The sequence below is a fragment of the Pipistrellus hanaki genome (genome assembly GCF_964339955.1).
Source record: "Pipistrellus hanaki genome assembly, chromosome: 2".
NCBI lineage: Eukaryota > Metazoa > Chordata > Mammalia > Chiroptera > Vespertilionidae > Pipistrellus > Pipistrellus hanaki.
Genome location: NC_140504.1, coordinates 80,955,713 through 81,027,801, shown reverse-complemented (window position 1 = coordinate 81,027,801; position 72,089 = coordinate 80,955,713). Strand labels below are relative to the sequence as shown.

General features: G+C 38.1%; 1 protein-coding gene across 4 annotated transcripts; it reads right to left on the bottom strand.

Annotated features, from left to right (window-relative positions):
- Nucleotides 1–13,713: 13,713 nt before the first annotated feature.
- VGLL3 (vestigial like family member 3) lies at nucleotides 13,714–62,630 on the bottom strand. 4 transcript variants are annotated; one of them, XM_084876101.1, is made up of 4 exons: nucleotides 61,836–62,630; nucleotides 48,904–49,189; nucleotides 38,856–39,389; nucleotides 13,714–19,678 (listed from the first exon to the last, which is right to left on the bottom strand). In XM_084876101.1, exons 1-4 carry the CDS (start codon nucleotides 61,959–61,961, stop codon nucleotides 19,635–19,637), a joined length of 990 nt encoding a protein of 329 aa, XP_084732227.1. In that variant the 5' UTR covers nucleotides 61,962–62,630; the 3' UTR covers nucleotides 13,714–19,634. The 4 variants fall into 4 exon arrangements, with proteins under 4 accessions (XP_084732227.1, XP_084732230.1, XP_084732228.1 ...); XM_084876104.1 differs by having other exon boundaries at nucleotides 48,904–49,021; nucleotides 61,836–62,623; XM_084876102.1 differs by lacking the exon at nucleotides 61,836–62,630 and adding an exon at nucleotides 61,516–61,639.
- Nucleotides 62,631–72,089: the final 9,459 nt, after the last annotated feature.

The window sequence follows — 72,089 nt, the reverse complement described above, 5'->3', positions numbered from 1 at the left end:
AGGAGAGTGGTGGCACTGGCACCCACCTTAGCTGACCTGGGGGCAGCTCCTGTGTTGAGCATCTGCTCCCTGGTGGTCCGTGGGCATCATAGTGACCTGTTGTTCCATAGTCATTCCGTAAGTTGCATATTAGACTTTTATTATATAAGATATGCATAGCCCCTGGACATGGGCAATTGAGTGGTGAAGACCTGGGTCAGGGGGTGAGTAGGGGCTGGGAGAAGGGGGCAAAAGGGGATGAAAATGGGAGATACCTGTAATACTATCAACAATTAAAAAAAAATTGAAAAAATATATAGAGCCTTTCTTTTCATAGTGGTCAATACAGGCATCTGTCATTTTCTTAATCCCACTATGTAATCAGGAACTGGGAAAATAATCAAAGCATAGATTCATTGATCCTATAGTTCCACTGTGAGATAGACTTAAGCCCAAACTCCATTCACCAATGAACTTCCATAAGCTGTAGTGAACCATAATGGCATTTCAGATCTACAGGGATCAGTGTCTGGGCTTTTCTCTTTCTCTAGTATAGAGTCATGGGCAAAATGGCCACATGCCCCTTCAGAGGCTGCTTGGAGGAAGATTTACAGTCTGTACACGCAATAGTGTTGTAGGATCTTCCTCAAGGGGACCATGTCTCCCTTTCATTTAAGGAGTTCAGGTTTATGGACTAGTTTGGGGGAAGGTATTGGGTGAGAGGCTATGACTTCTTATACATGGCAACAACTCAAATATGATTTCTGCTCCCCAGATTAAGTTCATTTACTGTAATATATATGAAGTAATATTTTATGATTGTTTATTTTGTTTATAGAACCCTATGACCAATTTGTCATGCCCCAGATCAATAGAGGCTAAAATACTCTGAATGGCAGTTCATCCTTACAGTCAGTTATGGTAATTGAGCCTTCTTATCACTGATATTTAAGTGCTGACATCTGCCCTCTGTCTTCCTGGAACCCTACAATTTCCATTAAAAGCATTTATATTCTGTCAAGGGTGGCAACTCCCACCATCATCCCCATTCTATAATCATAGCCAAGCCAAGTTTTTAGAGATTTTGCTATTTCCTTCACAATATATTTCTCAATGCCCCAGGGATGGGAATGTTTTCTGTAACTTTCAGGCAACATTGTCCTAGGAAGAGAAAGCAAGTTGCACAAGGTAATTTTAGTTTAACATTACCAATGTTGTAAGTTTGTTGATTACTTCCTCTAAACAATTACAGGAAAGTTCTGGCATCTTGACCTTATTAATCATGGCCCTTTGTACAATCCAGGCTTTAGTCAGTCAAGCAAGTACCATGTTAGAGCCGTTTCTAGCTGATGAACTTGGTACATTAAATCCTGTATCCAACATACAGACAAACTCACTTTCTACCCCATCCCCTTAGTCTAACATATACATGCTCTCAAGTTCCAAATGATAAACATGAGCAAGTTCTTGCAATCCCTGTGCTGTGTAGGCTATCTTTGCCCAAGATAACTAGTGATTTCTCCCCTAGGTCTTAGTGGAATCTGACACTAGTTTTGTGTCAAAAACAATGAGGTGTGAAGTGGGTAGATGATGAAAAAAAGGTTAGTTTTCTCAGAAAGAGGAAGGGAGTTGTTTCAACTGGCAAATAAATTTTGGAATTCAATTAGGGATTTTGTTTAATTATGTGGATCCAGGGTTTCCAGCTTATCTAAGAACATTCTTATGTTTCTATCCATATCTAAGGGAATCATTCCTTCTTCACTAAGAAACTTGGCAAAGATGTCTGACCCATCTGCTTCACTATTCTCCGAACTCTACTATACAATTTCAGCTCTGCTCTTCAACCATGTCTACCCTGTCTCTTCAATGAATTTTTTTTCATTTAAAGGTTTCATGAAGTTCTCTGTTTTCCTACCTATATCCTAAGCTAATAATTCATAATCTTGAATTGATTCTTTAAAAAAAATTCAGTGGTGTCTCAAATAATTTCTAACTTCCACAATTCTTGTAACCATTACCACCCCCACAGCTGCCAAGTTCAGCAGATTACTTGGTGTCTCAGAGCCCTGACACACTTCAGGTGATTATGATGTCATTGCATACCATGAATTACTAAAATTATCCTTTCTGCCTTCTAGAGGGTCATTCCTACACTCAAGCTTTAACAAGTGAATGACTATGCCACAATCCATCTGGAGGGTTTGTTTCCTGGGACAATTCCTTATAGGCAAAAGATTATGTGCTACTTTCCAACCAGGTGAATGAAAACCACCTATAATTTCAGGTTCAGTGCAGCAAATTGGTGACACGGTGACGACAAAGCTAAGGAGATGAAGGCTTTGGTGGTATAGATGAAGGTTGGTGAGCATAGCTGCCTTCCAAAGCTAAGGAGATGGTGAAGCAAACCAGATTAGCAACATCTGGGAGCCACTCCCAAATAAAAATGAAGAGCCGAGAGGGAGACAGAGGCCAAGAGTACCTGACAGGATCAGGAACTATGGCAGGAGCTGAGACCACAGAGAAACCTAGTTACTGCTGCAGACATGGCAGCTACTAGAAATACCCAAAGAAAAGCGAGAGTAAGAACAATATTTTGCTTTCTGCCTACCTCCCAGCCTCACACGCCAATCTCTTCCCGGTGCCAGGGCTAAACTTCCAGTGCTACTGAGTATAACATTGGAAATTACAGGAAGAGCTCTGATAGCAAACAGTCCCCAGAGTTGCAAAGAAACAAATGTGGTTACCCTTTCCAGAAAAGAGAGGTTTACTCAGGATGACAAATAATTCCTCCCTCCACCTTGGGATAGACTGCTCTGGCGCCTACCCGCGTTCAGTGGAGAGGGCACCAGGCTCCATGTGCCACTTGACCTATAATAAAACTATTAGGAAAGTGAGAACTGACCAGGAATTCATTAGGACAGCTGCCAGGAGGAAGAAATTTAGGAAAAACAGACATTTATGAGAGATGAAGAAAATCAAATTCATTTGGCAAAACTGTTAACAAAGACAACAGGATAGAAATCCTAGCACATGCCATAGCCAGACCAAAGAGGTTGAGGATGCTTATAAGAGCTCAGGGATTGTATGTCTTTAACTTGTTTTATTCAACATGTGAGATGGCATCGCACAGAGGTGGCAAGTGATAAATTGTCTTGCTGATGGAAATGCGAAGGACTGCAAGCACTTACATGAAATTTAGACACTCAGAAATTAAGTACCAACCAATGTTCACTGATATTGAAATGTACTCAATTATTAGTTTCCCACATAGAAGTCATAGAAGGCAACATGGATTGTTAGATGAAGGACAAATCATGAGGATTTTGTTTTTAAAACCATGTAAAGTGAGTAGGGGTAAGGCTGTTATGTCTTTAATAGTACATGTCTGTTACTTTGTCTCCAGGATTGAACATAATTAGTAATTGGAATGCTCTGTGTGTGTTTTTTTTTTTTAATTCTACATTTCTATTTTCCACCACTGAGTAATTCAAACCAGCATGTGAAACACATGGGATGAGCAAAAAAGTCTAAATTATACACAGGTTTAAATATTGGCTCCTTGAGGAATAAACTGTGTTAAAAATACAAATTCCAGGGTTTCAAATTCCTAAGGGAATCATGTGTCTTTTCCCCGCCTCTCTTCAGATTACATACATGGCATGGCATTTGCTGCAAAGAGATTCGTTGGAATTTTTCTTTGTTTCACTCTACAACATTGTCATTATTGAATTTTTATAGCTCAGACTTCCATAGACATCTGAATTTGTCAAATAATCTTGTCAATTATGTTCACCTTTCAAAGGTGTTGTAGCTCCAGGAAAATAGTAATTCTGATGTCTAAATTGTTTACAGTATTATTTAAAGAAAATATATGTATAAGCATGGAAAATTTAGAACTAGAAGGAGTCTTAGATGTTGTCTACTTTTATTGTCCCAAGTTTATAGATGAGAAACCCATAAAGGAAATTTAATAATTATTTTTTCCAGAAACACATAGGTTGTTAATGACAGAACTAGGTCAGTAATCCTTCCTCTCCCCCCCCCCCCCCAGATAATCTAAGAAAGCATTATTTCAGAAATGCTTTAGTTATACAGTAAGACTTCATTCATGTGTTATAGTTCTGGTTTGAGGTCATAAATAGTTATAAACATCATATCTCCTTTTTATTCTTAAAAGGAATAAGACTGCTTTGTTTCTTTGCTTTATAACTCATACCTCACTGTTCCCAGCTTCAGGTTATTGGCACATAAATTTTTCAGTTCAGAGTCATCTTGCAAATTGTTTTTTCCTTGTTTGTCCCTATTGAATTCCTTCCAATTTTTTTTCAGCTTTCCCTTCTGCCTCACTCTCTCAACTTGAAATCTTTTAAAATCTTGACTGCTCAGAATGGAACTATCTTATTATCTTTGGATTTGTACTTTAAGGTACTGCAACAGATAGAAACCAGAAAATTAAAAATACAAGGCCACACACCAATGCCTTTGTAAGTAGGCCTTCCTTTTTTACTGTGGGCTTCCTTTTTTACATGTTTGAGTGCCATGTGCATAGGTAGATCTGTACTGAACTAAGGAGACTAAAGCTTCAGGGTCCCTTAATTGCACAGACCCCTCCCAAAGTCTTGAAATAAATCCTAATATTCATATGGTTCAACAATTTTAAAAAATGACCTACTTTAACTATAATAATATAAGAACATTCTCTCTTTCACTCAGATGTTTCTTCCATCACACCTTCCCTTGTGCAGTGGTAGGGATTCACCTAAGAAAAACTGAGTTGGTAGATGCATCTAGCTAGATTTATAACATTCTCAAACATGTCCAGGTATCCTATCTAATAAAATAGTAATGTGCAAATTGACCATATATACACTATACCCACAAAGCCACGCTCACCAACCAATCAGGAGTGAGTATGCAAATTAACCCAGCCAAGATGGCTGTGGCCACAGAGTGATCTGGAGGCTTGGGTTTCCCTGACAATGGAGGATACCAAATTTCTCACCACCCTGGTTGGCCCAGGCCTCCACTCAAGGATACAATGTTTCAATTATAGAAGATAAATAAATCTGAACAAAAATGGTGTCAGTCATGGAACTGAAGAGAGTAGGAGGCTTGGGTTGCTCCCAGTGATGGAAGAAGCCAAGCTTCTTCAGCCCTGGGCTACCTTGGGTTCCTCTCAATGCTACAAAGTTTCAATTATAGAAGATAAATAAATCCCAGATACAAGGGCCTCTGCTTGTGTTGCAGGGGGGATGTGGCTGGCCTGCAAACCACCACAAGCCCCTTGCCCAGGCCACACCACACCCCAAGGGAATCCCCACCCTCATCTGGGACACCCTTCAGGAAAAACCAGCTGGCTCCCACCCATGCACCAGGCCTCTATCCTATCTAATAAAAGAGTATATGCAAATTGAGCATCACTCCAACACACAAGATGGCTGCCCCCAGGTGGTCAAAGATGGCTTCCCCCATGTGGACACAAGATGGTCACCACAAGATGGCCAGCAGGGGAGGGCAGTTGGGAGAGACCAGGCCTGTAAGGGAGAGCCATTGGGGGCAATCAATCCTGCAGGGAAGGGCAGTTAGTGGTGACCAGGCCAGCAGAGGAGGGAAGTTGGGGTAACCAGGCCTGCAGGGAAGGGCAGTTGGGGAGGACCCAGGCCTGCAGGGGAGGGCAGTTAGGGGCAAACAGTTTGGCAGGGGCACAGTTAGGCATCAATCAGGCTGGCAGAGGAGTGGTTAGGTGGTGATCAGACTGGCAGGCAGAAGTGGTTAGGGGCAATCAGGAAGGCAGGCAGGCAAGCAGTTGGGACCCAGCAGTCCTGGATTATGAGATGAATGTCCGACTGCCCATTTAGGCCTGATCCCGATGGGCACTTGAACATCCCTCGAGGGGTCCCAGATTGGAGAGGCTGGGCTGAAGGACACACACACACACTCCCCTGTATGAATTTCATGCACCTGGCCTCTAGTAATTAAATAATCATGTCCAGCATCTGGAAATGGTTTTTTTTTGTTGTTTGTTTGTTTTTAAAAATATATTTTATTGATTTTGTACAGAGAGGAAGGGAGAGAGATAGAGAGTTAGAAACATCGATGAGAAAGAGTCATTGATCAGCTGCCTCTTGCACACCCCCTACTGGGATATGCCCGCAACCAAGGTACATGCCCTTGACCGGAATCGAACCCGGGACCCTTCAGTCCGCAAGCAGACGCTCTATCCATTGAGCCAAACCGGTCTCGGCTGGAAATGTTTTGATCCCTCACTGAACTGATTTATATTACTCTCTGAACAGGTCCTATGAGTGTTCTACCAGCAAATGTAAGAGGATAGTGAAAAAGAAGCACATTGAACTGTTAAGACAGAAGTAAGCTGTTACATTATACATGTGTCTTAAGCAGATAATTCATATGGCTTTTGTGTTTACAGTATCCATCAACTTTTCCAAATTGTTAGTTCTGATCTCTCATTCTTTTTAAAAAATGTTTTAAATATATATTTTATTGATTTCAGAGAGAAGGAAGAGGGAAAGGGAGAGAGAAACATCAATGATGAAAGAGAATCATTGATTGGATGCCTCCTGTACATCCAGCCACAACCCAGACATGTGTCCTCAACCAGAATCAAACCTGTAATCCTTCAGTCACAGACCAACACTCTATCCACTTAAATAAACTGGCTAGGGCTGATCTCTCATTCTAGATGGCCATCAGCAGATGATTGGATCAAAAAACTATGGTACATCTACACAATGGAATATTATGCTGCCATGAAGGAATTCTCATCATTTGCAGCAACCTGGATGGATTTGGAGAACATCATGCTGAGTGAAATAAGCCAGTCAATGAAAGAGAAACACCACATGACCTCACGCATTTATGGATAATAAAGAACACTATAAACTGATGAACCAAAAGATAGATATAGAGACACTAAAGCAACAAGCAGACTGTCAAATTACAGCGGGGAGGGGAGGGAGATCTGGGGGAGATAAGAGATCAACCGAAGGACTTGTATACATGCATATGAATGCAACCTATGGACACAAAACTCTAGGGAGGGACGGCATGTATGGTAGAGGGAGGGCATTGGTATGTGTACACAGATAATAATTTAATTTTAAAAATTAAAATTAAAAATAAATAAATAAATAAAGATTTAGTTTTATACATAACTTAAGATTCATTTGTGTATTATTTTATTTATTTTTTGTTAATCCTCATCCAAGAATTGTTTTTTTTAAGTTGTTTTTCTTTGTCTTTTATTGTTTGTTTTTGTGAGGGAGTGGAGGAGACAGAGGGAAGAGGAAAGAAAGAGAGGAGAGAGAAACATTAATGAATGTGAGAGAGAGACACATTCACATAGATTGGTTGTTCCTGTACCTGCCCCCAACCAGGTCAGGGATTGAACCTGCAACCCAAGTATATGCCCTTAACCAGGAATCAAATCCAAGACCCTTCAGTGCACAAACCAATGCTCTAACCACTGGGAACACCAGCCACAGATGCATTCTTTTCTCTTAAATACTCCTCCTCCCACAACTTTTATGAGTTTTAGGCCCAAACTCCCCTGGGTGATTAACTTTTCCAAAGTTATTTCTTCCAAGCTTCAGGCAGCCTGATCCAGGTTTATTCTAGAAGCCGGGGCTCAGCAGGACTGTACAGAAAAGACCTATTATGAGCAAAATGGGTAAACACCTCTTCTGGGCAGAGCAATTAAAAGATCAATATCAGAGAGCTTAAAGGGATAATCATGGGAGCAGAAAAAAAGAAAAGTTTGGAAGCCTCACAGGCCCAAACACACAGCAGAGAGCAAGAAGCAGTGTTTGCACCTAAGAATATTTCTACGAAAAAGCTGACATTTCCAAGACTTGCTTTATGAATGCCCACTGCCTAATAGTTTGTCTTATTTCAACTAGTCAGTAAAGACATCATATTGTCAAATTGTCAAAGGAAAGGATTTATTATCCATATGACTTCAAGACCACAGCCCTTAGGGATTGAAATTTCTATTTTAGTAATATTTGTACTGTTAGTATATACAGTTGACTTTGTAAGAAAACTAAATGGAGAAGAAAAAATATGTTATACAAACACATACTTTAAGTTCTGGGGTTCTAAGAGCTGGGAGATTTCTCCTGCTTTATTTCCATGGAATTTGAAAGAAGAGAAAGGGATTTCTCTATTCCACAAATTTATGATAACCTGATTTCTGATGCAGAAATTGGACTGGATTTTCAAATTACTCATCATGATATCTTAGTCATAAAATTAATTGACTTGTAATTTAGTTCAGGGAGCATAGCTCATTAGTGGTATAAGCTTAGATGCCAGGTATCCAATCACTCAGAGTAGGGTCTTTGTACTCTCACTGATACTTCACATGGGATTGAGAGCAAATTGTATGCAGTCAATATTAATTGTTTAGTAGGTTGAAATGCAACTTGTCACAGTGGAAAAGGCCATGAGCTTTGAAGTTACACAGGCTGAGCATTCATTCCTGATTCTGATTTGGGAAAATCATTTAAAATCTCTACAACTCAGTTTTCTCATCTGTAATGTAGGAATAAGAAAGCCCCTATGGATAAGTTAATCAGAGAAAGATAAGCACCATGTGATTTCACATATATGTGGAATCTAATAAACAGAATAAGCTAATAAATAAAATAAAAACAGACTCATAGGTATAGTGAACAGACTGACAGCTATCAAAAGGAGGGAGTAGAAGGGGTCTAGGTGAAAAAGATGAAGAGATTAAACAAACAAAAAAAAAACTTATTTTCTGTTTTTTCAAAATGTTGATTAATATAGTATTACCTGTGAATTAAAGTTAAATTGTTAATAGAAAAATGAAAAACTCCCTTGGGAAATTGTGCTGAAGATTCAGTGAGGCAACTTTTGTATAGTTTCTTCTCATGGGTGCCTAATACACTGGGACCATTAGTAATTGACATGTAAAATCCCAAGCTGCCCAGGAAGTCCAGCATTTAACAGACTTTGTACATAAAATTACTTAATCTACATATCTATAATATAGGTATTACTATATATGTTTTATTAGTGGAGAAGAGTCATTTTATTTACACTAAACAACTGACAAAGTGGGGGGGGGGGGTATAAGAAGACTAAAACCAAATATTTAAAAGTATTTTTTATTCATTTTAGGGAGAAAGAAAGAAGGAGGGAGGGAGAAAAACATCAATGTGACTGAGAAACATCGAACCAATGACGTTTGGGTGCACATGATGACATTCAACCAACAGCCATACAGACCAAATATTCTTTCAACATCTTAGCTTTCTGATAGGGAAGCTGTTCAGGATAATAAATTTTTTAAATGATTTATCACTTTTAGTCTAACTCCAACAAATGTTCAGGGTGTGTGAAATGAGGATACTTCACAAACATTACTATTATTATAAAAATAAATCAGAATTAAAATATAATTTTGATTTATTAAGCAGACAAAACAAGAAATCATCAGTGAAGATATTGGGTAGTTGACATTCTCAGATGAAAAAATAAGATGTCAAAATCAAATGTTATAATTCTTCCAACCTAATATTCATTGTTTGAAAGATATTTGAAGTTGACTGGAAAAATAACCATGATATCTCAGACCAGAATATGTTGAATTAGTTGATTCTGTAGCCAAAATTTATAAAGAATGTCTGAAATTGCAAAATCTGTCATAGCTCTATTTGGCTCATCTCAACCACATTACTCTTGCTCACTCTTCTAATGTTCCTTTCCCTTTCTGGCTACTGTCAGTTCCTCCTATTATCGCTTTTGTTCCAAGTGAGCATTAAAATATGTTCATAGAAAATACTTTCAGATGAACTATAGCAACAAATTTGGGGAAGCGGCATTATGATGTTCTAAGATTTTTGTGGGGGTTTTTTTTTTTTGTTGTTAAAATGATGGAATCTTGACTCTGTCACTTGTAGACTAATGCCCTTGGGCAAGTGTTTGATGACTTCCTTGATACTCAAAATTACTAATAAAACAAGATTAATAAAATAGTATTAACTTAATGGTAAATAATTCATATACTTTAATACCATAACAACTCTATTAAGTAGTTACTTTAATATTTTTATTTTACAGGTGAACACACAGATTTTGAGAAGTTAAGAAAATCATTCAATGACATACAGCTTCAAGTAGCATTGCTAAATCTCAAATCTTCTTTTTATGTTGCTAACTGCCTCTCAAATAATGCTATCTACATATTGCTATTGGTAAGAATCCTTTTAAGTTCATATAACGTTCATTGTATATAGATTTTTAATAAATGTCAGCTCCTATCTTTGTATCTATTTAGTACTTTTCGTTTTCTCAAAACAGCTGTTATTTATCATTATATATGATTTTTACCTGACAAATATGGAAACTGAGGAAATATGGGACTGAATAATATTCAACAAATTACCAGAAGAACTGGTCTGAGGAACCAGAGTCTCTCTCCTCACATCTGCTTCTTTTTCCTCTACAAACCTGTCAAAGTCCTGCAAGAAGAGACTTTTCATTTTTCTCGAGTCCTCCCTTCTTTTTGGCTCTAGGCAGGAAGGCATATGCTTATTTTCATAAATGGATGAGCCTCTTTACATTACAGAACCTGATGCCGCACACTTAAAATGATTGTTCTGTGACCTTGGGATCATCATGGCAGAAGGCCACTCTCAACTAGACTGCTGCTCCCCTGCAATGACAAGCCCCGATGGAATCTGGCCTGCAGAGTGTCTGGGCTGTGTACGGGCTGGTGTCAGAGCAAGTGCAAGCAAGTTCCTCCAAGCTCAGCCTTTACTACATTGTGTAACTCACACATTCCTTCAGGACACAGCCCACCTTTTCCAGCAGGACCTGCTGCCCTGATTCCCTTGGAGGCAGTGTAGACATAGGGGGGAGGGAAAAGGAGGGGAAGTATGTGCTTTTGGAGGATATTGTGGAAGGGGAAGTGGGTGGAGACAAAAGGAATAGGGACTGACAAGCCAGGATGGAAAAAATAAGCACCACTGCCACCAAAATATTCTGCTGGAGGATGAGAGAGTACACCCTACAGCTGTTAGCAGTGTTCAGCATATTTTGCATATTTACATATACCAAGTATTTCCAAACAGCTTTGTGTTTGTTTTAAAATCCCACACAGAGATGTCTTGGTAAAGCTGTTGCTGTGGAAAGCTTATTTTCTTGGTGGTATTTGCAAAACTGTTTTAAAATTTTGTATATACATCATAAGTGGAGCAGAAGAATCAGTCATTACCCACATTGTAGAGAAATCTGGATCAGTCCATCTACCACTCAGACAACATTCAGAGCAAAACACCCTTGTTCTAAGAAAAGAAGGCATCTTGTTGGTAAAATTCATCTTTTAATTTAATTTTTCCATCAGCATTTGTCTCCTCTATGACCTCTTCCACCTCTATCCACCCACCCCTGCAATCACCACACTATTGTCCATGTCCATGAATTCTCACTTTCTTTTCTCTTTTTATTCAATCTCTCCATCCTCCCCCCACCAACTTCCACCCCCACCCCTCAGAGCTGTCTGCCTGCTCTCTATCTTTAGTCTATGGCCATACCACCCTGAACATGCCTGATCTTGTCTATCTTAAAATTGTTATTTTGGGTTCAATACAAAATGAAACAGAGATAATCATGCAGAGATCCTTGGTTATTCCTGAAGCCACCAAAGTATTGTTATTGACTCTCACCTTTGATTTATAACATTTTGTGTGTGGCTTTTGTTTTGTTTTGTTTTGCTTTGTTTTGTTTTTGATTTTAAAAAAAAAGTAACACTGGATAGAACCATTTTCCTTTGGAAATGTAAAACTCCATAAAACCACACAGAGTCCATTTGTAAAAGATTAGAAAACTTCCAGCAGAAGGAATGGGGTTGTTTAAAGCTATATTTTCCTTTTAGCAAGATCCACAAGAAAAGGATAGAGTGTCGTGCTTAAAAGGGAACAGATTTTGTATTTTTTGGCAAGATATTAAATCCTCTGGTTGCTATATTTGGCTCCCTGCAAACAGTCTCTTGTGCAAGTGCAAGGAAAAGATCAATGCTGGTGTTCATTCAGCCACAGCCAAAGTTGGTAGGGAAAGTAAAGCCGTTGTGCTTGAGTGTTGTTTTTAAGAGAGTCTAGCTCAAGTATTGATCAACAGCATTTTAGAGTATAGGCACCTACTTTACACATTCAATGGATCAAAACATGTTTGCTTTCCATAGCAGTTTTTCCACTGCTTAACTGATAACAGATGCAATGATTCAATCTAGACCGAAATATAAAAGCTTTACCATGTCAATGTGGTCATATATAGAGATATTTAGTTGAATGTGTATAAGCAAGTCAAATGAGATGCTTGGAGACTTACAACATCACATAATGGGCATATGTTCCCCAAAAAGGAAGCAAAAACAATTAAATGGTAGTGATTGTCCCCAAAGAAAACACACTTCAGCTAGGAAGAATCTGCACCAGATGTCCTGTTCTCCACCCCCCTGAGTGCCTGTCTGAAATAAATACCACATAACCCTTTGGATCCCAAGGCGCTGTAATAACCACGTGGGATGTTTAATAAAGCATCAGGAATTTCCTTCATATGCAGTTATTTAATTGAAGATGAATCTTGCACAAATGACCATTGCTAGTTCCAGTGATACAGTAAATTCCCAAAACTGGTGAAAAAAATTATTGAAATCTGTGAACATGCTGCCTAGCATTTAAGGACTTTGTAGGTGGAATTAAGTCAAGGACTCTGAAATGGGGAGATTATTCTGGGTTATCTAGGTAAAGCCAATATAATTACAAAAGTCCATAAATGTGTAAGAAGGCAAAAGAGGGTCAGAGCGATACCATATTAGAAGGGCTTGACCAGAGATTGCTGGCTTTGGAGATGGAGGAAGGGGGCCATTAGCCAAGGACTTGAGATCCTAAAAACAGCACCAAAACAGATTCTGCCTTGGAATAGCCAGAAGGAATTCAGCTGACACTTTGACTTTAGCTTTAGTGCCAAATGTCTGACCTATAGAGCCAGAAGATAACACATGTTTTAAGCCATTGAATTTGTGGTAATTTTTATAGCATCCTTAGAAAGCCTATGACACTAGTCTAGTCTAAAAATATGCAGACTGTTAAAAAGACTGTTCCAAGTTATTTCACCTGTAATCCTGGAAGCATTACTGATTTCAATACTGATTTTCAAACTTTGCACTTTCACGTTTAGGACTCATTTAATAAGGAAACAGAAGTCTCAGGTAGGGAAATTCTATCTTCCTTTAAAAATATCAGTTCTTGTACTTCCTTCTAGGTACATTTCAAAGAATTGTTGGGTTTGGGAAAGTTTGGTTTCTTTTTCCACACTGCTCATCTGTATCAACAAATGTAAAAAAATAAAATGAAATAAAATAAATGCCTCTCTCCCAAAGAGTCTACCTATAACTTTAGAAATATTGTATTAAGATATTCATAAGCTTCCCAAGATTATGTAATACAGCCCATTTCATTTGCTGGTCCATTATTGACAATGGTTTTATAACCGGTTTCTCTCTGTAACACATTTCTTGGCTCTAAAAATTAACTAAACCTCATTAAAAAAAAAAACCTAAACCTATGATATTTTAATTTCCAAATATATTTATAAGTTGCTTATTAAATAAAAAGAAAACAGCTTTAGTTAAGAGTCAAGAAATACAAATGAAACCAAAATGCTACATTAAATATAAACATTGAGTTCACATTAAATTATTTATTGAACAAATTGAAGATGACATTTATTTTTATTACAAAGTCCTCCATTATCTTACATCATCAACACATAGCCATGAGACCTGCATTTGAAAAGTGAATAGAAATATGAAACGCCTCTCTCCACAACCTCAAGAAAAACAGGGGGAAATATGATTTTTTAATTAGTTTTAAAGCACAAAGTTTTATGAATTATATCTAGTTTTTGTAAATAATAACAACATAGCTAAGATTCATTTGTCTTGCTGGAATTGTAAAATTAAGATAGCATAAAATTGCTCATAAAACTAACAAATCTGGAATTTCACTGTATTTCAAGGTTGTGAGATATTTCTAGCATTAATTTTCAGGTTACCTAACCAAATAACAAATATAAGTTTCACATACTATGTATTTTTTTTATAAAAGTACATCTTACTTAGATTTATATGATGAAAACAAATCAAATCTGTGTTTTCCTTTCAATATGCACTTTAAAATGATACAAATAATTCACATGAAAACCCTTCCCTATGTTGTTAATCCGTTAAAATATATGGAATAGTATTTTTAAATCAAATATAATATCCTAAGAAATTAAATCAAGTATGTAAATAATCATTAATTTTTGCCCTTGCCACAGCATAGGAAAAAATGTACATCTCTATTAGTATAAAGAGATATCATTTAAAAGTTCACATCTTATGCATATACCAAAAAAGCTAAATAAAGAATCTTGAATAGTAAAAGAATTATCCTTAAGTTGAAATTTAGTAGTCCAGAAACAGTTTGAAAGAAAGCTAATTAATGGCTTTCTTTTCTAGAAAATGTGGTTGTTTACTTATACAATGGAATTGGCAAATTACACTTACTATTTCTTGGAATTTTAAAAGGGTGATAGACCAATTTATTGGACTAAATTCATTTGCAATTTCAAGATAAATAGTTTTATCAATTATTTGGAACTATAAAAATATTTTTCACACAAACAAAAAAAGCAAAATGGACAATATAAGAAATAAGAAAAGTATGATAGTTGAATAATAATAACTATTTCTATACTTTGGAAAAGTGTACATGGTGATATTCCCAGAGAGCACTAAAAGAAAGGAAAGCCTACAGGAAAATTCTGAAAGTCTGTTCTGTGATCACGTTACTAAGATGACGTGACGTGTTGAGACTGAGGTCTCTCTCCCTGCAGGCCCACAGGTACCCCAATCTCAGAGTCATCCACCTTTGTGTCATTTTCAGATTCACCTACAATATACACCATTGAAGAAAAACTTTAACCTAACTTTTCTAAAACAACTTTAATAATAGTTTTAATGCATTAATACTAGATTTAAAGGGTTCTTGGGCCATGATTTTAGGAAATACATTTTTATTTCTCTCTCAAACAAGACTTACATTTTCTCAAGGATGTGTTTTTTTATTCTAGATAAAAGAATAAAACAAAACAAAACTGCATCCTTGGGCGCTGCCTATTAAAATTGGCAGGCTGATTTCAGTCTCAGTCTCAAAGTTTCTGCTTTCTGCTGTCCTTCTGTCTGTGGTGAAGGTGATCAATCACAGGAATTCTAACTGCCATCAATACCCCTTTGTAACTGCAATGGTTCAACTGAACTCTTTCCATCTTCAATAACCGACACAGTGTCAACAGCTGCTTCCAATAAAGTTGTTTCTTTTTTTCTCAAGCAGAGTAAATCTGCTGACTGAAATCTTAAAGGGTTCTGCATTTTATTTTTTTCCTCCCTTTTACATGCAGACCATTTTTTCCACCATATCTTGCAGTTTTTCCTCCATGGCAAAAAGGGGAAAAAATGAATAACGTCAAAAAAGATGTTTTTATTCCAGGTACTAAGGAAGCCCCAAATATAACTGAAAAATATTAACGTTGGCGATTTAATAAACCTGTTGCCTTAATTTTGGAGAAGAAAATACACAGGGTCCTGGATGAATCCAATTTTGGAATATATAAGAAAACTCAGAGTTAAACCTAGATACCAACTGAGAGGTTATTTTCCTTCATAAATGGCACACTCCAATATTAGGGATAACTAAGAATTTTACATTTTATTTTCAACACCTAGTAGAAGGCAAAGATTCTCTTGCATTAATTTGTTATGGAAAAGCATGATGATATATCTACTGCTGCAGAGATGGCTATGGGAAGTAAAGAGAGAGGACATTTGGGAGCTCAGTTTTATGACCTACTCACTCAACTGATAGACATGTGTGGTAGCTGTTATTCATTAAACATTTACTATGAGCTGATGATGGATTTTATATACATATGTATGATTTTCAACCTTCACAGCCCTCCAGTAGGTATTATTATCCCATTTATTCATGAGATAAATAAATAAACTCCCAAATCACATATATATAATTGTGGCTAAGCCAGAAGTCAGAGAATAACATAATGCCCAACACAATGCTCTTTTCCATTAATTCATTCTACTTTTCAATTAATATCCTCATTAGAACTCTAACATAAATTCTTTCCTTTTCTACCAGTTAATGCCACTGTCCCATTGACTTAATTCAGCATATATTATCTAACAAAGGGATGCTCAGTAAGAAATATAATGCAGTTTCTTGAAATACAGTTTCTGATTGCCCCTTTAAGTTACAAATGTAATATTAAACCAGAGAGTAAATGTAAAAGTGAGATGGATTCTGTCATGTATTCTATAGGTCTCACTTAGAGTAGGAATGGGCAAATACTATGTGCATAATGAATAATGAATTTCTCAACAACACATTTTAAGCTAGTGCCTGGAATGTGTTGTTTTTAAAGTTTCTTATGAAGTTAAAGAAATTAATTCTTCAACTCCTAATTTGTCATCCACTAGTTCTCATTCGCAAAATTCAAAACAATAGTGGCCACTTTTGCTTAAAATACATAATATTGTAAGGTAATTTTAAGAGGAAAGAGAAATAAGAGAAAAAGGAGTGGATGGTTAACCTTCTTAAGAAGAAACACTGTTTGTTTGTTTTTTAAAGTTTAGTACTCTTTTCAAATAAACAATGAGGGGCCAATAACCTGTTAGGATCAACTTGTCGCTATTACGTTGTTTCTTAGCTCATGATAGTTTAGGTGGAAGCATAGATTAGATGCCAACTAAATCAGGTCATTTTCTAGGGGCTAGCTCACAGATCTTTAGAAAGCTTGAATAATTTGTAAAGTAGTCAAAGATAGAGTAGTTCCACGTGAAGTTGAGGAGGGAGGTGGCAGCCCTCAGTAAAGCAGTTTGGAAGTTCAACCAAATCATTTTGATGTTAGCAAACCAGACCCAGTGTGTGCTAGCATTTTAAAACTAAAATAAATTCAGAACACTGTGCTAAATTACAATTGATCCCTTTTTATAACCTCTGCTGGTAATGATAATGTCATCATATTAAGGGGTGCCAGATAATTATAGACATGCACTCATTCTCTTTTCACGTAGACTGGGTCCACTCATTGCATATGCAAAAATCTAACCCTTGCTGTTCCAACAACACCTAGGCCCTTTCTCACTTCCAAATCTTTCCTGTATACAGCAGAATTTAGGTCCCCAACTTTTCTTAGGCCCCCAGAGCCAAGAAATATTTTATCCTATAGTTGCCAGGAGTGACACAGAACACAGTCTCAATTTAGAGTGAAGCTATCTAATTGCTCTCTCTCCTTCAATTCAATTCAGCGGAGAATAAGGAAAAGAGCAGAGGGTCAACACTTTTCTTCTCTTAACTGGGAAAATCCAATTAAACGATTTAAATGGCTTGATGCACTATACCATTCTCAGAGACACTGAAAAGGAAGTTAATAGGTCCAAGGGAAGAAGAGAAAAATAAATAATTCCCAGTGAGCCTTCCCATGGGAATACCAAATACTTGTCTTTGAAAACTCAGGGGAATACAAATGAAACCAATTTTATGGATACATTCAATTCTGTGCTCCACAGACTTCAGCAAAATTACTTACTGTAATAAATCAAATTATAGATCAAAATGTAGATCATTTACCTAAGCCAGGCCCTAAAAATATAAATTCATGTCATTAGTAAGTGGCGGATACCTTAAGTTTGGGCCTCAAATTAGGTAACAATGTGCATACCGTGCCAAGGAGGGTCTGGCTAAGAAGCAGCAATGTATGGAGTGACAAGAATGCCACAAGCCAGCCTATTCCTCATGAGATGCTCCAGAAAAGAAAACTAATATGTGAAATACAGGTAAGGGACATATTTGAGAATTACCTGTGAGAACTCTGCCTAGCTAAGTAGAGGTTTCTTATTCTTATATATAAAATGTTCACATACATAATATACACAATTTAAGATGAAAAATGGTCTTTCACTAAACTTTGTATTTCATATGGGTGAAGAGAGGGATGGAAAAAATTTGAGAAATTGTTTTACCAAACAAAAAAACTTCTCTATAACATTAACTTTTTAACATGACCCGGAAGAAAAATGGACTTTGCATTAAAAGTCCTTAAACTATCATTAACTGCTACTTTCATAATATTTTTCTAAAAGGCTCTTAATAATTCCAGCTTTACCTTATTTACATTATGATGGTCAGTCAACTTGAATTGGGGTTTCCAAAAATAAATTTTAAATAACAAATTGTCAAATTCTTAATCCAATTTCAGTAACTGTGGTATAAATTCAAACTGAAATTTCATTATGCCCTAAGTGTCTTTCTTATAAAGAATTAAATCACCTAAGCTCAGATTAAAAACAAAAAACTTGCAAAATCCTATGTTTAAAATATTGCACATGCACTACATTAGTTTTCAATTCACAATGATAGGTAACATGATCAGAACGAGTCATTGAATTAAAGACTTTGTAATATGTCTTGTAATTTGCCAAAGAGTATCTCTTCAAACTATGTCAAGGAAAAGAACTCCACTTAAAATATGACCTTAAAAATTTCCATGAATGAGAAAAATAAGTAACTGGCACTCAAAGGTAGCACGGTTAAATGCAATTTGTTTCCAGTAGTTGGATATAACCTCAGATTCCACTTATCAAACTCAGATGGACTACAAAGAATTACATATTCTATGCAAATTCTTCATTTGATTGCAGGTTTATGCAAAACTTTTTAAATCAACCTACAAATACTCATTGGGAGAAATCAAAGTAATCAAATATTCTTTCTCTATTGTGTTCATTAAAAAACTTCCTTTTCAAGCTATACATATTACTCAAAGCAAAGTAAGGTAGCATGGAATTCAATCTTCACTGAGATTTAATGTAACACAACACTGTATTGGCTTGGCTATGGTGCTACTTCTGTAAAAAGGGGTAAACTATCAAACACTTGAGGTAACCTAGAAAGCACAGAGCATATCACAGACATCTTAAAAGACAAGCATTTTAAACATTTTTTTTTTTTGCCAGTGCTTCTCTGAGAGCAAGTTCTTTAAACAGAACTTAATGATTTTTTACAATATTAAAAAAAATACATCCCTCAAAAATAGCCCATCAATGCTAAATCAAACTTTCTGTATTTCTACAAAAATAGATACACATAGAGCTATAAAATTTTATTCCTGAAAGAATGAGCATATTCATTTGTGATTCATCTTTTCCTGACAAGGTGGTTGGTTAAAAAGGAAATCAAAATGAAACAAACATTAAACCATGTATTGAGATAAAAGCAAGACCGGAGGAAAAAAAAAAAGAAAAAAAAAGAGTTGCACAGTTGGCAAAGGCTCAGATGAGGGGAAAAATAAACAAAAAATGCTTTTCTTCATTGTCTAGGACCCACTGTGCTTTCTCAATAAAAGGCTCCAATGCAGAGTCAGCTGGCTGGCACTCCTCTTCTCCTTCCACGTCTATTGTGTCCAATTGCAGAGTGGAAAATCCTAGAAGCATCTATTCCCAGTGGGCCCAAGGAATCAAGCTCCAATCGGACTTATTAATACCGTGCATCTCAGTACCATGGTGATTCCTTGCTCTTGTCTTGGTGCTGTAGACCTAGAAAAAGTGACAATGAGATCAATGAAAAGCATTAATATATGTCACACTAAAAGAATAGGCATCATCTACAATACACAAGATACAGGAACCAAAAAGACAATGTTAGCTGTGAGGTCAGAACACCTGATCTCTAAGGAAAGTCAGTGCTTGAGCTCATAGTTTTACAAATATCAACCAACAGGTGACAAGAACTCTTGACCAGAGAGTAGTGCTATTTGGACAGTACAAATTCTTTATTTTTTTATTTTTTTATTTCCTGAGATTATGAGTGAATAAAACAATAAAATGAACCATTTTATTTCTAATTTCAAAGGGAGCTGAAATGGGGGAGGGGGGAGAAATGATGTAACAAATCTTCAGTACATTTAGGCAGCACTTTTTAATAAAAAACAAACAAACAAACAAAAAAACTTGCAGGTAAATTTAAAAAAATAGTGACAAAATAAAAATATGTGAACATGTATGAATTACAACACGTAGCTAAATTACTTAGGAAGAAGTTTATCAAACAGGAAATGAAACAAAAAAGTAACTCTGATTTGGTACTCATATAGTCAATGGACTAATTTCTGATATGGGAATTGGTATAACTCTTTCAACTTATACCCACTTGATGCAATTTTCTTCAGTTTCCATTATTTTTTTGTACTGGGGCATAAATATTTAGAAGAGTAAAGATCCAGAATAATGGTTGCTCTTAATTTTTTTAAAACCAAATACCAAAAGATGAAGTTAAGGCTATTACACCAGGGGTAGAATGCAGTTGATTGCTTTTTGTGGGTGCTGGGATCACAGGCTAGCTTCTTGATTCTTGATCTAAAACTGCTGAAGTCTAGGTTGGATGTCGGCAATAGAATGGTTAAATTAACCAGCATGGTTTTCAACTGCAATTGTTACTAAACCAGATGCAGGGATTTCATTTCTTGTCTCTCCAACTTGTCAAAGAATTTTATAAAACAATGGTTATCATTACAAAATGGACAAAGTTAGCTTGTCATTGATGGGAGGCATTAAGACAGTCTCAAAACAATCTACACAAAGGAAGAGAAACAAATAGGAAACAAGCAACTCATAGAACAAGTCACTGTATTCTGTAGAACTTGTGGAGAAAATAACATTCCTGAAGAAAGTTTAGTCTCATCTTATTTTTCTCATGTGTACATATACTGTGTTTAGATACAGACTCTACAACCCCCTACCACTACCCCCATTTCAAAGGAGGAATAGGAGGAGAAAGAGGAGAAAGAGGCAGGGGACGGGGGGAAGGAGATAAAAGGATTTGGGGTATACCAATTCACTCTGTTTGCTTTACTCATTTTCAAATGATTGTGTGGTTAGAATAATTTACAACATACCCTAGTCTCTGTTGGGTAACTCTTATAATCGAAACCACCTTAACTGACAATCTGCTGACTGCTAAATATTTTTTTTCATTATTAAAACGTCTCATCTTCTGTATGACTCAGTATTTCCACACTTGAAGACTCCATCAATCTATAGAATGTCAGCACCGCAAGTCATGAATAGTGTTGGAATCATCAAGTGGTTTGAGTGTCTTTTTTCCCCTTTAAATAAAGGCAATTCCTAGTTTGCTTTGCCAAGACATACGACTCCTTCAAAATCATGTTAGCCTTTTTCTGTGGACAAGAATTGAATTACTTAACATAGCCCTAAATTTTCCAACCAGAATAGCAGAAGGCATTCTCTCGTTATAACTTCATCTCTTCAATTTTTTTTTTGTTGTTGTTGTCAAGTCTTTCCATTACCTTAAAAAAATCAATTCAATTCACCTATGACCTGAAATGCATTAAATATCTAATGTGGTGAAGGCACATAAATCAAACCTTTTCTTTAATGGCTAGATAGTCATACCTGTAAATTTCAAAATAGGCATAAGCAAAGCACAAGAAAAAGAACCACAAGCAACAGAGCCTACTACTAATAAGTTGCAACAGAGAAGTGTGGCTATAATTTTTCCTGTTATACAGTTGATGAGGCTAGATCAGGACATTAAAAAAGCTATGCAGTGCATTTAGTTTTCTCAATAAGGATTAAAGAAGACAGAATCATTAATCCACATGAACTTTATGTGATCTGCATATATCATTAACTCATCATTCTTATGTGATCTACATATATTGAGGATTTCCCTAAATTGTTTACCAGAACATAAAACTCACTGCTATGATTTTGTTCTTATTCAGGCCTTTGTTTTCTTCTCACTTCCCTAACTTAAACCATATTAAATATAAAATAAGTTTATAATGTATCCTGAAATCTCCCCACTGGCTGTCTGAAATCACCCATATTTATCTTCTATACTTGTAACCACATTTGCTTTATCATCTAGTCAATGAGATTGTCAGTAGAAAGGAAAATAAACAGCATAAAATTATGTTAATGAGCATTTTCTTGGGGCTGAATGTGCCAGGCACTGTGCTAAGTGCTTTACATGAAATATCTCACTTAATGCCACCCACCATGCTATAGTAATATCCATTTTACAAATGAGAAATTGAAACTAAGAAAAGTTATGCAACTATCAAGCAGTAGAGCTAGGATTGAAGATGAGATGGTCTGATGTCAGAGCCTGGCGTCTCCTGTATGATCTATGTAGGCTGTAGGCTGTGACACTAGCTTATACATTCTAACTTCCCAAGTCAAAATTCTTTCATAAATCAATTCAAGGAATTGCTAATTCATTTTTATATTATTTTTTTCACTGTTTAGAAACACTTAAATGGAACTGATATCAGGATTAACAAAATAGCTGTCTTAGTGATTTTTTCTTTAAACTATACATCTGCAATGTTTTTCCTAAGATATGATAAGTGATTACTATTTGTTATACTTTGAATGAAGACTATGTACTTTAATAATAATGCAATAGGCTATGTCATATTGACGGAAATGCTTTTTGATATAGATAACCACCTCCCCCCGAACTTCCCCAGTGTGAACATTGAAGAATGAGGTAGCCATTTGGCCTACAATGTTGTCGTAAGAAATGGACCTGGAGACAAAGACATCACACCATTGGCTTCACAGTTGGGAGTCTGTGACTCAGAAGAAAAACTGAAAAGGAAATCTCAGCCCACAGATCCAGTTCCTGCCTCCATTTTTATCACCACCACCACCACCTGACCACCGAAAGAAAAGGGGAAAACTAGACCCAGGAAAAGCGTGTAAAAAGTATGAACACAGAAAGTAAATTTAGGGTAATTAGGAATAAGCAAGAAATCTTGATCAAGGATGATGATAATATGATATCCCTTTAAAATTTGAAAAATCTGTTGAATAAGGCACCATAACTCATTTTTCTCATTTTCTAGCTGAGATTTTGCTTCATAGATTCAATTTTTGTAAAAGACACTGGGGATAAGGCAGTAGAAATAGCAAGCATGAAAAGCCTGGAGAATTCCCCTCCTTAGTCCTCAGTTCTCCCTGGGCTCTCCAAGAAGGATACATTGGCTCAGAAAGTAATATGGGGAGTCTGCCAGTTATGTTCCATAACTATCATGTGGGCACCCCGTGGCAGGAGAAGTGACATGGTCCACACCACCTGAGCATGTGGGAGGATCACAGGCACTAAGAGGTCGAACTCAAGTGAAATAGTTCATTATCAGGGGAGCCCGGTACAGAGAATGCAGAGAGAGGAAGAGCGCGGGAGGGACTATGCTTGGAAACAAAGGCCAGGATAGGCCTGAATGACAGGACCAAACATCTAACAGCAACCTCTTAATTGACAATTTTTGAAATGTGACTAACTTTAGGAGTAGAGAGACAATCCTAGGGAGAAAGTGAGGGAAGGACAAATCTGAGAAGAGGTTTTATCTCAAAATGGGAAAATCTTTTATTTATTGATTGATGAGAGAGAGAGAGAGAGAGAGAGAGAGAGAGAGAGAGAGAGAGAAACATCATTTGTTGTTCCACTTATTTACACATTCATTATTGATACAAATGTGCCCTGACCAGAATCAAAGCCACGACTTTGGCATATTGGAACGATACTGAGCCCTGGGCCAGCTCTGGAAAGTTGTTTCAAACTAAACGCAATGGAGATATTATTAGGTTTAGCTAAGAATACACTTAGTGAGGTTAAATTTTCTGCTACTGAGTAGAAAAAAATAATAAATAACAAAAATAGTTACTGAAAAGCTGACACTCTGGTGCACCTGAGATTTAGGCAATGTTTGTTAGTCACATCCATTAGAAAATCACGTCTTACTTCCAAAGAAGCATAATGGCTTAACAATACTTAAATAAGTAGAATATGTTTTTAATTAATTTTATTGCTGGAGATAATAAAAGTATTGTGGTAAACATACACTAGTGGTACATGCTATTGATATAAAGAGAAGAAAAAGTAAAACATAAAACCTGGAAGTGTGGCTAGAATACTTTATGGCCTAAAAGTAAATACTTAAATGAATAAATATAAATTTTTCATTTCACCCTATCTAATAAAAAAGGAATAAGTTAATTGACCATCACATCCTCACAAAGATGGCAGCACCCACAGCCAATAAGGAGGGAATATGTTAATTGACTGTCACACCCTCAAAAGTGGTGGATCCCACAGCCCAGTCCCTTCAGCCCCACCAGGGTGCTTGCCCCTGGAGTCCCCCAGTCCCCTTAGCCCCCCAGCCACCCAGGCCAGCCCAAGGCACAGGCAAGCCTCAGATGGTGGCTGCCCAGCCACCCAGGGCTGCCTGAGGCTCAGGTTACCAGGGCTGGCTGAGGCTTGAGCTACCAGCAGTGGCAGCAGCAGGGGTATATTGAGGGCATCACCTTTCCCTGATCACCGGGTCGCCTCCTGCCCCTGAGGGCTCCTAGACTATGAGAGGGGGCAGGCCAAGCTGAGGGACACCCTCTCCAGTGCATGAATTTTCATGCACCACGCCTCCAGTAGATAATGAGTCTAGAAATCCTTTTAAATCAGAATGCTCACTCTTAGATAAGTTGGTAGCTTATTCTTAATTAAAAAATACAAGATGAATCCCTGCTTTAATAAGATATGCCATATTCATTATAAATATAAATATAAATATAAATATATACAACACTGTATTAGATGCTTTATCAAAATATCCAACCTTCACCTCTAACACTGACACAATGAGAAATGATCACAAATAGGTTGGCTGTACAATATCCAACCTTCACCTCTAACACTGACACAATGAGAAATGATCACAAATAAAGTGATGCTAGAGACAATCTTATTGTCTTCTCCTACTTTATAAAATTATCACTGGTAATGATCATACAACCACATTTGTTTGTCTGAGCCCTGGGACAATTGGTTTACATGCTAGTTAAGAATTTCCAAATAAGATCTCTGTGGAGGTAGCACCTTAACTCTAATGGAGCGCGCACGTGTGTGTGTGTGTGTGTGTGTGTGTGTGTGTGTGTGTGTGTGATAAGAGTGAGAACGACCCAGTTTGGGAGCTCTCATTTTATTTCAGGAGCATATCAAAATAGATGGTGTTTAACCACCATGGAGTCCCCCTTTATTCTTTCCTTTAATTTCAAAACATCATAGATTTCTTGTTTGAAAATCAAGCTATGGAGTGTTTAGAAAGTAAAAGTTATACATAATATCCCGTCATCAAACAACTCGCTCAGTATACTTTGGATGTACTCACACCTCTATCTATACTGTGCTTTCAAACAAGCAATATTATCTTAAAAAGCCATTCAATGCCAGAAGATGTAGATAAACCCTTTGGAAGGGCTGTACAATATCCATTGCACCTCATACCATAAATTACACAGTTCTCTATAGATCAACATCATTTGGATATACACACCTACAAATAGGTGAATATACATTACGTGAATACTTTAGTGGATAAGATATTTCTGAAAATGTGCTTGCTGAACCCAAATATTGTGTTCACTTACATTTGCATATTTCATTTGCTGGTGTTAAATGTTTCAGGAAGTCTGTACAATCATAATTTATTTCCTATTTATTATTATTATTATTTTAGATTAAAAGTCTCTAATTGTTTCATTTTGCAGTTTTTCCAGCATTAGTGAAGCTGAACATCATTTGATTATTGCATTTTTCTGTGTTTTATCTTTGGCAAATTTTCTAAGCTTCTAAGAAAGTAATTTCCTCATAGATTTCTAAGTATTTTTGTATATTAGGCATATTAACTTTTTTTCTCATATATTACAAATAGTTTGCCAGTACCTCCACACTTAGTACTTACATGTTGAACAATAGTTCTTTTTAAAGTCATTCCAAATAAGATGTACTTTAAAAAAAAAATTACCTTTATTGTTGAAAGTGTTATAAATGACCCGTTTTATTCCTAATTGACCCCCTCCATCTCACTCCTGTTACTCCCTGCCCCAGGCCTTCACCATGCTTATGCAAATAAGCTCTTTGGTTAATCTCTCCCAGCCCACTCCCTGAAAAAGATTAAATATATTATGACATTTGGATTACAGTTACCTTCTTATCATTACATCTCTCACACACTAAAGCCATGGTAAAAGACTCCTAAATATGACAGTGTAATCATTTATTAGCAGAGGGAGGCTTTCTGCATATGAAGATGTTTCCTCCAGGCACATTTAGAATTGATTTTAAATCTCTATCCAGTAGTGCTGTCAGAATCAATGAGGTGAAAACTGTCTGAACTTGTCAAAATGTCTTTAAATTCGGATTTAAAGAGTAGAAATGTAAAACCCAGTAGACCATCATTTACTACGTTATTATAAGGAGCACAGCACCTGCACACCTGAGGCAAACTCTGCAGGCGGCAAGCAGTTAGTGCCGAGGTGTTTTCCCAGACCCAGGCAGCCAGCACCTAGTCTGTCTGCTCTCTCAGAACCTTACTCCCTCCAGAATCACAAACCCTCCCAAGCACAGCATCTTCAGCCTTTGCCTTTAGCAACATCCATTTCCTCAGACACGTGTATGCTAAAAATGACCTGCTGGAAGGGAAACTGGCAAATTCTTGAAGCATTGGGATATGGAGGTACACATCTGAATCAGTCATTTAAAAACTGACCTTGCATACGATATAAAATAAAATGAAAACCACAGAGTTACATAGTGTTTGATCATAGTGGAAATTTACCATGCTCAAAATTTGAATGTCAGTGTGAAAACCTCTTGGGTAAAAGCACTTTGGGATCATGGGGTGCAATATGGAATGCAGACATTGCTCACCAATCCAGTGACCTCAATTTCAAAAGCAGATACAAAGGAACTTTGAAGACAGAGACAAAGAATAAAGAGAAAAGGGAGTGGGGAGGAGTGAAATGGAACACCCTCTGTAATTTCTTCTACAGATTTTCTCCCAGAACTGGAGAGGAGCAAATCCAAAAAATGCTTGGATCACTTATTGTAACTGAAACCACAAGTTATAGTACTCTCAAGAGATTCTAAGTATCCAGACATCTGTTGGATAACAAATGCAGCCAAACATGCATCTTTTAAAAGGTTTCTAGGTTATGCAGTGACAGCTTTATGATCCAGAAAATAGATAATCCAACCAGAGGAAGAGCTAATCTGGATTCCTTGCTTCTCCATAAAACCATAATTAGGGACACAACACTGACAGGGGAGACACTTTACCTGCGAGTATTAATGAGTTAAAGATATGAGATTTAAAAAATTACTTTAGAACTGCAGAAATACAAACCTGTCTTTATGCCTATTTGGTTTAATCAATCTCTCCATTAAATCAAAACACATTAGGAAAGAATAAGAATGAGATATTTTACATACATATATGTATTTTTTCTACATTGACATAAGTAATTTTTCACAAGCTTGCTCTCTGACATTTTCCAGAAAAATCTATCTAATATTAAAAAAAACATAAATAGAGCTTCAATTATTATGAGGATGCTAAGCATAATCTGATACTGCTCAAACAAAGCAGCTATGAAAACATGTATTATATATAACACACACTGTGGTTGACAAAAATCATGAAGTTAAATCTCCAGTATGTCAGGCTGTATTAAAAAAAATTTTTTTAAAAAAAAAAAACAGCTTATTTTGCTTTGCATTGGTTTCTTGCAAGACTGTTTTTGGTCATCTTTTTGCCTAGGAATTCAGAACATGTTGGCCACAGACAACTGTTTGTGAAACCTTATATTGTTGATAAATAGAACAATAAGGGAAGAGTTGGGCAGCCCGAAAGAGAATAAAAGGATGTGTAAATTCCACAGGCCATATAGAATTTTTGTATATAATCATTGCAGCCTGTCTGAAAGCTAATGTAAAATTGTCTGGGAACAAGTTCTGAAACAGATTTCTTCTTTTGAGCTGTTTCTTTTAGATGTACCCTCATATGTGATATGAGAAATATCAAAGTATTATTGAAAAGATACTTTGCTGATACAAAAGAGCCCGACCCCTGAAACAAGCCTTTTATCTTTGAGTGATTCTCCATTTGGATTCATGCTAGAATTACCCAGGAGTTTCTTTCAACCTCTATAGGTCTTCTTGCAGGTGAGCAACATATGTTTCTCTTGGGAAGACATGACAGTTGGAAAAAGTCCCCAATCCCAACCATAGCTAGTTGGTGACAACTCATTTAAGAGCAATCTAAGGATGATGACATTATCTAACATTGCTTGCAATTTAAAAAGCAAAAGGAAAACATTTCAGAGAGCTATCTATAAAAACTTGTTTACAAAATTAATACTTGAATAGAAAATGAATTCATTGTGTGTGTGTGTGTGTGTGTGTGTGTGTGTGTGTGTGTGTGTTTTAGTTAACAGTCTTTACAAATTAGCAAGTATTAATAGAGTGCGGGTAGTTTAACTATATGCAATGTGGGTAGTTTAATCAATAAGTGATCCAAGTCCTTATTCTGCACATAAAATTTCACTTGCACCTTCATGATTGACAAGAATAAACATCTCAGCAACAAATAAGCACAATGGGATAGGATGTCTTTTCTCTTATTACCCTCTCATTCCATGTGGCCCAGTGTTTGTTCTAGAGAGATAAAATTATGTTTAAAAATGTCTTAAAGTTATACATACCAATAACTCCTCAAACCCTTACCTTTACTCTTTATCCCACCTCTCCAATTGTGTGCCCACTCAAGAAAATGCACCTTTTTTTTAACTGTGTAATTCCAGTAAACACCACTACTACAACATTTAACTCCAAAAGATACAGTCAGAAAGTGGCAGAGGTGTTTAAAGCTTGCATCTCCATTATTCATATGTCATTATGATCTCCAGTGTGAACTTCTTTTTCTGTTTGAAATGCTCCATGTTTATTAAGAATAATGAGAGTTTTAGCCGAAGCCGGTTTGGCTCAGTGGTAGAGCGTCGGTCTGCGGACTGAAAGGTCCCAGGTTCGATTCCGGTCAAGGGCATGTACATTGGTTGCGGGCACATCCCCAGTAGGGGGTGTGCAAGAGGCAGCTAGTCGATGTTTCTCTCTCATCGACGTTTCTAGCTCTCTATCTCTCTCCCTTCCTCTCTGTAAAAAAATCAATAAAATATATTAAAAAAAAAAAAAGAATAATGAGAGCTTTAGTTCTGTATCATGTGTAAACATCTAGAAAAATCAAGCATGGGCATTCGTTCATTGTTATCTCCCTCCCAGTTGTGTCAAAGGACATATCATTTTCATTTTGCACCTGAAGAAGAGGTTATGAGAGTTATTCAACCTACCATAATATACCTAAGGTGGTGATATTGGTCCTAGAATCTATTGTTTGGTTCTTTGCTTTTCCCATACATATCTCTGGCAATCATTTTTATGGGCCCCTAAGTGATTTTTAGGGTGAGAATAAATTATCAACAAAATTAATATCTATTGCCCTGACTGGTTTGGCTCAGTGGATAGAGCGTCAGCCTGTGGACTGAAAGGTCCCAGGTTCGATTCCAGTCAAGGGCATGTACCTTGGTTGCAGGCACATCCCCAGTGCGGGGTGTGCAGGAGGCAGCTGGTCAATGTTTCTCTCATCGATGTTTCTAACTCTCTACCCCTCTCCCTTTGTCTGCAAAAAATCAATAAAAAATATTTTTAAAAATTTAATATCTATTTCCTCTGTTTCTGGAGGAAACATACATATTCATATACACACATACATATATACAGTATATATATATAGTGTATAATATATATATATAGTATATATATATAGTATATATATATAGTTTTTTGTTCTATACTCTTCTCCTTCTCTCCTCCCTAAATTCAAATTAGTGACCACAATACCTGCAACCCTAAAAGGAAACACATGTTGACCAACTAGTTTTCTCTACTTTCATTGAATTATATATACATGCACACACCACACAGACTCACATACATCCAGGTTTTGTCATCCATTTTTTACAATCAGTGCAGATGTATGTTCTGCTGTAGCTTTTATTTTTTTAGTCATCAAAACCACATAGAACATAATTCACTCCTAGATACCCTTCCTCATGGCAGACACGTGATTCCAGTATTTTACTACTGTGAACATTGTCACAATAAACAATTTGTACATATATCTTCAAATGCCATTGCTTATATTTATGTGGCATAGACTCACAGGGCCAAAGTCTATGAGTATTTTAAATTATAACACATTTTCTAGTATTTTAAAAGGTTATAACTTTTCAATTTTCTTCGAGCAATGTATGAGAAATAGCATTATTCTTAAAGCAAATTGTAGTTAGCAGGGATTCAAACTGATCACACACACACATACACATACACACTTTTATTTGCATGCCTGGTTATTTGTATTATTAAGCAAATGAATCCTAAAACATGTGGATTCCTCTCAGAAAGCCTCTGCACTCACCCTGTAAGGTAGAAGGATCATGAGAGAAAACCCCATGCTTTGGGCAGTGTGACACATGGCACCATTCAGTGGATGAAGGCCCAGAAGAGAGCCTGGACAAGATCGACACAGCTCTGGGACCGCAGAGGAATTTCATTAAGGTCCTGCAGAATCCAGCCATGGAGACAGCACTGACAGCAGTGCTCTGGAATGCATTTCCCCCTCTGATTCACCATCCAGGTCCTGTTCATGCAGATCTAACTCTCTGGCTGGGATCGCCTGTTGTTTTGCATGCATCTCAGAGATGGTTCCCATTACCATTCTGGTCACGAAATTGCCATTCTGGACATGTGCCCTGTACAACTAATGCCATTCAAGAGTGCAGAAAAATTTAACACACTTTTGGTGATCTTTTTTTTTTCCTCAGTGAAAAATAGACTTATGACATAAGTCCATGAAGAAGAAAAGTTTTGTGAAAGTGTGAAGCAATTGATTGTTAATTACTAGAGTCTTTATTGCAACCAAAGCATAATACACATTTTTTAAAAGGCCAGAGAAAGTATTGGTTTGTAAACATTCTGACTAGTGTTTTGTTTTTTGTTTTTTCAATCAGCAGCTACTGTCTTGTGACATTTTAACTATCTATATTCATATAACACCCCCAAGGTAAGTACCCAAAAATCTATAAACTTTCATTGAATAGCACAACTGCCACTGAGAGATCAGAGTCCTGGATCTGGCTTCTCTAAAATGCCATTTAATGTGTCTCCCTGCTGAAGTAAAATGATTAGAAGTAAACTTCTATGCCTATTCTATCTTACAAAACCATTAGAGATAATTTCCCTATCATTTATAAAAATCACTGTTAATATTAGAATAGACATCAATGCATCACTAACTCCATAATCTTCAGAATTGCAACAACAAATATATATGCTCCATGAGAAGAGGAGATATGGGAGGGAAACTGTTTAAGCTACTATGGCTCTCTGATTATTTCTCTCTCTCATTATAAAATTTGGAATGGAAGCATTAAGATATGAAGCAAATATTAAAATCCCTTAGGTTGGTAACTCTTGGTTTATTTCAGTCTTTTTTTGCAGATGTATATGTTCAGAAAGGGAAATACTTTTCTAAGAGGTTCCTGGATATAAAGCTGTGTGTGTGTGGGGGGGGGGGTATAATTTTTTAAATATATATTATTGATTTTTTACAGAGAGGAAGAGAGAGAGTGATAGAGAGTTAGAAACATGAGAGAGAAACATCGATCAGCTGCCTCTTGCACACCCCACTACTGGGGTTGTGCCCGCACCAAGAAACATGCCCTTGACCGGAATCGAACCTGGGACCCTTCGGTCCGCAGGCCAACACTCTATCCACTGAGCCAAACCGGTTTTGGCTAAAGCTCTATGTTTTTAATTCCATTACTGTCCTCAGTAACATTTAAAAATTAATAACATGTTAAAAGGGGATGTTAAAATAGTTTATCATCATTATTCTGAGAATTTTCACACAATCACAATCTTTTTTGCCTACACTTGTCAGCAATAGACCGCCTCCAATAAGGCATGGGTCTTGAGATGGGATCTAGTGAGACGGCACACTTACAGGTTGGGTGGAAAAGCAAGATGTAACTTGATGTCCATCCCTCCTTCCTGGAGAGAAACTTCCTTTCCATTTGCTGCTCTAGGGCATAGCTATTTTTCACTTTGCTATTTTGTTTGCTGTACTTGATAAAACAAAAATATATGTGTTTCTACTAATGAAGACCATGTAAGGCTTCTGCATAGTATTGATTAGGACTGATCACCAGTACCTTAACCACTGCAATAGCTTAATTCACCTATTTTAAAGTAAACACTATATAACAATTTGGGGAAATAATAATTACAAATTAAATCTAATTAAAATATAATCTTACTAAAGGCCTGGTGCACAAAATTCGTGCGGGGGGGGGGGGGGGGGGGGATGGTGTCCATCAGCCCAGCCTGCACCCTCTCCAATCTGGGACCCTTGAGGGATGTCCCACTGCCCGTTTAGGCGTGATCCTGGTAGGATCTGGCCTAAACGGGCAGTCGGACATCCTTTTCACAATCCAGGACTGCTGACTTCCAAATGCTTGCCTGTCTGCCTTCCTGATTGCCTCTAACTGCTTCTTGCTGCCAGCCTGATCACCCTCTAACCACTTCCATCAGCCTGATTGATGTCTAACTGCTCCCCTGCCAGCTTGTTTGCCCCCAACTTCCCTCCTCTGCAGGCCTGGTCACCCCCTAACCACTTCCATCAGCCTGATTGATGTCTAACTGCTCCCCTGCCAGCCTGTTTGCCCACAACTTCCCTCCTCTGCAGTCTGGTCACCCCTAACTGTTCTCCCCTGCAGGCTTGATCACCCCCAACTGTCCTCCCTTGCAGGCCTGTTCCTTCCCAACTTCCCTCCCCTGCTGACCATCTTGTGATGGCCATCTTGTGTCCTCATGGAGACAGGATCTTTGACCACATGGCGGCAGCCATCTTTGTGTGTTGGAGTGATGATCAATCTGCATATTACTCTTTTATTATATAGGGATATTTGTAAATGAGGGCCCTTCCACAAAATATTCAGATGAAAAGATTCAGATTAAGTCAGAATTTTTAAGGTGGTTTACAGGCCTCACACTATAAAGAATTCAGAAAGCCGCTTAAGGTGACTTGACTTTTATGATTTCATCAGACAAAAAGTGCTTATGAAAGATCAATAAGAAGGATGTTGGTATACTCCAATCTTCCCCTGGGTGCCCAGTTTTCCCTATCTATTATTGAACTTTGTTCTCAACATTTTATCCAGGTTTCTCATCAGAATAATTCTATCCACAGGTATATCAAGCCCATTGGTAGAAAAGTCTCTTCAGAAACAATTCAGTTTATGCTTCAACACCTGAGAGAAACTAGAAACATAGCTTCCTGTGTATGGAAATTTTCACAACGTGCACTGAGTAAGTCATTTTCAGGGCTAGTAGCTATTGTGGTATTGTTTTTCTCTGTCTAGAAAAAATAAATGTCACATGCTATGATACATAATCCTGAGTTCACTGCATAGCTGAAAACATATTCATTAGTGAGAGAGGAACCAGATAGTGTTTAATAGCTGGCTCTAGCCATCAGTTGGGGTGGAGTCATTCAGTCATAAAATCTACTAGTTCTGCAAATGTCTAGCTAATGTTTACAAGAAAAAATTGTTTTGAGAAGCCAGAGGTACAGCAACGTATTAAATCCCGTTTACCTCTAATTTCCTGAACTTGTGCAATAACACACAATGTTATTTGGGGGATGGTGTGATTTTAGCCTACCTAAATACATCTTAGCAAAGTAATATATGGACCACAACTCTATGATGTTTACGTATATTTTATATTGAGTAATTATGACATTCCTCAACATAAAAAATAACTTTATAACAAAATAATAGATAAAATAACATGAGGGATCCTAAGAAAAATATCTGTGGATCTAGAGATGAAAACAATCTCAAGCCATAAGCAGCATGGGTTTATAAAGAAAAAGCCATACCACAAAGCACAATTGCTTTTCCTTTTGCTAAATTTAAAAACAGTGGTTAAAGTGGAAGTTATAAATAAAGTCAACTCTGTATTTTAGTAAAAATACTTCATTAAGAAATATTTACTTAAAAAATTAATTCAAACTGGTGGGGATATGAAACATTATATATCTTATTTTAGGTGAATTGTTGGTAATAACAGAAAATAAGAATGTCAGCATTTCGGTAAAATGCATTGTATGGTTATAGCCACTGAAAGATGAATAGTGGTCAGAATTTACTTAATGTCATCACACACAAAAATATGTGCGTTATAGGAAGAGACATAGTCTTGCACTTGCACATGCCTATCTAATACTATGTTGTCTCACAATCACAATTCTGTCCACATGTAACTCTCTTTTTCCTTACACAAAAGGACCTAGTACAATACTCTGAGCTTACCGAAGTTAGTCCTCCATATCCTAGACTCTCCCTTCCTCATCTTACCCTTCTAGGTATTTATCTTTGGCTCTAGCTACCATTCTTAATCTTCCTCTCTACAGTAGCTTAAAGAAAGGTGAAAGTCACTGATTAAAATTGAAATCTGTAGCTTTTATTGTGGGATAAAAACTGAGCTCAATAGCATTCACAAAGAGCCTTACATGAAAAGTTAATAAGTATGCTAAAAACAAAGTGTGCCCATAAGAAAATCTGAGTGGAAAATCTCCTATTAAATTTTAACATGTTTGTTTACTAAAGGATGTATGATTGTGATCTCAAAGAGAGGTATGTGGTAGCAATGTTAACTAAATCATCTCACTATGGACCTTTTATTTTTTCAGTTAAGCTCTTATTATCACATGCCAAAACTACTGTTCCCATGAAACCCTATCTGAGACTGTTAAAGAGAATGAGCAAAGCCTAATATGGGATTTGAGATAACAGTGTTTTGTAAAGATAGGTATTTTCATGAGGAAGACAGCTGTGTTATGATGTATATCAATCCTATCTAATAAATATGGCATGAGGGTCAATATGCTAATTGACCCTCATGCCATCACAAAGAGGGCAGTGCCCACAGCCAATAAGGAGGGAATATGCTAACTAACTGCCACTGGCTCTAAGATGGAGGTGCACACAGCCACAAGATTGTGGTGCCCAGTCCCCTCAGCTCCACTGGGCAGCAGATGCATGGCCTAGGTGGGCCCAGCCATTCTACCCGCCTGCCTCCGGAGTCCCCGCCCGAGGCTCAGGTTACCAGGGTTGGTTGAGGCTTGAGCTGCTAACAGTAGCAGCAGCAGAAATGTGATGGGGGCATCACCTTCCCCTGATTGCCGGGTTACCTCCCACCCCTGAGGGCTTCTGGATTATGAGAGGGAGCAGGACGGGCTGAGGGACCCCCCCACTCCCCAAGTGCATGAATTTTCATGTTCTGGACCTCTAGTGTGTGTGTGTGTGTGTGTGTGTGTGTGTGTGTGTGTGTGTGTATAAAAAGCTAACATGCAAAGTTTCCCATCAGGAGTTGGACCAGGAGACCAGGAGTTCTATCACTCACTATGAGGTATGCTGACCAACAGGAGGCAGCACAGAACAAAGAAAGGCTCTGGCTGGCATTCTATATGTTTTACGTCATTAGCCCATTTAATCCTCAAAACAATCCAGAGGTATTTTGTAAAGATAAATTGAGGCATCTAGGGGACTATGTAATTTGCCCAAAACCCTATAACCCTGTAGTTAGTGAGTGCCAGAGGTGGGCTTATAAAATATGTCTTGTCTTCACAGCTCAGGATGCCAACTAATTACTTATAAGCAATCATTACAGGTGGGGGCATATACTTCCAGATAATTTTAATTATTGAAGTGCAGGTGCAAATGTGTGTGTGTGTGCACGCTTGAGTGCATAAATAAAAATTGCACATATGAGATTATATAGGGTCAGAAAGCTACAGCTCATAAGCCAAATCAGGCCCATTCCTGTTTATATACATAGCCCATGAGCTAAGTATGGAAAAATTGTTTATATATATTTTTTAATGATTGAGAAAACATGAAGACACATGAAAATTATGTAAAATTCAAATTTCGGTGTCAATATAAGTTTTATTGGAATACAGCCATCCTCATTTAGTTAAGTCTCTGTGGCTGCTTCAACACTGTAAAAGCAAAGCTGAGTAGTGGTGACAGACAGTATGATCATATGAAGTAATTGGATATTTCTATCAGGCCCTTTACAGAAATTTTTTGCTGACCCTTGGGTTTTATCATACATGATACTCTGAAATTTTCTTTAGTCATTGAGCTTTATATTATGCTCAACCTTCCAGGTTTCCTACAGATGGCTGCAAAATAAAAATGCACCTAGCATCATTAAACCTTTCCCCAACTGTTGAAAATGTCATATCCATAACCAAATTGCTTTCAAAATGGTTGCATTCATTTATTTCCTAATGGAATGTACCTGGGTTGTGAGAAGTTTCACAGCTGTCTCACCTGAATGCAGGCTGTTCCCTCAGCTACTGGGTAGCCACCCAACACTGATGCTGAGACCTGAGCTGAGTCACTATTTTGGGTCAATGTTTCGTAGATTGGATAGAGGAACCTATGTCTCATTCTTCTCAGCTAACCTACTTCCCTAGCCTGGGCCTATTACGCAGAAACTTGTTATTTAATAAGGAGTGAGAAAAGTGGGAGGAGAGCTACTACTCTTTTGTTGTTCCCCTATAGTGGATATTGTGGTGGGCCACTGATCCTTCCCCATTCCATGTTAAAACATTCATTTCCCCACTGTTGGCAGCTCATGACTTTCAACTGTTTCTCTCTTTGGGAATTACCTTCAGCTGAATAAAGCCATCTTGCCTAATGGCATTTCCTTTTTAATAGGCAAATCCATCCAATAACCAGTCAATGCAGGAATGAAACAAGCCCATCCACCTCAACTTAAGGCAGGACAATCATAAAAAGCCATCTGGGCTCCAAAGATCCCTGTAGAATCAACTATGACACAGTTCAACATAATCATAGTGAGACTTCTACCCGATTCTTCTCACAGCCCAAAGTTGATAACTAGAAAAATAGGTAACAGGTAACAGAGAATTAGAAATGGAGAGCAACAAGCAATCACACCCATTTGCGGTCTTTATGTTATAGAATACACAGAGGGAATATTTTTGACCGAATGTCTTTGTCCCCCTAAAATTCATAGGTTAAATCCTAATGACCAGTGTGATAGTATTAGAAGATGGGGGCTTTGTAGGTGATTAGGACATTAGGGCAGAACCCTCATGAATGCAATTAGTGCCCTTATAAGAGATTTCAGAGAGCTCTCTTGTCTCCTATGCCTTCTGGGGACACATTGAGAAGACAGAGTCTATGAACCAGAAAGTGGGCCCCTACCAGACATTGAAAGTACCAGAATTTTGACCTTGAACTTTCCAGCTTACAGAACTATGAAAACTAAATGTTTGCTGTTTAAGTCATGCAATGAAAGGTACTCTATCATAGCAGCCCAAAGTCACTGAGAAAGGAGAAAACATCCTTTTTGCCTACTGAAGGCATACAGTGTGGCCATGCCGGTACCATGGAAGGACAACAAGAAAGAGCCTCCAGGATAGCAACTACCAAACTGGAACTCTACTCAGATCTGGCCCCAGGCATCCAACAACTCAAGAGCTGCCTTCATTCTGCTAGCATGAGGCTAAGAAAGAAGGGGAGCCTGTAGTTAGCCCCACCACATTCTCTTCTCCTAAAGAGAAAACCAAGTCTCCTGACAGTTTCTTAGAAAAGCAGTTTGAACCAGAGACTCACTAGGAATCTGAACTAGATGAGGCCAGGCACAGACCAACTTGGAAAGCTCAGCGCAGAAGCAATAACCAAGATAAGGCTATTCCACTCCTGTCAGAGTGAATGTCACTTGATGTTGGACATGTATTTCTCTGGGGAGGTCTTTCCTATGAACCAGCACTCAGGTTAAAGGCCCTGCACACTACAGAAAAACCAAGGAAACAGTGACTCTCTAAACTTCTGAAAGAAAGTGTCGTCAAATGTTCCAGGGAAAGAACCTGGGCTGGAGGTGAAATGGATGCCTTTGGAATGTAGACTCTGGGGATGTAATCGCTGACTTGATGGGTCTTTTTTAGCTTCTGGAGCCTGTGATTTTGTTAACCTGGGAACTATTAATACCATTTATACGACAGTCTGGTCCAAAAACCAAGCTCACACATTTAACACTATGACCTTCAGAACCAGTGAATTCCAGAGGAGCTGAATACTCTATGGATAAATATTTTTCTTACCATTTTTAAAAAATCTGTTGAACATAAACTTTATAGTAGTTTTATGAAGTCTGGTATTATTTAAAACAAAGAGAGAGAGTGAGAGAAAGAAATAAAGGAAAGTGAGGAGGAGAAAGGGGGGTAGATAAAAGGGCAAAGAAAGGGAAGAAAAAATCCAGTTTTTTAAAAAAATACATTCCCTAGTCTTTTTCAGAGGCAATTTGTTTTGTTTTAACCATAAATAAGACTTAACAAAAAAAGAAGAGAAATAAAAACGACTGAAACATACTATTTATGATTCTATTAGGCATTGCACATAGCACAGAGACAAGGGAGATTTAGAGAATATGCTCAATATACTTTACAAGCACAAAGCACCAACGATTCCAGCCCAAAGGGACCGATAGCTAGCTTCCTCAGACTGTACTCCATGAATTACTCACACCAGTTTCTGCAGGAATTATTGCACACGGGTTAGGTTCCATAAACATATTGGCAAAGCTTAACTTTACACATAAGGGGGGGAAAAATATTTCAAGGTACTTAGAACATCCCCTCTTTAAAAGATTTACTTCTTAGCTTTTTCTCCTATGGAAAGGGGGAGTTCCCCAGCTCACCTGCATCAAACCCCACGCTTGGCACTATGTCCACAGTTCCATGGAAGGCTCCAGCCCACGCTGAGGTAGCAGTGCTGACTGTGGTTGGGTCTGTCTTTGTGATGTCACACTGGGGAGCAGAAATCCTGGCTGCTCGCACTGATGGCATCAGCAGGGGCCGGTAGGACGAATCCAGGGCGGAGCCAGCAGAAGGGTGGTGGTGGTGGTGGTGGTGGTGGTGGTGCCGGTGGTGCATGTGAGCATGGGGGTGGTGGTGCCGCAAGTACACATCATGCATGTGGCTGTAGGATGGGCTCACCTGAGATGCCAAAGGGTAGTGCCAGGACTCAGACACAGGAGGGGGAGGGGCTGGGCCAGTCTGGTGCAGGCTGTGTCCTGGCCAGGGACTGGGGTCAGCTGCAGTAAAGGTGCCAGGGGGCGCAGTGACCTGGAAGTCAGGGTGAACTCCCCCCAAGCAGGGTGCAGGGGGCTGGTAAGAGCTGGTCCAAAAGGAAGTTGGGAAGCTACTCCTCTGACTTGCGAGAGCTGAGCTGTCTGAGAAAAGAGAAAAATAAATTATTCACGTAAGATTCCATCCTAGGAGAGACTTGCCTCCACACGTCCACTATTTTATAGCAGGCTGATTAGGATGCACTTCCTGCCTCCACACAGCAGTGAGCTGAGGCTAAGTGAGTCTCCAGGCCACGTCAATGTGCAGGGTTCACGGTGCTTGGTCCCCTGCCCTAGTCTGTGCAGTTTATTCAGTCACAATCTGTATTGAGGTCTCCAAGTTGGGGTTGAAACGCTTCCTTTCCTCCTGAGTGACTTGCTGCCACCAAGTCTGAGCAAAGGTCCTAAGTCCCTAGTCCCAGGGAAAGAAAACGTATGGCATAGATGGGGTTCAAGTAGGTTGGAAATGATGATGCTTACTTACTTCCTTTAAATGCAAATATAATTTTCATTCAAACTAAACATTTTTAAAATATATTTTATTGATTTTTTTACAGAGAGGAAGGGAGAGAGATAGTTAGAAACATCGATGAGAGAGAAACATCGACCAGCTGCCTCCTGCACACTCCCTACTGGGGATGTGCCTGCAACCAAGGTACATGCCCTTGGCCAGAATCGAATCTGGGACCTTTCAGTCCACAATATGACGCTCTATCCACTGAGCCAAACCAGTTTCGGCCAAACTAAACATTTTAATGTTGAAAGAAACAAACGGAAACAAGGTTGCATTTAATTATGCTCATCAACACTCATTTTCCATCAGAAAGAGTATTCTAGGCTTTTTTCCCCCCCTGTGGAGTTCTGGGAGTCTATAAGAATAATAGTTAACACTTAATGATATTGACCAAATGCCCAACAGTTTCCACAGATGAACTTATTGAATCCTCCCTTCAGGTAGTTACTGTTATTTTTTTGTTACTGTTATTCCCATTTTATCCATGTGGAAATAGAGGCAGGGAAGAAGCCCAAGACCTCACAGCTGGCCAGTAGGAAAATGAGCTTTGAAACAGGTAGCCTGCTTCCTGGATGGCCAGCAGTCTTCACAACTGTGCCACAAGAGGGCACACTTGTCACTATAACTTGAACATTAAATTTTGGCGAAGATCCTGTGGAAATCAAGAGATTTAAGTACGAGTGATGGATTTGAGAAGGTGTTTGGGAAAGGGAAATAAGAGAGAGAACCTTCCCCGACTGCTTCAATTCACTTTCTCCACTCAATCTCAGTAACATATTTATATTATAGACTTACTATGTACCAAACACAGATGGTCAAGAGATGTCATTTTTAATCTTTAATCACAACCTGACAGAGGACAGACAATAAATCGCACATGACATGGTAGGTGCTCTCATAAAGAAAAACACAGAAGCCTAAGAAAGAGAAAGCTAAATTGAAAGAGTCAGGCTAGCCTTGGGAAGAAGTAGTGAAGAGTGTTTTAAGCAAATAAAAAAGTATGTGAAAAAGACCAAAAATTACACACACACACACACACACACACACACACACACACATGCACGCACATACCTTATACATGCAAAGTACCATCTGAAGTATCAAAAAGAGTTCTGTGGGCAAACGGTGGCAAAACTTTACAAGACGGTTCAAGAAGGGCACAGGTGGGTATGACCTTGCCAACCATGTACTGAATATGGGTGCTGTCCTGAGAAATCTCTGAGCTTGAAAGGTTTTCATCTGGAGACTGAAATAGTCAGATCTCCAATTAGGAAGACTTACACCACCAGTGAGAGCCTGTGGCCATGATGTGGTGGAAATGAGTGAGCACTGGACTGGGAGTCTAGAAAGCTCAGTCAAAAAACTAGCACCCAGCTCGTATCCTATATCATTTCATTTGTTTTTGTTGTTGTTCATTCTCAACTGGTGATAGTTCTTTTTCCATTGATTTTTAGAAAGAGTGGAAAGGAGGGGGGGAGACAGAGAGAAAAACATGGATGTGACAGAGACACATGGATTGGTTGCCTCCTGCATGTGCCCCTACTGGGGCCAAGGAATAAGCCTACAACTGAGGTATGTGCCCTTGACCAGAATCGAACCCAAGACGCTTTAGTCCATGGGCTGACACTCTAACCATTGAGCCAAACTGACTAGGGCAATCCTATCTCATTTTATGACCCCAAATGGATCTGTTGACCTCTCGGTAGCCCAGTCTTCCTCTAAAGTATGAGGCACTTGAATGAAAATTTTAAATATCTTCTGGCTCCATACTTCTATCACTCTGTAAAGTGGCCTATAAATTATTTCTGTCTATAGATTAGGATAAGGTTGCTTAACATATTAGTCATGCTTGTAAAGTAAGATAGTATTTTTATGCTGGGATACACACACACACACACACACACACACACACACACACACACAAATAGCTAGATCTTCCCATTGAATAAAGGACATCCTAAAAAGTACTATGAAATAAAAGCATTCAAAAGTCTGACATATCCATGTCCATGTTCTCACTTCATAAATTTCCAGGCCAGTTGTTTGTTTGTTTATTTGTTTAGCTTCAGGGAAAGCTTGTGTAGTGTGAATCAACCACCACATCTGTAATTTGACTAATATAATTAGGATATCACTGTGGTATTCAAACATTTCCTTTCCCTAGCCTCCCTAAAAGCTGTGGCGCTAGCACTGCAAACTTTCCCATTCTTCCCGTCTGCCCAGAGCGCTCATCATTCACTCTATTCATTCTATGGACAGACAGCGAGTCCTGTCTCATAATCAAGTCTCTCCCCCAAAGAATCTCTGTGGACCTCAACCCCCTTGGGAAATCTAGGAAGTATTAGTCTTCCAAAGGCAAAGGATAGAAGTGGACACCATTCTTCAAATTTTCAAACAGTCCTGGCATACTCTTCATTGAATGAATTTGTTTCGTCACAATCACAATTTATCAGAAAATAGCACTTGAAATCAAACTTACTGGCACTGGAGCACATACGTTTTATTTAAGAATGGTCTTCCTTTGACATATGGAAAATAGCTGCTAATGACAAGAAAGAAAATTGCATAAACTGTGAGAAGAAAATTCAATTTGCCTTAAGTGATGCTCATTATGGAATATTTCTGTCACACCCACAATGGAATCTGTCAATATGTACAGTTCAAAACCCAAACAAGGAGTTTATAGAGGCTCCTTACATCATACAGTGCGGCTTTGCCACCACCAATCTGCCACTTTGCTTTCATAGATCCAATCTTTGGTACCAAATCCTTCATTCTACTCATAACTGTCATCTCCCAGTGAGGCCAACATCCTGTTATAAACATCGCTGAACCCAATCGGCGGGTGTGTGCCAGAGATACGGAGTTCCTCAGTAAAAGCCACCATTAAAATATCAAAAATGCAGCGAGTACATGTCATTTCTCTGGCTGTTTTCCTTTTACAGTGGTGCCTCACACAACGAACTTAATTCGTTCCAGGAGCAAGCTTGTTATGCGAAAAGTTCGTTATGTGAAACGTGTTTTCCCATAACAATACATGTTAAAAAAATAATTCGTTCTGTAGCATAAAATATGCTAAGATGACATAAAAAAATATGCTAAGATGACATATTTTTATTTAGATACATCTAAAAACATAATTTAAAAAAAAACACATTTTTTTAATTTTAAGACAGACTAAGTAGAGTCTACCGAATCTTGCACATCTTCATCCATTTTCTGCTTTTTGGCCGATGGTTTCATGAAAAACCTGTCCAAAGTTCGCTGTGCGGGGCGTTCGTTATGCGAGGCACCACTGTATTTATTTTCATTTATATGTATTTAGACCCAATTTTATTTTATAGATGCCTCAGCATTTTGGATATGCATGTACAAAAGTGAATAATGAACAAATTCCTTACCAAAAATATTGTCCTATTTAGGAAGTATTGTATTGGGATTAGTGAACACATTGTCATTGAAACTGAAACTCTATTTTTAAAAATGCACTTCATAAAGTCTGAACAAAGCTTTAAAATGCCTTAGGGAAACATAAAATTAGAAGCAACTTAGTCTTTTCCCAGTTGGTATGTCTCCTGAGATTAGTATAATATGCAGCCGTTTCAAAAACAATGTTACATTTGACAAGCAAATGAAATGATACTGAATAGAAAATATATTTCAGGACAAGTCTAAACTTCAAAACCACTATTTGGTATCTTGATTGTTAAGAAAAAAATCTTGATACAAAAAAACAGATGATATGCTTTTATTTCATGCTTGGGAATCAGTGTACTTATTTCATATGTATGTAAATTTTTTTCATTACATGACTCTTTGCTCACAAGAACTTAATCATAGCCACATTTGCTGGATGAAAAAGCATATGAGAAACTGTATGAGCCATTTCCATGCAATATTACTTTTCAGGTTGGTGGAGGCACTTCAGACTGAACAACGTTAACTCTCCAGTGTTACATGGCAGTTGGATGATGTTAACGCTGACAATCTGACACATACAGAAAATCCATACATTGATTCAGCTTGCATTTGGGATTGAAAAATATTATATACTCACACACCCTTATTCCTAAACAACAAAATGACAAAATTGAAACATTATCCATTACAACCCACCCAAAATATACCCAGTAATTTCACTGTGTGAGTCACACTTGAAATATATCTTAGATATATAGAAGAATTTAGCATGAGCCATCAAATGATTCTTTCAATTCATAGTAGCTGGGGGACTTTTTATATTAACTGTAAATATCTCTAAGAAAACATATAAGGGCAAACAATATAAGCAATAGAAAATTCAACATTTATTTTTTAATTAAGTACTGTGTCACTTAACTTTGGGGGGAAAATTATAGTAAGAGGGAAAATGAGACAATAAACTTCTATAGAACCACTATAAATTATCTTAAAAACATTCAGAAAACATTCTTAGAGCAAATATTGACTTAAAACAGCAATGTTAAAAGATAACATTTATCTTTTTAGTAAACTCGGTGGGGGGAAAAAATGCTACCGCATTTTTAACCTAAAGGGTCTATACTATACTTTAATTCCCATCCTCTTGTTCTGCTTCCCATGAAAATAAATGGTTGGGTCAGAGGTGAAAAGATATGTGTTCCAACGCTTTCTGTCAGGCGGGAATTGGGCATTACCATTATCTTCAAAGATTGCCCTCTGTCTACTTTGTTCTAGAGTTGCTCAAAATGGGTCTTGTAACTCTAAAATGAGAAATTCAAAGGGTGACAGCAGATGCCCACACTCTTTGGGGGCAGGATACTGAGGTACCTCAGACCTCATTTTCTTCCAGGTGCCTGCTCTAAAAGTCTCAGCAGAGCCTCCTGGAGATCCTTTTGCTGTTTTAGGTTACTACTCCCCTCTCCCTTTTGCTGTTTTAGGTTACTACTCATTTAGAGAGGTCTTTCCGGCCAGAATAAATTGCTCAAAGCACACACTACTAGATCAATCAAGCAACAATTGCTTTGCCGCTACAGTAAGAAAAAATGTCAGTAAATATGTTACTATTCAGCAGGATTTTTCTTTTTTTAATATATTTTTATTGCTTTCAGAGAGGAAGGGAGAGGGAGAGATAGAAACATCAGCGATGAGAGAAAATCACCCATTTTTCTGCCTCCTGCACACCCCCTACTGGGGATTGAGCCCACAACCCAGGCATGCGCCCTGACTGGGGATTGAACTATGATGTCCTGTTTCATAAGTCAACACTGAACCACTAAGCCACACTGGCTGGGCTTAGCATGGTTTTTAAGTCAGTGTTTTTTTTGTTGTGGCTCAACTTAACGACTCCCCTTTCCTACACACACACACACACACACTTTCTGTAATATTTGGGAGCTGAGATCAATACATAGACATATTTGAAACTGATGTTTCTATTTGGATGGGGATGAGGGGACAATAGGATTAATTAGATTTTCTTAACTGAGAAGCCTTATTCAATCTCTGCTAGAATGTGTAGTGAAATATGAGAGAATTGATATTATATCATGTCGAACAAAATACAAATATTGCTTGTCACTTGTTTGCCTAACAGCTGCAAAACACCTGAACAGGACTTTCCTCACACTATCAAAATACACAAAGCATGACCATTAGTCCATTATTAGCTGACATTCTATTCTTGTCTAAAGATTTACTGTGTAAATATATTCTGCAATCAAACATAATTCAATTTTAAATTCCTTTATAGCACTATAACACTTGTGTGGCACTGTAAAAACCCCATGCCCTAAATTAGACCCTTTAATTCAATACAACTGGTCAGCAGATCCTGCATAAAATATTACTACGATGGCCATCAACGCAGTCAATAGCCTTGTTATCTACTATGTCCAAGACTCCGTGTTTCTGCCAGAAATACAAACTTCTAGACCCAATGTTTCTGTACAAAGACCCAAGGTTGGTGTTTTATGTGTAAAATGAGTGGACACAAGAAAAAGAGGAAATGCACCTGACCTTCATTTAGTACCTTGCATCAAGCCCTATACCAAATTCTCCACTCACATTATTAAAAACTATCTATTATAACCCTAGGAAATTGCTATCAATAAACACATATGATATAGGCAAAGTTGAGCCCAGATAGATTTTAAGTAATTAATTCCAAATCACATTGCAACCAGACAGTAAGAAGGCCCAAACTTGAACTCAAAACAAACAGAACCCAAAGACTGCATTAACCAAACCTGTATGACTTTGGCAACTAATACAAAACTCCCCATAACTATATTTGCTAGACATGGGGTCTCAATTTATTATACCTCTTTTTAAGATGTTATTTTCTAAATCTTTATTTCGTGAATCTATTAATTATATCCAAGTTATGTTTGGTTTGTCTAAAAATGCTGATTTACAACTATAATAGAAACAGCTATGGCAGAGTTCTATTTACAAATGGGAAGTAAACAATATATTTGAAATCACAGAACTTTACAGAGAAAAGATTTCAATGATCACTTAATTCAACCCCCTTATTTTACAAATAACAAAACTGTAATCAATGATTTTATACAAGGTATTGCTAATAAATTCTCCATCGAGGACACTTGTTTTCTAATCTGGGATACATGGTATGAACTTGGTTTATCTAAGTCAGTCCCTTAATCATTCAATTCATATTTATTCCAGATCTTCCTTATAGGAATGCATTATCCCAAGTATTAGGGGAAATAATTAATGGGAGATGGAGAAACGGAAATCGAAGAGCCCGCTGTGTTTGCCTGTGCTGCTCCGGTAAACTAAACTGACTTAAACAACTCCAAAGATTCTTGTTTCTACCTCTCACTTTTCATTGCATTCCACACCCACCAGCATTTCTATTTCACATTAAACATTCCAAATCCAGTCTTTACTTAGGGTCTTTGCACTGGATGTTCTCTCTGCCTCAAATAATCTTCTTCTGGATATTCATGTGCTGAAGAGCACTCTTTCTCCCTTCAGATCTATGCACAAATATAATGGTTTCAGAGAGAACATCTATTATTACCCTAAGTGAATGGTCCCTTGGTTCCACTGCACATTTGTTACCTCTTTCTCTAAAAAGCTCCATGAGTGTAGAGCCTTAGACTCTCCTGCGCACTGATACAGTCCTTCTACCTAGAACACAGTAGGACCCTGAGAAAGATGTGCGGTGTAAGTCAATGAATAAGAGGAAGTAGATTTGAAGGCCAAATTTAAGATAATGCCAAGAAAATTATAACAATAGTTACTAAAACATTACCTTATTTACCTTCTTTGTACTGAAATTTGATATCTGTCCAAATGTCTTCTCTATTCAGTCATGCATATTATAGAAAAAACACTGAACTGCAGATTTTTTGCATATCACTTAAAACTATTCTAATTGTGATACTATGGACAATCACGCTCACATATAGCTATAATTTGGGGCTCTTGTTTCTTCATTCCAGGTTAAATGATTACTAGGGTTGCCAATGCCAGTATTCTAAAAGAAATAGGCATTGTATTTTTTACTCTACTAGCAAAATATATATATATCTTGATAGGATCTATTATTGATGTAACAAACTATTAAAGTCAGCTGATTCATTAGTTTTCTTATTTTTACCTTTTCCAAGTTATTAAATGTATTCACCATGTAATATCAAATAGGACATTAGTTGGTTACATAACATTCTCAATCCTTTTGGAAGTCTGTAATATGTATTAATCAAATAAGCAGTTATGATTCCCAATCCATCTCTGTCAAGGCTCAAGTCACTTAAGTTTGTATTCCTCCTTCTCATTATAGTCACTGCTTATCTTAATATTCTTATTTACTGGAAGGAAGGGAGAGAGGGAGGAAGGGAGGATGGGAGAGAGGGAGGGAGATGGGAAGAACGGAGGGAGGGAGAGAGGGAGGGAGGGAGAGAGGGAGGGAGGGGCCATCCTATTTACAGATCAGACCCAACAATTTCAAAGATTTGTAGAATCTCCCCTACAAAGGAGCAGAACCATCCCTCTGATGCTGAGAGGAGACTGACCACTCATCACCTCTCATCTGCCCCCAACCACTGGTAGCCTTTCCTCACTTGTGCAGCACTTGTTCAAGTGTGATTCCCAGAGCCCCCCTTTAGAAACACCGATTCAGCAGGACTGAGTTAGGTGGCCTGCAATCTGTGTTGATAACAGCCCCAGATAAATGGTTATCAAATAAGAGCCTGCATCTGAATTACTGGGAGGCCCTGGCCAAAACACAAACTACCCCTGAGTTTCTGGCTCTGTAGGTGTGGAGTGTGGTCCAGGAACCTGCTTTTCCAACAAGCTCCCATGTGAGACCCATGTTCCTCCTTCTGGAAACCACCCTCTGTGAACCATTTGCCTAAATGCTTCAAACAACCTAGTGAGTTCAGAAAAGAAGTCCATAACAGATTTCTCTAAAACTACCATTGGAATGATGTGTGTGTGTGTGTGTTTTCTCTAGCCTTGTAATTATCATGTCATCCAACAATTTTCAGTGAGCTAACAATCAGATTCAAACAAACTCTGTGACCTCTACATAGACAGGAATAAAGAAGAGAATGCCCAGTCTACTGTTTTACTTCACCGAGGTCCAACCCTGTACATATAGTCAGTAGTGTCTGGATTGTACAGGACAAAGAGTTAATACACAGCAAAGTAGGACAGGGAAAGCTATCGAGAGAACAGAGATGGCTTTCAAAGTTGGTATTCCCGGGCCAGACTCCGATCTCTGCTATGTCACCACGTAGCACCTAGTGGAATGAGCGAGAGCTAATTTTTAAAAGCTGATCCAGGCACGCCTGTTATTTAGACATCCAAATTGGGCCATGGGGGCTTGAGGAATGGTGCCTCGCAGCTAGATCTGGCCACTATAAACTCCGGCTGGTTGCATCACGACTTTCCATGAGGAATTTAAGGGGTGTGACTGCATCTTTTCCAACCCTGCATTCCACATGTGACAAAACTGATCCAGCTGTTTGTCTGAAAGAAATTCCTTGCTGTCCTTAAAAATTAAAAAGCAAGTGGATATCCGTCCTTCAGGGGCAACTCTCCAGCTGGAAACTGGTACAGGCGGTTGCGAAACAGAGACAGGGCCCTGGAGAGCATCTGCTTTTGAATTCTTACCTCGCCATAGGGGGGTTAGCCCCATCTTGCTTTTTGTAATGGCAGATTCTGGATGGAGGGTGCTGGCTTGGCCCAAAGCTCTTGAGAAGTGTTCATCCACTACTGACCCAATGTCTCCCTGGAAATAAGTGAAAAGGACACAGCGAGAGTTAAGGTACTCCATCTCGGCAGGCTGGTCTTTCTCCTCCTCCTCCTCCTCATCCTCATCCTCCTCCTCCTCCTCTTGTTTGCTGGGAAGGGTGACTTCCAGAGAGTCCTGCATCTTGCTGTATACCGCTAACTTTTTCTGGGATGGAATAAACAAAACACAGTATCAAAGACAGTTTGTAAAAAAGCATTAACTATTTAACTTTTCAATTTAAATATATAATATATATAATAACATATGTTCTTAAGCTGATTCTTCTTCTGCTTTACCCCACCTTTCCCTTCCCCAAACCAGCCTTCTCCTTCCCACCAAATTTAAAAGAAAAATTAAAGACCTTTATCAAATTGTATATTTCCAGAGTGTGAAAGATTTTTGTCAATCTAGATATACCAAAAGAAGGATGACTTTGCAAAAAACCAAACAGACCAAAAAAAGACAGATTTCTTCCCCACTTTTCTTCCACTTTTTATTTTAAACATTTAACATATGGCAACTCTATAGTTTGGGACATGGAGAAATGGGGGATGGAGGCCTAATTATCTGAGGATGGGGTGGAGGAGAAAAGTGCGTTCCATAAACGAAATAAACTAAAATAAAAACAGGAATGTAGCATCTTATAAAAGGATTTGGCAGGTGTGCCTAACTCATTTCTCAAAAATCAAACTAAAATGACAAAATAAGTCTGTGTGAAGATCCATTTTGCATGGAACATATTTTTCAGATGTTCCACTTACCACTATTATCATAAAGAAAAGGGGTATTGTTGTGGCTTACAGAAAATAAAACAAGAACCTAGCCATGGCTAGTGTGGCTTTCAAATAAAAATGAGAACATTTAGATGATTTTAAAAACATTTTTAAACATATGGGAATGGTGATACTAATAGTTAATACATTATGCCAGACACTTAAAAAACTTTATACTTATTAATTGCCCCACAGACCATTACGATTCTATAATGCAGTTATTGTTATCCTCTACATTTTGAACATGAAGAAACAAAGGCACAGATAAGTGAAGTAAACTGCCAAAGTTCACACAGCATGTAAGTGGTGGAGTCAGAATGTGTAATAAAAATATGCAGGTTTACATATATGTGTACATGTATGTGATGGAGAAGAGCAGGGGAGGGGTAGCTACTGTGGGAATAAAAATTGCCAAAGTGTATTTTGTATTGTTTTTCTGTCTGGTAAGTTTTTTGTTGTTATTTTCTTATTCTTGCTTTTTAGTATTTCCAAACATTTATCATCAAACTCACATTACTTTTATTATCAATAACTTTAATGTTAACTAGATATAAGAATAATGCTGGAGATTATAAAATTCATTATCCTAAAGACAGAATGAACATTCTATCATCTATATACCTGTAAAACTTAATCCTTTGTCATATCATGTTTTTAATTTAGGGGGAAAATGCATGCTGGAAAATGAATGAGTAGAAAAAATGAATCATTCTAGAATACTCAGTAATCACATAATTTTGCAAATGTAATCAAAATACATAACTCCAACTCTTATGTTTCTAAGCTTCAAAACCTGTAGCCACAGATTATAAATATTTCATTCAATAAACTAAACTCTTTCCCCTAGCAGTGACTATGTTGTTCTTGTGTGAGGTGAGTCCTGAAATGTTCAGGTATATTATAAGCAACTGCATTTTATTTTGGGGCCGCTATTTATAAATATTTGTATTGACTTTTTTTGTTTAAAATGTGTATCAATGTAATTAGCACTTTGATTATCTATTCACAAATAGATAATTCATTTCTGTGAGTGTGTATGTTTGATGGTGAATAGATGGTTGTAACAATTGAGTGGTTATATTTCTTATAGTCTCTTTGCACAAATTTGAACATATTTATAGTTAATTTCATTAGTAAAAACACCATGGTAGCATTAGTTATATATAAAATGAGGGAACTGATGATCCACTATGCCAAGGACTGCCAAGGTTACAGGTTCAGTCCTCTGTCAGGTTCAGTCCTCATTGGAGCATATAAGAAGCAACCAATGAATGCAGAAGTGGGTGGAACAATAAATTGATCTTTCTCTCTCTTCTCTCTATAAAATCAATCAATAAGTAAAAATGTTTAAATGAGAGGATTGATCTAAATGACCTCTAAAGTTACTCCTAACTTTAAATTCTGTTATAAAAGTAAATGAATATTATGATTTGTTAGTTAAAAAACAGTCCTGTTTCTCTGGGGACATGGGCATTTACTTGAAGTCATACCATGTTAAGCATATGCACACTCTCTTTGCTTAATACTCTGGCATATTAGAAAGAAGCAGTTTTTATATGGGAAGGAAATTAAATCTAATCTACAGAGTAGCTTCACTGTCCACAAGAGTTCATTACTATCTATGAAACTGATTTTAATTTTCTGTTAATGTCTAATTCAGCATTAGTTTGTGAGAATTGAGTTTCACAGCTATTGTTTCATTTGTTTTCAATGTAATCCTGACTGTGTTAACAAAGAAGGCGATGAGTTATTTTATCTCAATTAGCAATCAATTTTGAAATGAAATAAAACTAAATTTTTATATTTTAAGCTGCAAATCCTGATATAAATGTAGTGGAGTATTATGACCTATACCAATAATATATTTTTTTAATTTTTAATTGATAGTAGTTGAATTTGTGTATACATTTACTATTTATTTAAGATGAGAGAATTTGATCATTGCAAACTAATTTTATGTTTTTCTTTTTAAACCATTGTTGAATGGCTTGATACAAATAAATAAATCTAAATATTACATACTTTTCAATATAAAATGGGGAAATGGAGCAAAACTGCTACTGTATCATAATGCCTTTTATTAATCTATTTTCTAAAAATCATTATTTTGTCGATGGACACATTGATTCCCTATATTCTTTATATAGCATATACATAAATGTAATATGTCTGCCTATGCACATAAGCATTCATGTGAATATATATTAATATAGTATTTCTTTTGATATGCAAAAACATGTGATTCTACTAAAATGTCTATATTGACTCTTCTATGTAAATAAAAATGTTTGGAACTATTATAAAATATACTTCTTTTTTTTGTTATTGTTCTCCCAACTCTTTAAGGCAGGTCTACTAATTAAACAAATTTGGCTGGAGACGATCAAAGAAATAAAATGAAAATGGAGCCTATGACATATTTACCAATGAGGAGTAAAAAAGGCATATCTATCATTCATTCCCTCTATATATTATCAGATTAAGTTGGGGCAATTTTCACAAATTAGAGTGAATCAATTTAAACATTTACATTTACAACACACACACACACACACACACACTTATAGCCTTACCACCAACATCAATGTTTAAAGGGAAAATTCTAAAGTAGCCAAATGGCCTTAATAGCTACCTAAAATGCTAACATTTAATTTGCATACATTTTCAAACACTGAGTCTGAGCATGAAGAAAATAGAACACAGAATGTAAACAGCAATTCATCGATATGCTGACATTCACAGCATCCTAATATTCTTCTCCATGGACTCCAGTCTCAGCTACTTTCCATGACCTGTGCTTTAGAGTCTAAGTTAGACAGTAAATCAATGCTTTGCCCTTTTTAAAAACTATGTTACTCGTGTGCACTTTTCTGTATCACCTTGGTGTTTGTCCCCTGGAATGAAACTTCCTTAGTGTTACCTTCTTTCTTGAGAATATAGGAAGTTCAAAATGTTGAGAATAAATCTCAAATCATCAAAACCTAAATTTCTCGAAACAACATTGAAAAGCAATCTAGTTCATATTTTTTCTCAAAATGCACACTCATTCCCTAAAAAAGAGTCAAATCTCTCAGAAATGTTCTTGCTTTTCTTATGAAACCCTGAAGAGTCATTAGCAAAAATAAAGAACCCATCCAAAGGGACCTCAAAAACTACAAGTTGATTTATTTAATGCACATTAATTGGTCCATTTCCATCTCATAGTAACGGCTTTTGTCCAGGTAAATGACATTCAAGTAAAGAGAAACAATGAGCAAGTGATTAGCCACAGAGCTCGGACCGCCTCAGGAAGAGGTTAAAGGAGCCAGGGGTGTGCGGGAGGCCGCTGGCCAGTGCAAACCCTACCCAGCCACCTCGCAGCCTGCCATCAGGCGCAACAGAACAAACTTGCACAGGAATGTGCAGGGAAAAGGGTTTGTCTGACAAGAGAAAGACTTCCATGTCAGGAGCCAAATACCACTAACTCCCCAAGGCTTAAGCCTAAGAAAAGCCAAATGATTACTGTGCATATGTGGAAACTTTTTTCCTAAGGAAACAAAAGTATTTTAATGAATCATTGGATATTTTGAAACAGCTTTTTGCTTCTTTCTTTCTTTTTTTTTTTTTTCTCTTTCGACTATCTTCTCTAAATGCAACAATTGTATGTCCAAAATATGCTTTACTATAATACTAGCCAGAAGAAACTATTTCAAAATTGTAAAGTCTATAGAAATAGCACATTGCTCTTTGATCATATTTTTTCTGAATTCATTTGAATAACAGATTTAAAAAATAACCCAGACAGACATGAAATTTTGATCCTTAGCCTATTTGGAAGAGGAGAAATCAGGTTATGGGAGGGCGGACAGGAGAAAGAAGATATGCCACACATTTCCTATTTTTTATTAACTCTCTCAACTACATTTTGAATAATTATTCACAATTTACATATGCAAAAACTGAATTACTTGGCTAGGGTCATCTAACTACTAATAGCAGCATTAGAACTAGAACCTACTTCTAACTAGCTACCTACAAGCATGTACAGAGAAAACAGATGGCATCTTTATAGGATATTTATTTTAATTGAATAGGCAGATGCTCAGAGTCAGCATGGCATCACATGCTAAGTAAGGGGAGTCTAAAGTTATCTATAACATTAATACAATTAGTAAACATATATCGGAAGTATGACTATTAAGAAATGCAGTATTCTTCATTATGTATATTGATAAAACTGAACTTCTGTATCTAAACATGTATTGTCCCCTTGACCAGTCAGATACATCATGCAATTGCTTACCATTTTTCTGGAAATCTTTTTGGGAACAGTGAGCTGAGTCAGTTTGTGAAGCCTAGTCACACTTTGAGATTCTATTTGTTTGCTATTTTTAATTTGTTTTGTTCTTAACAGTAGTAAGAAGCAAACCAAAAATAATATTAACATGATCAGCTATTTTCAATGATTCTGGTCATGATAAAAAATCAAACCCTTTTTCTTTTCAAGCCCATCTCCTCCAAGGATGAACATTTTCAAGTTTTGAGGATGTTCAAAAAAATATGCCACAGGCTTAGAGAGAATTTCAAAATTTTCATTCCCAAAATTGTCTAAGCAACAATCATGAAATAAAAGTATGTGTTCTCTCTCAAACTGACTGCTATGAATGAAACACTAGTTCCAATGTATAAATTTCTGGTATATTTGCATAAACTATTATTACAAGACTTCAGGGCATGATTTCAGTTTTTAAAGATGTATCTGTTATTCATTGAACTGTCTATTAATTTCTATTTTGTGTCAGTAATTATGCATAGACTTGGAGCCACAAAGATCACAGTCATAGCCTACCTCTAAACTTGTAGTTGGGAAAGCATTGTAAGGGCAATAGAAAGTAAAGGAAATCTTGTGGTTTATCTATTGGCTAATTGTTTATACTTCTTCAAGAAGCTAATGCTCAAAAAATTTTAAAATAAGAAAAATAAGCAGGTAATGTTAGGGAAGTTACTAATTGTTTTCTTGTTTCTAAGGAAAGCTAGATGGGAAGGGAACACAATAGGAAGGACTGCAATAGGAGAAAGGATTTAACCAAAACTTGTCCATGAGTCTGGGTAACCCTCTGGCCCTCAACTTCCTCTTCTGAAAATGAGGAATTTTGACTTGATTATATTATAGGTCTGGTCCAATTCTATATCCTAATAAGCAACATGCTGGAGCTCTAGAAAAATTCACACTTAATTTTGTTTCTTCCATTGGCTGCCTCATCTGATTTTGCAGGACACTAGCCAAAAACACCCTACAGACCATTGAAGACTAATTCATTTCCAGACATGGGTCATCTAGCCTGATTCCCAGGAATTATTTTCGGTACTTCTTTTATCTGTCTTCACAGTAACAAGAAATACTGCATCTTTTGAGGCCCCCGACTAAATCCCACATGGACAAGTGTTTTGGAATACTAAAATAATACACTTTTAAGAGCACTAAAGACACCTGTTTACTTTAGGTCATTCTCTTTTTCCTATATTAAAATAAGAAATAAGTGAAAAATAGTTCAGTTATCCCAGTTAAGACCACACTTGTAAATTATTGGCATAAATCTGGTATCCACTGAACTATCTATAAATATGGCGTTAATGACTTGTGTCTAGCAGCAGATGTTTGGGTCCACTGGTTCAAGGCACTCTTAGGGTCTTCCTAAATGGATAGTTAAAGCAGAAAATCAGCTGCTTAAGGAAATGTGTTTTGAAAGATTCAAGGCACAGTTCTGTCCCTCCCCAAGTATTTCCTTTGCTTGTATCTGCCAGAGACTCATATTCAAGTATCAGAGAGCTTTGTTTCTTTCTCTTTTCTCTTTAAAGTAATATTTATTATTTTCCAACCATAGTTTACATTCAATACCATTCCACACCAGTTTCAGAAAACCATGCACTCTAAGATCGGTCCCCCTGCTGCCCCAAGCACCTACCTGGCCCTATACCCAGTTATTTCAACATTATTGACTATATTCTTCATGCTGCAATCCACATTTCTGTGGCTATTCTGCAACTACTAATTTGTACTGCTTAATCCCTTCACCTTTTTGACCCAGCCCTCCAACCCCTTTCCCTCTGAAAACTGTCAATTCGGTCTCTGTATCTTTGAGTCTGTGTCTATTCTTTGTTGTTGTTTATTTTATCCCTTAGATTCCACATATAAATGAAATCATATGGTACTTGCACTTAGCATAAAACCCTCTAGGTCCACCCATGTTGTCATAAAAGATAAGATATCCTTCTTTTTTATGGCCAAGTAGTATTCTATTGTATAAATGTACCATGGCTTTTTAATCCACTCATCAACTGATGGGAAACTGAGCTGCTTCCAAATCTTGGCTATGTAAATAACACTCTAATGAGCATAAAGATGCATATATTCTTTCAAATTAGTATTTTGGGTTTCTTTGGATATATTCCCAAGAAGTGGAATCGCTGGGTTATAAAACAATATTTTTCTGAAAATAATATCTTAAGTTATTTTCCATTACTAGATGTATTAGTTATGATTTATTATTTTTTTAGAGAGAGGAAAAGGAAGGGAGAGGAATGGATAGAAACATCAATGAGAAAGAAACATCATTGATTGGCTGCCTCCTGCACACCCCCTCCTGGGGATTATGCCTGCAAACCAGGCATGTGCCCTGACCGGAAATCAAATCAGTACCCTCTTGGTTCATTGGTGTGCTCAACCAATATATAGCTGAGGCAGACCAGCCAGACTGGGTTTTTGTGTTTCTTTTTTTACAATAACTGGAAACAGGATCTGTGGGAATTTTATCTAGGTTAAGCACCCAAGTTTTAGAATGATAGTCATCTAACTCACAAATTTGTTTTAGGATCTGTCTTAAGCATTCTGAGCATAATATTTTTAGTCTCACAGAAAATTCCCTTTGCAGAGAAACATAAGACAGAAATGTACATACTGCCTATTGGGTTAAGCTCAGTATCTTTTCTGTAATAGCCCAACAAGTCAGTGGACAGGTTGGTTCTGAACACTCTCATTTCCTTTGGTATGGGACATGCCCCTGCCATCCCCAACATTATGAGACTTAGTATGTGCTTGGTGAAGTGGGGCTTCCTTGCATTTATAAAAAAAAAAACCCTCAAATTTTCAGAGTGTTACCTTGTCCTGAAATTTGGTTTCCATCACTCAGAATGATTTTATAGATTTCAAGCCTGTCTTTACTATCATTATTGTAATCTTCATTCTGGTTGACTGCCGGAGACAACAGTTCAGTTAGTTATTTTAAAGTTTAATTTTCATTCCTAGCTTTGAATTTTCTGGCTGCAAAGTTATTGGAAGCATAAAACTGTGAGGTAAATTAAGCGCCTAAGTCTCTGCAGTCAAGTAAATTTGTGTGGTGTGGAATTATAAGGGCTGTTTTTTGTCAAAGAAAGTCCTGGATGAATTCTTATAAACCCACTTAAGTCCTTGTTTACAGTTGCAAAAAAATTAGGTCCTGCACCATAAATAAGTGGACTGTGTATTGAAACTACCTAAGATATAATTGTATTCTTTCTTCTTCATGAATCTAAACTTATGTTAGAATAGCAATGAAATATGAGGCACTTAAAGCTGACTGTTAATACCACTTCTCGCATACTATTTTAAATAAATAAATGTTCATTTGCTAAGTGGATAGCCTACTTCATCAACAAAGGATGCAACATGGATAGCAAAAGTCATTAGCATAATACAAATGCTTGCAAAAGGACTTTGGAATGCCTAAACTAAAAAAGTACACTACCAAGGACTTGGAAAGAATTTCAAGTTCCAAGGCCAAAGAATCTACTGCATATTAATCTTCTTTATCAAGAAGTTGATTTGGAGCGCGAAAGACAAGAATAAGCTTATTGTGCAATAGCAAAAAATATATATATATCTTGGGATTCTGCATGGCATGGTAGAAAGATGCTACATTGGGGAGCAGGGGATTCTGAAGGTTCTAATTTGGTCACCAATTAGCTTTGAGATATTTGGCGAGGCATCGGAGTCCTAAGACTATCCATGTTCCTGTTTGTAAGAGGAGGTCTTGAGGCATGTTTTTCCAGTTTTTTCCTCTGACAAACAGAATCTCAGAGAGATTTTATGACCTAACCGAGGTAGAAGAGTCCAGAAAGAGTTTAAACTCTTAGAAATTTATAACTGGAGTTATGTCCCCTAAGGGCATTGAATTCTTTCAAGTGAAAGATGCAATCAGCGACTGTCATCTTTGAAGAGGACAGAGTAAACGTGCACTTACTTGAAGCCCAAAGTATGATTGTTAAAAAGTCCTACGTCCAATTAGAAAACTAGCTATTGTTCTCAGCTTTCACTACCCCATCGACAAACTATACAATTCTAAAAGTTTTGCTTTAAGCATCTTCCTGAGATTAACATTATGATTATAGAGGGCAGGGCGGGGTCAGAGAACAACGGACTGTCTTCACTTAAGATGAGAAATCCACTGGGTATGAAGAGAATCATTTCCCTCAATGTTTCCTGACACATATTTTGAATTTTTTTCTTGGTTCCTACTGTCACTGTTAGAATACAAGTGCATTCCTCTCTACACACGTTCTGCAGTGTCATCATGCCTTCAGAGCATGTGCTGAAAGACGAGTTCTCATGAGATGTCAGGGGCTGATGTAGTAAGGCTACAATGAGATGGTGGGCCAGGGAGTTTAGCATCCCTTGGCAAATCCTGACTCTACAGAGAACACTGCAAGATTCATGCATAGCCATGCAATTCCTGGGAATTAACACCAGGGCCTACAAAATTAACCCAGACATATTTGCATATTACTTGGATTCATTTAATCTACTGTACACCTAGGTAACACATTGCAGTTATCTATGGCTTTACAGTACTAACCTATTACTCACCTACAACACATATCTTCAATAAAAATCTTAGCTTAAAAATTTAAGTGCATATTTGTGCTGTGAGGAAAAACTTGAAAACTACACATATCTGGAGTATGAAGTTCTAGTGTTCCAAAAATTTTTTCAACTGTATGATCATAGATTAAGAGGACAAATATACCTATGTTTAAAAATCCATCATAATGAACCATTTTAAAGTATACACCAATTTACAAGAACTTCAGAGCTATATAGGTTTGAGAAAAAAATCAGTTCAAAGATACACTACTACAATTGAATACAGAAGTCATATAAAACTTTAGTACTGTGTTTTCTAATATTCTATTAATAACCATTACACTTTATTAATAACTTTATCATTTTTTTTTCCTGCTTTTACCCTCTTTTTTTTCTCCTCAACAAATCAAATGTTTAAATGTGGTAGAAGATGTAGCCCTTATTTTTGTCTCACAGGCAAGATGCTATTAGGGGTCACTTCCCATGTACGGAGAAAATGATCTTCATGGATAATAATGATAAAACCTTATGGAATGCAAAAACAACCAAAATATGTATTCTCAGATGACTACATTGGGGCCAAGTCAGTATCAGTCCCACTTCACCCACGCACCACACAGTCTAAAAAACGCTGTCAGCCTGATAAGAATTTCCTGATTTACTCTTTTTTTCCAATAGAAAATATAGGTCATCAAAATAAACTCCTGACAGTAAAGGAACAATAGTTATACTAGCAAGTCTCTTTTTCATTTGTTAGCCAGTTATAGGCAAATAGTTTCTTTACTTGACTAAAAAAATAAAATAAAATAATCTCGAACAAACCATTTTGGTAAAAGCAACATACAAATTTGCAAGCACAACTAACTTATTTAGGTCAACTCCACCACACATCTATTCAAACAAAATCTACAGAATTCCAAGGTACAGCGGAAGATGTCCATTATTTACTAATATGTGCCTCTTGCCAATGTTGACAAGTCAGGCAACAGAGAGAGCTCATTCTTCAGTTTATTGATGGTCTTAGCAAAAGAATGAGATTTTGGGATGGAGTCTCAGGGCTATTGCAAATGTTAGGTAAAGGACTGGAGTTGTTTTTTATTGAAAGCTAAATGCTGTGGCTTGTAATTTATAATGTTTCTGATATTAAATTTTATACTCTAGCCCAAAGAAGTATTATAGTTCTAACACCGGTCACAGATCCTTCATATTTTAATGGAATTATTTTCACAACTCTAGAAAATAAAACCTTATCCACATCTACTAGCTTAAGGTATTTTTTATGAGGAAAAATACCTTGCTGAATGTTCAGTAAAGTTTGAGTCTGTTGCACATCCACATTCCAACTGATAATTGAGGGCCTCTACTGTCTCTGCGATGGAAGCAAGGAGAGGAGGAAAGGGTGTGTCAACTGGGACAGTGTTTATTAAACACAGAAACTGATACCCAGCACCTCTTTGCCTCACTCCCTAACTTGTTCTAAATAGTTTTCTTCATTATTTATATATTTTATATTTAAAGCCAAAAAAAAAGACAAACAGCATAACCAAAATGTTTCACTCTGTCACCCTTGACCACAAATTACAAAATGTTTTCCCATCCTCCTCCCTAAAAGTAATCTTTTCTGAGATGCTGAACTTGCTGCATATTAAATAATAAAAATGATAACAAGAAAACCGTGTTCCTTCCTTGTTGGTCTTAGTCGGTCCTTGCGAACCTCACTGTGTGGCAGAAAAATCTGAGGCATGCACCCTTTCCGAGTCAGATGAATTTCACAGTCCCTTAATTCTAAACAGAAGTTATGATTTCTTCCCAAAGAGTAGCACCACAAATCTAGCAAAGAGACAGAGGAAAAGAAAAATACAGAAATTAAAAGGCCAGATTAACTAAGGAGCCAACGCCTTAAGACTACCATAAAGCATAGTTCTTGAAAAACTTAAAACAGATCAATAAATTCAGTAGATTATAATTTTCTAACCTTTTCTAGTTTCCTCATAAGTGTGTTTTTTAAGTCTCACCAAATCAACCCACTCTAATCCCGAGGGTCTGAGGACCCTGCTTTGGTATAACCCGGAGCCAGCACTCACATGTGTCCTGCGCAGCACTAACTAAGCCTTGGCACACTGTGCTGGTGTCCGGAGAGGAGTAGCCAGGGGTACTGAGTGCCAACTTCCCCAGAATCGGACTCTCTCTTCTGAAGAACTATATCATCTCCCCTGGGTCCCGAACCCCTTTCATTAACAGCATTCTCAGTCACTCTTGACCTGGGAGAGAACCCTGATCCAAGGCCACCTCTTGGCCAGAAGGGGACACACACACACACACACACACACACACACACTACTTCCAACAGGCTGAACTCTAACACCTCCCTGCTTTGGTGGAATGCAGGATGAATGCGGGTGGGGTGAGGGTACAGGGGTAGACTATATGGTGACAGGAGACTAGCCTTGGGTGGTGAGCACACAAAGCAATATACAGACGATGTATCAAAGAATTGTACAGCTGAGACATTTAACTTTATGAAACCATTGTTGCCCAAATAAATTTAATCTTTAAAAAAAAAAAAAAAGTGAATGAGGAACTTGGGGATTAATCCCTGTCCCCTAAAGTGGTAGTCATAAGAAGACACACTCTGCAAAGAAGTTATGGTAGCGTTTGACAGACATTACTCCACACCGTTTTCTACCTTAAAAACCCCCATTCCCTGAGCTCCCGGTCCAGGTAAGGCTACGTCCCCTAAGTCAGGGACACATTTCATCCCCTCAATCAAGAAAACCCTGAAACACTCCTCCACCTTTCCAAAAGAAACAAAATATTTGGTTGAAGGGAAGTTTACTCACATACTCCTAGGACAGATGCCTTTGGTGAGTTCCAGAGAACTGAGCCCTAGGCGCTAGGCTGGCTAGGAGGGGCGCCTCTGAGTGCCGGCGACCACACTCCCCGGAGCCCCCGGCCAGGTAGAGCCTCCCTCCCAGCCCCGCCGCCCGCCCGCCCCGCCGCGCTCCCTGCCCGCAGCCTCGCCTCCTCCCTCCCGAGCCATGTCTGCCCCGGGCGCTCCCGTCGGTCCCGGAGCATCCCCCGCGCCACGGGCCCCACGCTCCGGGCGCCCCCGGCCCCCGCCCCGCCCCGCCCCCGGCCGGCTGCCTGGCCCATGACTCACCTGCTGGCCAGGTTGGGGCGACGGGTGGTAGCAGGCTGTGGGGCAGGTTGCGGCTGCCACTGGGTTGGGCAGACACTGGGGCGCTCCATACGGCTGGGGGTGATACATCACCTCCGCACAACTCATGGCAGCCGGGGCAGCGGCGGTCCCTGAGCTGCCGCCGCCGCCGCCGCCGCCGCCGATCGGGGCGCTCGCTCCGCGGGCGCAGCCGCCGCCGCCTCTGTCGCTGCTCCAGCTGCTGCTGCTGCGGCGGCGGCGGCGCAGGCGGGTCCCCCGCGGCCGCGGGCTCCGTGCGGGGCGCGGGCTGGGCAGGGCTGGGCGGTGAGCGGGAGCCCGTGCGCGGGCACCTTCATCTTCAGCCCCCGCGCAGGTCCCCTCGCCCGCGCTCACACAGCGGCCCGGGCACCCAGCGGGGGCATGGCAGCGCGGGTCCGGGAGGGCAGCGGCTCCCAGGCAGCGCCCGCTGCAGCCCTTAGCCCGGGCGGCGCGGCTCCGGTTTGCAGACACGCGATGTGCGGGGCCGGCTGCCCTGTCCCTGCGCTCCGGGCTGGGGGGCAGGGGCGGAGAGAGTGGGGGTGCTGGGGCGGGGGGAGCGCTCGGCCTCCCGGGGCTGGGGCTCTGAGCGCCCGAGAAGTTCCTCCAACTCTGTCCGCGGGCGGGTCACTGGCGGGGGGGACCTCTGAAGGGCCGGCTGCGGATTGGAGCGGAGTTTGCAGCCTCTCCGCCTCCGGGCCCTGGGACGGGGTGGGAGGGGAATGGCATGCAGAGGCTCCGCGCCCTCGGAGCTCCGAGGTTCCCACCCCGTCTCCGTCTCAGCCACCTGGCTGCCGGCGAGGTCTGCCCTCCCCAAGGAGCTTTCTCTGGGAACCGGAGGGAGAGGCCAGGGCCTGAGGGACGCTGGGAGCGCAGAGGAAAAGCAGAAAGGGCTCCAAGGAAACCTGGATATCCCCTCCATTCACTATAACCATAAGTGAAAGTTAACTTTATTACAAGTGCGCGCATGCCAGGAATGAAACACAGTGCTCAACAAGCAATCTCCGCTCTACGTTTGCACCTTGGTGGTATGCCATTCTTGGCAGATGGCAACCCTTTCTGGCTTGTCCAGCCTGCTTTCCATAGAGCGATGTGGAGTAACAATCCATGTTACTCATTCAGCTACTCTTTAAGGGTTTATCTATGGGCGAGTGACTTATAGCCTTCCCTAAAAGGAAAAAGAAAATCTGTTGTAGAAATTGCTACACAATCAGATAAAGCAGAAAAGAATTATTTACTTTATAAATAAGTAAACTCTACCCCTGAACTTTAACAGAAAGATCCTGGCCCCCGCCCACCGTCCCCTCTCCCCAAGCCCCCATCCATAGGTATCGTGTTTTGACATAGCAAGTTCTTTTGTTTCCACAGAGACTATCCTTTGTCAGAGAAAGCCCTTCTGGATGTCAAGTGTACTGAACTGTAGACTGAACTGTGGCCCACCCCCAGGTCCATAAATTGAAGCCCTAAGCCCCATGTGACTAGTTAGAAACAGGGCCAATAAGGAGGAAATTAGAGTCATCTTCCCGTTCCATGGGTACAGGAAGAGTTTGGTGGGGGTACACGTTGCACCGGAGTTTGGTGGGTATATGCACTGCACCATGCTTATCTGCGCGCCTAATTCTACGTTCTCATGAGTACGAGGGGTACTCAGCGTTACGAAAATTATAGAAGGGGTACACATATGTCAAAAGTTTGGGATACACTGAATTCTAGACCATAGGGTGGGGTCCTAACCTAGGACTGGTGACCTTAGAAGAAAAATACACCCCTTATCTTTCTCTGTGCTGACAGGGGAAGGGTCTTGTGAGAACCCAGTGAGAAGGCACAGGTTACCAGCCAGGAAGAGTGGTCTCACCAACAAGCAATCCTGAGAGCACCTTGATCTTGGACTTTTAGTCTCCAAAACTGTGAGAGTGTAAGTTTCTGTTGTTTAAGCCTCCTAGTCTTGGTATTCAAGATGGCCATCATGTCAGATGTCAGACTAGTGCAGATATATAGCACCAATATATATTATTAATTTTATATAGGTGCGTATGTATAACAACACAGACACATACATATACAGTTACACATAAACAAACTCATACACTTAAACAAACTATAAAAATTGTATAGGAACTTTTAGCTTCTCATACAGCTCTCATTCACTCACCCATTCTTTCATTCGTCGAATGTTAAAAATATGTTAAGGGCTTAAACAGTTTGGGCTGTAAATGTGTTCTTTGTAGTGGAGCAATTTTCCTATCAATTAGTTGTATAAGAATTTTCCCTGCCCAGTGTGGCTCAGTTGGTTGAGTGTCATCCCATACACCAAAAGGTCACCAGTTTGATCCCCTGTCAGGACACTTGCCCAAGTTGCACGTTTAATGGGAGGCAACTGATTTGTGTATTTCTCTCATATCGATGTTTCTCTCTCTATCCCTTTTCCTTCCTCTCTCTCTAAAATCAATAAAAGCATATAAAAAGATATACAAGAATCTCTTTAAAATGTTTATTACTGCCTTTTCCCAAATTGACATTCCCTGTTTACACCCTTTTCCTATATTCCAGATTCATCTCTTCAGCTTTATGTCTGGATGGCTACACATAGATATTCCATAGGAACCTCAGTCATAACAGCACTAGTAGTTTCTCCACTCCCACAAAGTGACCCTCTTCTTCATTCTGCTCCTCAGGTATTAGACTCCCACTCACCAATTGCTAAGCTAGAATTCTGGGAGTTAATCAATACTCCTCCCTTTTTTAGAGTCCACTTGGTCCCAACTTTGTTATTTCTACTGATTCTCTCTCCTCAACTCTTTTTTTATTTTATTTTATTTTATTGTTTAAAGTATTACAAATAGTAGTATATAAGTCTCTTCCCCCCACCCCTCCATTGCCTTCCCTCAGCCTCCTCTACTACCTGGTGCATGCCCTCATCCCACTACCCACCCCCAGTGTCTTGTGACCATTGGTTGTGCTTATATGCATGCATACAAATCCTTTGGTTGATCTATATCCCCTCTCCTCCCTAACACTCTCCAGCCTTCCTGCTGTAATTTGACAGTCTGTTTGATGCTTCACTGCCTCTGCATCTATCGTTTTATTCATCAGGTTATAATGTTCTTTATTTTCCATAAATGAGTGAGGTCATGTGGTAATTTTTTTTCATTGCCTGGATTATTTCACTTAGCGTAATGCTCTCCAGTTCCATCCATGCTGCTGAAAATGGTAAGAATTCCTTCTCTTTTACAGCAGTGTAGTATTCCATTGTGTAAATGTACCATAGTTTTCTAATCCATTCATCTGCTAATGGGCATTTAGGCTGTTTCCAAGTTTTAGCTATGGTGAATTGTGCTGCTATGAACATAGGGGTGCATTTATCCTTTCTGACTGGTGTTAGCAGTTTCTTAGGATATATTCCTAGAAGTGGGATTACTGGTTCAAATGAAAGTTCCATTTTTCAGTTTTTTGAGGAAACTCCATACTCTTTTCCAAGTGCCTGCACCAGTTTGCATTCCCATTAGCAGTGCACAAGGGTTCTTTTTAGTCCCTCCGAATCCCCTCCAGCTCTTGTTTGTTGATTTGTTGATGATAGCCATTCTGACAGTTGTAAGATGGTACCACATTGTAGTTTTGATTTGCATCTCTCATATAATTAGTGACTTTGAGACTGTTTTCATGTCTCTTGGCCTTCCTTTGGTCTTCTTTCAAAACGTACCTATTTAAGTCTATTGCCCAATTTTTTATTGGATTGTTTATCTTCCTTTTGTTAAGTTGTATGAGTTCCCTGTAAGTGTTGAAGATTAAACCCTTATCAGTGATGACATTGGCAAATATGTTCTCCCATGCAGTGAGCTTTCTTGTTGTTTTGTTGATGATTTCTTTGGCTGTACAAAAGCTTTTTATTTTGATGTAGTCCCATTTGTTTATTTTCTCTTTATTTTCCATTGCCCTAGGTGCTGTATTAGTGAAGAAATTGCTTCGGTATATGTCTAAGATTTCACTGCCTGTGGATTCCTCTAGTATTTTTATGTTTCCTGTCTTAAGTTTAAGTCCTTTATCCATTTTGAGTTTATTTTTGTGTACGGTGTAAGTTGGTGGTCGTTTCATTTTTTTGCATGTGTCTGCCCAATTTTCCCAACACCATTTATAAAAGAAACTGTCTTGACTCTATCGTCTATTCATGACTCCTTTGACAAATATTAATTGAGCATAGTGGTTTGGGTCATTTTCTGGGTTCTTTATTCTATTCTATTCTATTGGTCTATAGATCTGTTCTTGTGCAAGTACCAGACGGTTTTGAGAACAGTGGCTTTGTAATATAGCTTGAAATCTGGTATTGAGATCCCACCTACTTTGTTTTTCTTTTTCAGGATTGCTGCAGCTATTTGAGGTCTTTATTATTATTATTATTATTATTATTATTATTATTATTATTAGAGATGGATTTTTGAAGAGTTTTTTCTAGGTTTGTGAAATATACCCTTGGTATTTTAATGGGGAGTACATTGAATCTATAGATTGCTTTGTGTAATATGGATATTTTAATGATGTTGATTCTACCAATCCATGAACATGGTATGATCTTTCATCTATTTATGTCCTCCTCTATCTCTTTTTTTCAGTGTCCTGTAGTTTTCTGCACATAGCTCTTTTAACTTCTTAGTTAAGTTTATTCCTAGGTATTATAATATTTTTGGTGTGATAATAAATGAGATTTCTTTTTTTAGTCTCTCTTTCTGTAAGTTCACTATTGGTGTATAGAAATGCTATAGATTTCTTGGCTTTAATTTTGTATCCTGCTACATTTATTAAGCCTAATAATTTTTATGGAGTCTTTAGGGTTTTTTATGTACAATATCATGTCATCTGCAAATAAGGACAATTTTACTTCTTCTTTTTCAATTTGGGTGCCTTTCATTTCTTCTTCTTGTCTAATCGCAATGGCTAATACTTCCAGTACTATGTCGAACAGGAGTGGTGAGAATGGGCATCCCTGCCTTGTTCCTGTTCTTAGGGGAAATGGTTTTACTTTTTGCCCATTTAGTATGATGTTGGCTGTGGGTTTGTCATATATGGCTTTTATTATGTTGAGATCTGATCCTTCTATTCCCACCTTATTAAGAGTTTTATCAAGAAAAGTTGTTGTATTTTGTCAAATGCATTTTCTGCATCAATTGATATGTCTATGTGATTTTTATCTCTCATTTTTTATGTGATGTTTCACATATATTTATTTATGGATATTGTATCATACTTCTATTGCTGGGATAAATCCCACTTGGTCATGGTATATGATATTTCTGATATACTACTGGATCCAATTTGCTAGATTTTTGTTGAGGATTTTGGCATCTATGTTCATGAGGGATACTGGCCTGTAATTCTCTTTCATTGTGTTGTCTTTATCTGGTTTTGGTATTAGGGTGATGCTGACTTCAAAGAATGAGCTTAGAAGTGTTCCTTCAACTTGGATTTTTTGGAATAATCTGAAGAGGATAGGTTTTAGTTCTTCCTTGAATGTTCAGTAAAAGTCTCCTGTGAAACCATCTAGCCCTGAGCTTTTGTTTGCTGGAAGCTTTATGATGACTACTTCAATTTCTTCCATAGTTGTTAACCTATTAAGATTGTTAGATTTTTCCTTATTGAGTTTTGGAAGGTTGTATTTTTCTAGGAATATGTCCATTTCCTCCAAGTTGTCCAGTTTGTTGGAATAGAGTTGTTCATATTAATTTTTAACAATCCTCTGTCTTCCTGTGGGATCTGTTGTTATTTCTCTTCTTTCATTTCTAATTTTGTTTACTTGGGTCCTCTCTCTTTCCTGCTTGGTGAGCCTGGCTAAAGGTTCATCAATCTTGTTTATCCTTTCCAGAAAAGAGCTCTTGGTTTTGTTGATCTTTTTAATTGTTGTTTGTTTGTTTGTTTGTTTGTTGTTGTTCTTTGTCTATGTCATTTATCTCTGCTCTGATCTTTCTTATTTCCTTCCTTCTGCTTACACTGGGCTTTTCTTGTTGCTTTCTTTCTAACTCTTTGAGTTGTAGGGTTAGGTAATTTATTACCATTGTTTCTTGTTTTGTGCAATAGCTTGTAGAGCTATGAACTCTCAAGACAGCTTTCACTGTGTCCCATAGATTTTGGATTGTTCTGTTTACATTGTCATTTGTTACCATGATATTTTTTTATTTCTTCTTTGATCTCTCTGGTAACTCAGCCATTACTTAATAGCATGCTATTTAGCCTCCAGGTGTTTGATTGTTTTTATTATACTTGATTTCCAGTTTTTGCCATTGGATATGAGAACATGCTGGATATGATTTCTAACTTCTTAAATTTTAAGAAATTTTGACTGTGACCCAATATTTATGGTCTATCTTTGAAAATGACCCCATATGCACTTGAGAAGAATGTATATTCTGTGGCTGTGGGGTGAAATGTTCTGAAAATGTCAATTAATTCCATCTGGTCTAGTGAATCATTTCAGATTGATGTGTCTTTGCTGATTTTTTGTTTAGAGGATTTGTCCAATGGTGAGAGTTGGGTATTCAATTATCTTACTATGATTGTATTGTTGTCAACCTCTCCCTTGATATCCTCCTGAAGTTTTTTTGTTTGTTTGATTTTTGTTTGTTTTTATGTATTTGGGTGCAATTGTATTGGGTGTGTCTATGTTTACCGGAGTTATTTCTTCTCATTGGATTGCTCCCTTTAGTATTATGAAGTGGCCTTCCTTATCTCTTATTAGGTCCTTTACTTTGAGATCTAATTTGTCAGATATAAGTATTGCTACCCCAGCTTTTCTTTCATTTGCTTTAGCCTGTAAAACCTTTTTCCATTCCTTCACCATCAGTCTGAGTGTGTCTTTTATTCTGAGGTGGGTTTCCTGTAGACAGCAGATATATGAGTCATGTTTTCTTATCCAATTACCTTACTTTTTTTATTGGAACATTTAATCCATTTACATTTGAAGTTATTATTGATAGGAACTTGTTTGTCACCATTTTTATTCTTTACCCCTGTGCTCCTTCTTCACTTCCTTTTTCTTTTCTTTTCTTTTCTTTTCTTCTTCTTCTTCTTCTTCTTCTTCTTCTTCTTCTTCTTCTTCTTCTTCTTTTTTTAAAGCAGACCCTTAAACATTCCTTGCATTGCTGGTTTGGTGGTAATAATCTCCCTTAGTCCTTTTTTTTTCTTTGAAGTTCCTGATTTCACCCTCAATTTTGATTGATAGCCTTGCTGGGATTGATAGCCTTACTATCCAATTGATAGTATTCTTGGAATCAGACCCTTCCTTTGCATGATTTTTTATATTTCATTCCATTCCCTTCAGGCCTGATATGTTTCTGTTGAGAAATTAGTTGCTAGTCTGATGGGGGATCCTTAGTAGGTAACTTTCTGTTTTTCTATGGCCACCTTTTAAGATTCTTACTTTGTCATTGGTGTTTTTGCCAATTTAATTATAATATGCCTTGGCATCTGTCTTTTGGGTTCATTTTGTTTGAGACTTTGTGAGCTTCTTGGATTTGTGTGAGTTTTTTCTTCCCTATATCAGGAAAGTTTTCTGTCATTATTTCTTCAAATAGGTTTTCTATTCCTTCCTTAGTTTTATCTCCTTCAGGAATTTCTATTATGTGGATGTTGTTTTCTTTTGTGTTGTCCCAAAGTTTCCTTAGGCTCTCCTCCTGTTTTTTATTTATTTATTTTCTAGATGCTGCTCTACTTGGTTTTTTTTTTTCCTACCTTATCTTCTAGCTCACCTATGTGGTCCTCTGCTTCTTCTAGTCTACTATTGATGCTTTCTATTGGTTTATAGCAGTGAAGTCATTTTTCATTACTTCTTGGTTCTTCTTCATTTCCTCTTGGTTCTTACACACATTGTTGAATTTGTCTTCCATTCTTTTTAGACACCTTATAACCATTTTTGTGAATTCTTTCTCTGACATGTTATTTGCCTCCATTTCGTTTACTTCCTTTTCGGGTGATGCCTCATTTTCTTTCATACTCGGGCTATTTCTTTGTCTTCCCATGATCTCTCTTCTCCAGGTGTTTGGTTATGTAGTTCTCTCTCTCCTGCATTGGTTTAAAGGCAAAAATACAACACAACAAGGCACAATGCACAAGGCACTGAACATCAATGTATTCAGGATTGAGAAAAGGAAAAGATAATAAGGGAGAAAATAAAGAGGATATAAAAGAAGAGGGGGAAAAACTATTTATATAGGAAGAAAACTCTAACAGCCACTAATGCCAACAATTACAAGCAACAAATACCTAGAGATGAATGCAAAATGCAAACAACAACTAATATCAAGCAAGGTGAGGAAAAACAGAAACAAAAAAAAAAGAAAGAAAAGAAAGAAAGAAAAACAATCTCACAAATAAGCATTAAAAAAAACTATATAATCAACAATAAGCAAACATCCACAAAAGGACAGAGAGGGGGGGAAATGTTGGATAGCAGAGAAAGGGAAGAAAGAGGTGTGTATGGACTTAGAGCAGGGAATTGGAAATTAGATATATAAGTAGGATGAATTTTTAACATGGGGTAAAATGAAGGAATAAGGAAAATCTAAATCTATAGAATAAGAGAAACAGGACAACAAAAGGGGGAAAGTGAGGAAGATAGTGTTAGCATAAAGATAAAGTTGAGATAGAGTAAAATGATGCTAAAGGAAAGATGAAAATAGAATGTAGAACACTAATCCCAAAATAAAATAAAGAGAAAATAAAATGACACTTAAAAAAAAAGGTAACATAGTAGTTGTAATAATACTAGTTGAAAATAAAATGTAATAATTAAAAAGGTAAAATCAAGTGAGGAAAAAAGAAAAATTAAGCTTCTTAAGTAAAATATGAAAAAAATGAAAATGAAAATGTGCAGTGGTAAAGATAATCCACTTCCTCTACTCTTCTGTTTGGCACACTTGTTTCCTAGTCAGGACAATATTAAATAAAGTTCCCTGTGTTCCACTGCTCCTCAGTATTGTAAGCCACAATCCTGATTTTCAAGCAGGCAGTACTTCTTTGTTTCTTATAATCCTTTATTTGTGTTTACACAAGAGTCAATTTGTGTTTCAACCCCTGGGTGGCAGTGTTTCTGGACTGACCTCCTGGTCTATAGGTCCTCTCTAGCTAGTGTTTATATCTTGTTTTTCCTGTCACACTTAATACTGGTTTGGGGCAATGGGATGCCTCAGAGATAATTCTAATTGTTTTTCCCCACTCTGATCCCCAGGTTCCACAAAAACAACTTTCCCTAGCAGTCTCTTAAGAGTGTCCCCAATTGGGTGATCCTATGATCTGGACTTAGTAATCAAAAGCAAGGATTTAAAGAGAAAAAAAGAAAAAAGAAAGAAAAGATAAAAGAGCCAGAGTAAGAGCAGAAGCTCGCGGCTTTTACCCTCCAGCACTGTGTGCCAGTCTGTGTGGTCTTTTCCCCCACCAGCTCTAAGCTGCCTGCACAGTTAAAGTTTTAGACTGCTCTTTTGGGCCCAGTTCAGCTATGGGCTGCTTTTTAGAGTTCCCTTTTGTTAGCAGCTCTAAGGATCCTCTTCCCCATTCGCGGGTCACGCTAGCCCCAATGGCCGCAGATTTTGTGGGGCACAGACTTCCCCGGATCCTCTAGCTTCCATTGTGCGTGTTTCTCTCTCCTGCCTGGTTCACAGACCTCACCTTTTCCTAGGAGAAATCTGACCTTTCCGTGAGAAGGTACAGAGCTTCTCCGGGTCCACATATTCACGTTGCTTGGGGTCCGGTGTTCCTGGGTTAACAGCTGTTCCCTGGTTGGTGTTGTAGATACTCAGGATTGTTAGACTTCCAATAACAGCCACTCTCCCCTTTAAGATGGCTCTGTCTCCATGGGACAGCCAGTTGCTCTGGGAGGGATTTCAGCAGCAGTGGAGACTGCCCGGTCAGGGGAACCTTGTCTGGCAATCCCCAACAGTCCCTTAGAGTATAGCTGTCCCTCACCCACGAATATACACTTCCCATGTGACCACACGCTCTCCTTTCGTTTTCTCACTCATGCACTATCTTGCAGTCTGCCTTCCTGTTGACAGCCATCTTCCCCTTAATGTCTCTGTCCTCAACTCTTTATCTCTGCAGTTATAATCCTTAGTTCACTCAGCACCTCTCACCCAGGCTCCAGCAGGAGGCTTTTCTCTGATTCCCAGGCCCCAATTTGAACCCTCCTCTGGTCCATTCTTCACAACTCACCTTCCCACTCTTTTCTGTCCTAGCTACTGA

Coding starts and splice junctions, on each gene's coding strand:
- VGLL3 (XM_084876101.1), bottom strand. CDS start 61,961: ATGAGTTGTGCGGAGGTGATGTATCACCCCCAGCCGTATGGAGCGCCC. Junction 39,390..48,903: donor GCTAACCCCCCTATGGCGAG/GTAAGAATTCAA, acceptor CTCTTTTCTCAG/ACAGCTCAGCTCTCGCAAGT. Junction 19,679..38,855: donor AAGCGTGGGGTTTGATGCAG/GTGAGCTGGGGA, acceptor CACTTTTTCTAG/GTCTACAGCACCAAGACAAG.